We start from the raw sequence: 71,865 nt of genomic DNA on the forward strand, positions 1-71,865 counted from the left end.
TTTAAATAAAAAAAATTTATTTATTTATTTATTTATTAGAGACAGAGAGGAATTGGGGGAGATAAATAGGGAGAGACAGAGAGACACCTGCAGCCCTGCTTCACCACTTGTGAAGCTTTCCCCCTGAAGGTGGGGACCAGAGGACCTGAACCCAGGTCCTTACACACTATAATGTTTCTGTTTAACCAGGTACACCATTGACTGGCCCCTGTGTCCCACAACTTTTTTATCCAGTCATCTGTCAAAGGGCATTTTGGTTGTTTGCAAGTTATTGCTATTGTGAATAAAGCTGCTATAAACATAGGGGTGTATATATCCCTTCAAACCAGCATTATTACATCATTTGGGTATATGCTTCGTAGTGGAATTGCTAGGTCATATGGTATTTCCATTTGTATTCGTTTAAGGATTCTCTATCCTGTTCTCCATAGTGGTTGTACCAATTCACATCCTCACCAGCGATGCAGTAGAGTTCTTCTTTTCTCCATATCCTAATACTTTCTCCTGTTTTATTGATGGAGCCCATTCTCACAGGTGTGAGGTGGAACCTCAATGTGGTTTTCACTTACATTTTCTAATGCTGAGTGAATTAGAACATTTCCACATACATCTGTGGCCAATGTGTATCTCTTTTTTAGAGAATCATCCATTCATATCTTTTTAATTGAGTTGTTATTTTTTTTAGCTATAAGAATTCTTTTATAGATATTGATATTAACAGCTTGTCTGATGTGTAGTGTGCAAATATCATTTCCCATTCACTGAGTTTCCTGTTTATCCTTACGGAATTTTCTTTTGATGTATAAAAACTGAATTTAATATAGTCTCACTTATTCATTTCTGTTTGCCTTGTCCATGGGATGGAGTCTCCAAATACATCTTTAGTGTTAAGGTCCTGAAATGTTTCATCTATGTATTCTTGAATGTATTTATTTATGTATGTATGTATTTATTTATTTTGCTTCCAGGGTTATTGCTGGGGCTCAGTGCCTGCACCATGGATCCACTGATTCTGGAGGCCATTTTTTTCCCCTTTTGTTGACTTGTTGTTGTAGCCTTGTTGTGGTCATTATTGTTATTGTTGATGTTGTTCATTGTTGGATAGGACAGAGAGAACTGGAGAGAGGAGGGGAAGACAGAGGGGGAGAGAAAGATAGATAACTGCAGACCTGCTTCACTGCCTATGAAGCGACTCCCCTGCAGGTGGGAAGCCAGGGGCTCGAACTGAGATCCTTACATCGGTCCTTGTGCTTGGCACCACGTGAGCTTAACCCGCTAAGCTACCGCCGGACCCCCTCTTAAATATATTTTATAGTTTCAGGTCTAATATCCAGATTTTGATCCATTTTGAGTTAGTTTTGATGCATGCTGTTAGATGGTGATCTAGTTTCCTTTATATATATGTGTGTGTATATATGTAGGGAAATTGTAAGAATGTGGTTGAGCTTAGCAGGGCTTGATCTGAGGGTCACGTCCATCCTGTCAGTCTCTCTCTCTCTAGGGAGAGGTTGAGTGAGGAAGGACACAACCCCCCAAGGTTTGCCTCATCTTATCAGACTCCCTGTCTCACAAAGCACCCTACATTCCTGATACTATGGCCTGCTCCCTTATTATCTACATAATCATTGTTTTACTTGAAAGATCCCCACCCATTCCACTCCTTTGATCTACCTTCTTTCTACCCTCAAGACCCTCCCTGCCTGCAGGGTATTTTTTATCCTACCAGTTAAAACCCTAGCAACAGTTGCTAAGGAAGTTCCTACCTTTCCCAGTCCCTTTTGCCTTTCTCCGCCCCTTTCCAAACCATGTCAAGCCATTTCCATTTCCGACTTATCACTTCCGGGTCTGACTCTTAAAAGCCTTGGCTCTCTGCTCAATAAAGAATTGAATCACCTCGACACCACCAGTTCTGTCCCCGGGTCATCTCTCTCACATCACTGAGTGAGTAGCAGCCCAGGCTGGCTCCAGTCATTATCTCTCCAACCAAGAGAGTACGTGCCCGAGAAGAGGCACCCCCACTCTAGCCCAGAATATATATATAGTTTGGTGATTATTGGATAGAGACAAATAGAAATTGAAAAGGGAAGGGAGACAGAGAGGGAGACAGACAGAGAGACACCTGCAGCCATGCTTCACCACTCATGAAGTTTTCCCCCTATGGGTGAGGACCGGGAGCTTGAACCTGCATCCTTGCACACTGTTATGTGAGTGCTTAACAAGCTGTGCCACTGCCTGGCCCCTTCCTTTTTCTGCTTGTGGTTGTGCAATTCACCCAACACCATTTTTTTTATTTAGTTAGTTATCTTTATTTATTTATTGTATAGTGACAGCCAGAAACTGAGAGGAAGGTGGAAGTGGAGAGAGAGGGACAGACAGACACCTGCAGTACTGCTTCACTACTTGTAAAGCTTTCCCCCTACAAGTGGGGACTGGGGACTTGAACCTAGATCCTTAAGCATTGTAACACATGCGCTCAGCCAGGTCCACCACCTGCCCCCCCAACACCATTTGTTAGACTTTATTTTCCCCAAAGATTTTCAAATACTCCGCCATCAGAACAAGTTTGAGGCAGGGAGGACAGCACAATGATTATGCAAAAGATTTTCATGCCTGAGGCTCCTAGGTTTTAAATTCAACCCCCATACCACCATAAACCAGAGCTGAAGAGTACTCTGGTCTCTCCTTCTCTCTGTATCTCTCTCAATAAAAAATAAAATATTTTAAAATTATACATAAACAAAGAATAGGTTTAGGGGGCTGGGTGGTAATGCAGCGGGTTAAGCGCCTGTGGCATGAAGCGCAAGAACTGTTGTAAGGATCGCAGTTCAAGCCCCCGGCTCCCCAACTGCAAGAGGGTCACTTCACAGGCGGTGAAGCAGGTCTGCAGGTGTCTGTCTTTCTCTTTCCCTCTGTCTTCCCCTCCTGTCTCCATTTCTCTCTGTCCTATCCAACAACAATGACATCAATAACAACTATAATTATAATAACCACAACAATGATCAAACAACAAGGGCAGTGATCCAGGAGGGGGAGCAGTGGATAAAGCAGCGGACTCTCAAGCATGAGGTCCTGAGTTCAATCCCCAGCAGCACATGTACCAGAGTGATGTCTGGCTCTTTCTCCTCCTATGTTTCTCACTAATAAATAAATAAAATCTTAAAAAAAAAAAAAAGGCAACAAAAGGGGAAAAAACAGCCTCCAGGAGCAGTGGATTTGTGGTGCAGGCAACAAGTCGCAGCAATAACTCTGGAGGCAAAAAAAAAAAAAAAAATAGGTTTGGGGGGCTGAGTACTAGCGCACCTGATTAAGCACACATAGTTCAAAGCGCAAGGACTGGCTCAAGGATCCTGGTTTGAGCCCCCAGCTTCCCAACTGCAGAGGGGTCGCCTCACAAGCAGTGAAGAAGGTCTGCAGGTGTCTGTCTCTCCCCCTCTCTGTATTCCCCTCCCCTCTCACTTCTCTCTCTCATATCCAAAAAGAAAAAAAAAAAAAAGCTACAGAAGCAGTGGATTCATAATGCAGACACCGAGCCCCAGCGATAACCTTGGAGGCAAAAAAAAAAAAAAAAAAATTTTAAAAAAAGAATAGGTTTGAAAATGCTTGAAAAGAGTCCTCGACGCTTTATAGTCTGCCTCTGTTCTCTCACTTTCTATGTCAGTCTCTTCTGTCTGTCCCACCATTCCTCCCATATCCTCCCAGCACACACCTCCTTCTTGCTAAGTAAATAATTGTCTTAAGGGAGGTCTGAAAGTTAAATCCCTTTTCCCCATTGAGTTCAGCTGGCTGGAAGACAATCTTAAAATGAGAGTAATTTGATATGTTTGGAAGAAGCAGGAAAAACAAAAGTTTAAATAGCTTCTTCCCTCAACGAGAGCATTATAACAACATCATCCATGGCTCTGGTGTTCACCGTGCAGCATCATGTCACCCAGATAGCACACTCGCTTTGTCAAGTGCACAGCCCAGGCTCGAACCCAGTTCTCACTGTACTGAAAGGAACTCTGGTGTGGGGGTGTCTTTCCTTCTGTTTTTTCATTTCTTTTTTTTATTATTATTATTATTTATAAAATGGAAATATTGATAAGACTATAGAATAAAACATTTCCATACAACACCCACCCCTAGAGCTCCATATTCAGTCCCCTCCTTTGATAGCTTCCCTATTCTTTATCCCTCTGGGAGTGTGGACCCAGGATCCTGAAATTAGTGCAGCCTGGAATGTTCATAGCCACAACCACAGAATGTGAGCTCAGACTTACAGGGAGGCAAAGGTTACACAGGCTCCTGTGCTGAATATAGGCCCCAGATCAAATCGATGGGGTTTACCGTTAATAATATTTATATACTTTCTTTCCCCATATTTGGGAGCTACTCTCTTCCCTGATCCAGCTTTCTAGTCCTTTTTCCAATTATGACACCATCTTCCCAGACAATAACCTGGGTCCACCTGCATATTAGATGTCAGGCACTGACAAAAACTGTCTCTTCCTTTCTACCTTTGTCTTTCTATCTTAAAAAAAAAAAAATGAAGTTGGTGTATTGCACGAAAGTAAAAGACTCTGGGGTGGGTGGGAGGGAGAGTACAGGTCCAAAAAGGATGGCAGAGGACCTAGTGGGGGTTGTATTGTTATGTGGAAAACTGAGAAATGTGATAAATGAATGTAAAACATTAGTCCCCCAATAAAGAAATTTTTTTTAAAAAGTAGCCTAGGGGCTGGTAAAGTAACTCACACAGATAGTGCATGAATTATTATTTTGCCTCCAGGATTACTGAGGGCCTGCACTATGAATCCACTGCTCCTGAAGGCCACTTTCTTCCCATTTTTTGTTGCCCTTGTTGTTTTCATTATTGTTATTGTTAACATTGATGTTGTTGTTGGATAGGACAGAGAGAAATTGAGAGAGGACGGGAGATAGAGAGGGGGCAAGATAGACACCTGCAGACCTGCTTCATCTCTTGTAAAACTACTCTCCTGAGGTGGGGAACCGCGGGTTCAAACCAGGATCTTTACGCTGGTCCTTGTGCTTTGTGCCATGTGTGCGTGTAACCTGCCACGCTACCGCCCCACCCCCAGATGATGCATGTGTTCATTGTGTGTGTCCAAGTTCAAGACCAGACATTACTACACTGAAGGAAGCTTTGGTGCTCTGGTCTCTTTCCCTCAGGCTCTCTGTAAACATCAGTTTGGAGCAAACTCCCAGTAGCAATACACAAAAACATCATTATTATGTCTATTAACTCATTTATTCTTTTTTTTTTATTATCTTTGTTTACTTATTGGATAGAGACAGAGAGAAATTGAGGAGAGGGAGAGAGACAGAGAAACACCTGCAGCCCTGGTTCAGTGCTTGTGAGGCTTTCCCCCTACAGGTGGGGACCAGGGGCTCGAACCTGGGTTCTTGTGCACTGTAATGTGAGCACTTAACCAGGTGCTCTACCGCCTGGTTTGTTCTTTTTTTTTTATTATTATCTTTATTTATTTATTGGATAGGAACAGCCAGAAATTGAGAGGGAAGGGGTGATAGAGAGGGAGAGAAATAGAGACACCTGCAACACTGCTTCACCACTCGTGAAGCTTCTCCCCTGCAGGTGGGGACCAGGGGCCACTCCACTCCTCCTGGAGGCCATTTTTCCCCCTTTTTGTTGCCCTTGTTGTTATCGTTGGTGTTAATGCTGTCATTGTTGTTGGATAGGGCAGAGAGAAATCAAGAGAAGAGGGGAAGGGAGAGGGAGAGAAAGACAACTGCAGACCTGCTTCACTGCTTGTGAAATGAACCTTCTGCATGTAGGAAGCCAGAGGCTGGAACCAGGATTCTTGCTCGGGTCCTTGTGCTTTGAGTCACAGGTGCTTAACACGCGCTGCTACCGCCCGGCCAGCCTCTGGCGCTGTAAACTCTTTCACACTCTTTCTGCCTCTGCCTCTGCCTCTGCCTCTGCCTCTGCCTCTGCCTCTGCTCTGCCTCTGCCTCTGCCTCTGCCTCTGCTCTGCCTCTGCCTCTGCCTCTGCTCTGCCTCTGCTCTGCCTCTGCCTCTGCCTCTGCCTCTGCCTCTGCTCTGCCTCTGCCTCTGCCTCTGCCTCTGCCTCTGCCCTGCCTCTGCCTCTGCCTCTGCTCTGCCTCTGCCTCTGCCCTGCCTCTGCCTCTGCCTCTGCCCTGCCTCTGCCTCTGCCTCTGCTCTGCCTCTGCCTCTGCCTCTGCCCTGCCTCTGCCTCTGCCTCTGCCTCTGCCTCTGCCTCTGCCTCTGCCTCTGCCCTGCCTCTGCCTCTGCCTCTGCTCTGCCTCTGCCTCTGCCTCTGCCTCTGCCTCTGCTCTGCCTCTGCCTCTAAAAAAAAAAAAGTCACCTTTAATTTTTGGTTGTGTGGCAAAAGCAGTCACTTAACATCATCATTCATCATTACCACCACCAACCCTCACAAGCCTAAGGCTTTGTTACTACTTCTTCCTTTTCCTACTCTTAGCCATTGTTCCCTCTTCCCATCCCCAATAGCCAAACATGAAAAACTCAAGGTAGGTGTGTGTGTGTGTGTGTGTGTGTGTGTGTGTGTGTGTGTGTGTGTGTATGCCAGCCCTAGAACACCTTACTCAGAAAAAAAAATTCATAATCAACTTAAAAACCTTTTTATTGGGAGTTGGCGGTAGTGCAGTGGCTTAAGCGCACCTGGCGCAAAGAGCAAGGACTGGCGGAAGGATCCCGGTTCTAGGCCCCCGGCTCCCCACCTGCAGGGGAGCCGCTTCACAAGCGGCAGGTCTGCAGGTGTCTTTCTTTCTCTCCCCCTCTGTCTTCCTCTCCTCTCTCCATTTCTCTCTGTCCTATCCAACAGTAATAACAATGACAAGAAGGGCAACAAAATAGAAAAAAAAAAAAATCCATGAGCAGTGGATTCATAGTGCAGGCACCGAGCCCCAGCAATAACCCTGGAGGCAAAAAAAAAAAAAAAAAAATCACAGCACTAACTCTTCCTTCAGTGTGGTGGGGTGAGGCTGAAACCAGAGCCATGCACATGGCAAAGCAGTGCGCTATCTTGTGGACTTTCTGCCAGCAGGCTGGCACAAGATGCTGGTTCATTCCATGACTTCAGTGCTATTCTTTCTTGTTTATTCTTCTCATCACATGTTCCTCACACACATTCACATAAATACAATGCTGTCTTCCACTTTATTCTCCTCCTCCTCCTCCTTCTTTTTAAGTAGTAATATATTTATGAGAGAGGAGCAAAAGAAAGAGAACCAGAGCATCACTTTGGCAAATGCCATGCTAAGGTTCAACTTTAGGACCCCAGGTTTGACAGTCCAACATTCTACCCATTATGCCACCTCCTGGACCAATCTCCCCAAATTCCTATCCTTCTTTTCTGCATTTATTTATATGACTACGTGTTCATTAAATCACTAAAGTATCACTGAGAAGAAAGCATGGTTATTATACAAAGAGGTTCAGCGGTGAAGCACCCTGTTAAGCACACATATCACCATGCAGGTCCTCATTTTTTTCTTTTTTTTAACCAGAGCACTGCTTAGCTCTGATTTATACTGGTGCTGGGGATTGAACCTGGGACTTTGGTGCCTCAGGCATAAAAGCCTCTTTGCATGACCATTATGCTATCTAGTCCTGCCCTCTTCTCCCTCTCTACCACTCCCTCCTCTCTTAATTTCTCTCTGTCCTATCAAAAACAAATTTTTTATATATTTTTAATTATCTTTATTTATTTATTGGATAGAAACAGCCAGCAATTGAGAGGAAGGGAAAAATAGGGAGAGAGACAGACATTTGCAGCCCAGCTTCACCATGAGCAAAGCTGTCCCCCTGCAGGTGGAGACCAGGGGCTTGAACCTGGGTCCTTGCGCATTGTAATGTGTACTCAACCAGGTACGCTATCACCCAGTCCCGCAAAAATAAATTTTTAAAAAGAAAAAAGGAGAAGGAGAAAACAACAGAAAGAACAGACTCAAAAGTTCCTGCAGGTGCAGAATCTAGAGAAACAAGTCTTAAGAGGTCAGGAAGTGGTGACCCAGGTTCAAGCTCCTGGTCCCCACCTGCAGGGGGAAAGCTTCACGAGTGGTAAAACAGAGCTACAGGTGTCTCTGTCTCTTTCCCCTTCCTACCTCTTCCTCTTTCTCAACTTATATCTTTATTCAATAATAAATAAATATAATTCAAGAGAGAGAGGAAACAAAGCCTTATATATTACCAAGTGCAAGGACCTAGGTTCGAGCCCCTGCTCCCCACCTGCAAGACATCCTCTTCACAAGCAGTGAAGCAAGTCTGCAGGTGTCTTTCTCTCCCTCTATCTCCCTATCTTCTCTCATTTTCTCTCTGTTCTACTGTCCTACCTAATAAAAATTAGAGAGAGAGAGAGAGAGAAAACACACACACACACACACAGGTAGAGAAACAAGACTTTATGGTCAGGAGCTGGGAAGTGGTGAATAAAGGCTGGCTCCTCCAGGGACAGAATGAAAAAGAAGAACAAGTGGTCCGGGAGGTGGCTCAGTGGATAAAGCATTGGACTCTGAAGCATGAGGTCGCGAGTTCGATCCTCGGCAGCAAATGTGCCAGAGTGATGTCTGGTTCTTTCTCTCTCCTCCTATCTTTCTCATAAATAAATAAAATCTTTAAAAAATAATAAAATATATATATATAATCTTTTAGAAAGAAAGAAAGGAAAAAGAACAAGGTAGAGATCACATCATGAGGTTAGGTGTTCTGTGGGTCCTGGCGGTTGTGAACAAATCCTGTGTCATCAACCCAAGACACAGGGGTAGGCCAATGTAACTCTGAGTCTTCAATGGTAGGCCCAGCTGGTTGGAACACAGAGCGGGTTAATCAGAAGAAACTGGTGGCCAGGTGGTAACACACCTGGTTGAGCGCATACGTTACCATGAGCAAGGATCTGGGCTCAAGTCCCTGCTCCCCACCAGCAAGAGTAAAGCAGGTCTGAAAGTGTCTGTTCCTCTCTCTTTCTCTTCCCTGTCTTGAGTTTCTCTCTGTATCTGTCTTTTAAATTTGTATTATCTTTACTTATTTGTTGTATAGAGACTATCAGAAATCGAAAGGGAAGAGGGAGATAGAGAGGAAGAGCGAAAGAGATACCTGCAACACTGATTCACCACTCCTGAAGTTTTCCCCTTGTATTTGGGGATGGGGACTCACCGATAGAAATCTGTAAAGCTCTGTAATCCAGACTACATCTCAGACTTGTTCAAACAGAACCTGTGGAGGTGGGGCCAGCCTGGCCTGGGGCTTTAGAACTCCACAGATGATCCCAATGTACAGCCAAGCTTGAGAGTCACGACCTGGGCTCGTGCTAACTTAATTTAAAACATATTTTATGTATAGATTTATTGGATAGAGACGGGGAGGAACTGAGGCCGGGTGGTGGCACACCTGGTTGAGTGCGCATGTTACAGTGCACAAGGACCCAGAGAGAGAAAAAAACAGAAATCACTCTGTTACATGTGCTGCCAGGTGTCTAACTCAAGAACTCATGCTTGAGAGTCCAATACTTTATCTACTGCACCACCTCCCGGACCACTTCTTTTCATTTTTAAGGATTTTATTTATTTGTTTTAAGATTTTAGTTATGTGATCTGGGAGGTGGATCAATGGATAGAGCACTGAACTCTCAAGCATGAGGTCCCGAGTTCAACCCCTGGCAGCACATGTACCGGTGTGATGTCTGGTTCTTTCTCTCTCTTCTCCTATCATTCTCATTAATAAATAAATAAAATATTTTTTAAAGATTTTATTTATTTGAGTAGGGAGAGACAGCATAATGGTTATGAAAAGAGACTGTCATGACTGAGACTCCAAAGTCCCAGGTTTAATCCCCTGTACCACCATAAACCAGAGCTGGTAAAAAACGGGGAGGGGGGATTATTTATTTATTTATGTATTTACTTATGAGAAAGATAAGAGGAGAGAAAGAACCAGACATCACTCTGGTACAGTGCCGGGATAGCCTGAGGGTACTTCTTCCCGAGCTAGTGCTCTCTGGGTTGGAGAGAACTCAACTGGAGCTGATCTAGGCTGCTGTGTGGGAGAGGGATCAGGAACGCGTGCTGCACCAACTTCCGCAGGAGATACACTCTGGAACTCTCGGAGCCGGAAAGCAATTTCCAAGTGTCTTTAATCAGAAGAGCAGCTGTTTTTATACTCTCCAAGTAGGGTGGAAACAGGATGTGATATAGAGAGGGTGGAGAGAAAAGTGACTGGTGAAAATCAGAGTGTGACAAGGAGGGGGCGGAACAGGCGAGAATCCTATAACTGAACCACCAATGCCCTGGAGTGCTTTATGTAAAAGTGATTTATGTAAATAGACCAAACCTTTGGATCAGTAAATCCCTATATAGCCATATGGATAAGAAGAAGCCAGGGGGAGATGGCAACTACCCAACAGTACAGGTGCTGACAGAGCTCAAACTCAGGACTTCATGGTTGAGAGTCCAATGCTTTATCCACTGCACCACCTCTGGAAGCACAGAATTTTATTTACTTACTATTGAGAGAGAGAGGAGGGGAGGGAGGGAACACCAGAACATAACTCTGGACATGTGCTGCCAGGAATCAAACTTGGGAAGCTCATGCTTGCGAGTCCAGGGTGTTACTCATTGTACCACCCCCTGACCAAGGGTTTTCTCTTCACCCATTCGTTAATAAGGAAAATGTGTTGGGTAGGGGAGATAGCATAATAGTGACGCAAAGAGATTGTCATGCCCAAGGCTCCAAGGTCTCACTCAGGTTCAATCCTCTACAAGCCAGAGCTGAGCAATGTTCTGGTAAATATATATAAATTTAACAATTGTCAATAAATAAATAAGATTTTTAAATGATGGTAAAATTGGGGTCAGGCGGTAGTGCAGTGGGTTAAGCGCACGTGGCACAAAGCGCACTTAAGGATCCCAGTTCGAGCCCCCTGCTCCCCACCTACGGGGGGGGGGGTCACTTCCCAGGCAGTGAAGCAGGTCTGCAGGTGTCTATCCTTCTCTTCCACCCTCTGTCTCCCCCTCCTCTCTCCATATCTCTCTGTCCTATCCAACAATGACAACATCAATAACAACAATAATAATAACTACAACAACAATGAAAAAAACAATGGCAACAAAGGGGGGGGCAAATTTTTAAAAAATTTTATTTATTTATTTATTTTCCCTTTTGTTGCCCTTGTTGTCTTTTTGTTGTTGTTGTTGTTGTTGTTGTTGTAGTTATTACTGTGGTTGTTATTGGATAGGACAGAGAGAAATGGAGAGAGGAGGGGAAGACAGAGTGGGGAGAGAAAGATAGACACCTGCAGACCTGCTTCACCGCCTGTGAAGCGACTCCCCTGCAGGTGGGGAGCCGGGGGCTGGAACCAGGATCCTTATGCTGGTCCTTGCGCTTTGTGCCACCTGCGCTTAACCCGCTGCGCTACAGCCCGACTCCCAAAAAAATTTTTTAATGATGGTAAAATTATTGATAGGAGGTCCACTCTGTTGACAAACATTGCATTGCAGAAAAAAGGGAGATCAGGAACTGAACGATAAATAAGCTCTTGTTCTAAATTTCACCCCACCCCCTAGCCCCATGATTAGGGAAATAGCTCAATTTGTAGAATATGGGGGAGGGTTGCCAGGTGATAGTGCACCTGGGTTAAGCACAGATGTTACAATGCACCTGGGTTCGAGTCCCCATCCACACCTACAGGGGAAAAGCTTCTCAAGTGGTAAAGCAGGGCTCTCCCTCTCTATTTCCCCATTAAGCACACATAGTGCAAAGAGTAAGGGCTGGCTCAAGGATCCCAGGTCCAGCCTCTGGCAAGCGGTGAAGCAGGTCTGCAGGTGTCTGTCTTTCTCTCCCCCTCTCTGTCTTCCCCTCCTCTCTCCATTTCTCTCTGTCCTATAAAACAACAACAGCAGTAACAACAACAATGGAAAAAAAGAACCAGGAACAGTGGATTCATGGTGCAAGCACTGAGCCCAGTGATAACCCTGGAGGCAAAAAAAAGTTTTTTTATTGCGCAAAGCACAAGGACCAGCATAAGGATCCTGGTTCGAGCCCCCCCCACACACACACACACCTGCAGGGGAATCACTTCACAGGCAGTGAAGCAGGTCTGCAGGTGTCTATCTTTCTCTCCCCCTCTGTCTTCCCCTCCTCTCTCCATTTCTCTTTGTCCTATCCAACAACGACTACATCAATAATGACAACAATAATAATAACTACAACAACAATAAGAAAACAACAAGGGCAACAAAAGGGAATAAATAAATATTAAAAAAAAGCTTTTTTATTGTAGAGCATGAGACTTATATAAGTGAGGTTCCAGGGTCAGTCTCTGCTACAGTATATACCAGAATGTTTCTCTGGCTCCTCTCTTTATCTTTAAAAATCATTAAAGTAGGGGCCAGGTGGTGGCGCATCTGGTTGAGTGTACATGTTACAGTGAGCAAGGACCCAGGTTCGAGTCCCTGGTCCCCACCTGCAAGGGGAAATCTTCACAAGTGGTGAAGCAGTGCTGCAAGTGTCTCTCTGTCTCTCTGTTACCCCCTTCCCTCTCTCTCTCTCTGTCTCTCTATTACCCCCTTCCCTCTCAATTTCTGACTGTCTCTATCCAACAAATAAAGATAAAAAAAAAAAAGTTAAAAAAAATCATTAAAGGGAATTGGGCGGTGGTGCAGCAGGTTAAGCACACGTGGCGCCAAGCACAAGGACTGGCATAAGGATCCCAGTTCGAGCCCCCGGCTCCCCACCTGCAGGGGAGTCACTTTACAAATGGTGAAGCAGGTCTGCAGGTGTCTGTCTTTCTCTTCCCCTCTCTCTCTTCCCCTCCTTTCTCCATTTCTCTCTGTCCTATCCAACAACAACGACATCAATAACCACAACAATGTTAAACAACAAGGTCAACAAGAGGGAAAATATATAAATATATATATATAAAAAGAAAAAAATCATTAAAGTAAATTAAGAGCGGAGGGTAGATAGCATAATGGTTATACAAACAGACTCTCATGCCTGAGGCTCCAAAGTCCCAGGTTCAATTTCCCCACCACCACCACCACAAGCCAGAGCTGAACAGAGCTCTGGTTAAAAAAAAAATTTTTTTTTAAAGTAAATTAAGAGGGTCGGGCAGTAGCACAGAGGGTCTCTGTCTCTGTCATCCCCTCCTCTCTCCATTTCTCTCTGTCCTATCTAGCAACGCCATCAGTGACAACTATAAAAACAACCACAACAGCAATAAAACAAGGGTGGCAAAAGGGGGAAAAAATAGCCTCCAGGAGCAGTGGATTTGTTGCACAGGCCCTGAGTCCCAGCGATAATCCTGGAGGCAAAACAGCAACAACAAAAGCAAATTAAATCTCATCCCCAGAATGTTGGGCTTGTTTTAAAGAAGAAAACAGGCTCCCTTGATTTCTAGCCCAGAGCTGGTTCAGCCTTGTTGGGAGATGGGGTTCCAGCGCCTAGGGTCTAGTAGGGGACGGACAGTGGGCATTTAGTAACTGTTCTATCTTCGCCTTAAGCTCTAATATACTAGGAATGAGAAACCCAATCAGAAAAAATAACATGTTTGAACATTTTCATACAGAGACAAAATCTGTGGACTGGAAGGGTGGGGCAACCAAGTCCCTTATAATGACTTTATCCCTCCAACTCTGCACAACAAAGCATTTTAAGATTACTTAAGTATCCCTCCCTAGAATATTTGCATTTAAAAGAGATGGGGGGAGGGAAGGGGAGGCAAGAGTTAGCTTACCTAATAAAGCACCATATTAGAGGAACCAGATTCCAGGCCTGGCCTCTCACTAACCCAAATACTGGACTGTACAAATAAATGCCTCACAGACAGAGTAATACTGTAGAATCTCTTTCTTTCCCTCTCTGTCTCTCACCCTTTATCTGGAAAGAAAGGAGAAGAGGAAAAAAAAAGAGAGATGGTAGTTGGGCGGTAGCACAGAGGTTTAAGTGCTAAGGATCAGGGTTCGAGCCCTTGGCTCCCCACAGGCAGTGAAGCAGGTCTGCAGGTGTCTATCTTTCTCTCCCTCTCTTTGTCTCCCTCTCTCCATTTCTCTGTCCTACCCAGCAACAACAACGACAACAACAATAATAACGACAACAACAAGAGTTAACAACAAGGGCGACAAAATGGGAAAAACAGCCTCCAGGAGCAGTGGATTCCTAGTGCAGGCACAGAGCCCCAGCAAAAACCCTGGAGGCAAAAATAAAAAAAAGAACTAGTTACTATCAGATGGAACCAATAAAAATCAGGTAAGGGTAGATAGCATAATGGCTATGCAAACAGACTCTCTTGCTTGAAGTTCCCATGTCCCAGGTTCAGAGGTTCAGTCCCCAGCACCACTATCAGCCAGAGCTGAGCAGTGCGCTGGTACAAAAAAAAGATTTTCAGCACTGAAAAAAATATAGCTCAGCAAATATTACCCACCCCCCAAATCTATACTATCGTGGACAAGGCTTCAGGTTGTCTCACCATAAGATATGGTAGAGAGGGATATGATAGAGAGGGAGTCCGGTAGTAGCCAGAGGGTTAAGCGCACATGGCACAAAGCGCAAGGACCGGCGTAAGAATCCGGGTTCGAGGGAGTCGAGCGGTAGCAAAGTGGGTTGAGCGCACGTGGCGCAAAGTGCAAGGACTGGCTGAAAGATTCCAGTTCGAGCTCCTGGGTCCCCACCTGCAGGGGAGTCGCTTCACAGGCGGTGAAGCAAGTCTGCAGGTATCTGTCTTTCTCTCTCCCCCTCTGTCTTCCCCTCTCTCCATTTCTCTGTCCTATCTAACAATGACAACAATAATAACTACAAAAAAAAGGGGGGGGGCAACAAAAGGGAAATAAATATTTTTTAAAAATTTTTAAAAAGAGATGGTAGAGAATGAGGTCATGGAAGATAAGAGAAAGTACACCTTAAACCCTGGTGCAGGTTATCAAGAGTCCAGAAAGAATTCAAGGATAAAACTGCAGTAAAACTACAACAATAAAACAACAAGGGCAACAAAAGGGAATAAATAAAATAAATATTAAAAAAACACTCCAGTAAAGGGGCGAGGTGGTGGCTCATCTGGTTGAGCTTACATGCTACAACGCACAGGTTCGAGCCACGGGTTTCCAGCTACCAGGGGAAAGCTTTGCGAGTGGTGAAGCATTGTTGCAGGTGTCTGACTCTTTCCTCCTATCATCTCCTCCCCTCTTGATTTCTGACTGTCTATCTAATTAATAAAGATAATTAAAAATTAATATTTATTTTCCCTTTTGTTGCCCTTTTTATTGTTGTTATTGACGTCATAAGACAGGACAGAGAGAAATGGAGAGAGGAGGGAAAGACAGAGAGGGGGAGAGAAAGACACCTGCAGACCTGCTTCACTGCCTGTGAAACGACTCCCTAGTAGGGAGCAGGGGCTCGGACCAGGATCCTTCTGCGGGTCCTTGCGCTTTGTGCCACGTGCACTTAACCCGCTGCTACCGCCCTACTCCCAATAAAAATACATAATAAAAATTTAAAAATAAAGACTCCAGTAAGTGACGGTACAGATTTATCCATTTATCTTGTGGTGGATAAAGGTGAAAATACACATTAAGAGAAAGTACAAGGAGATTTAGAGGTGGCTTGCACTGGTCAGATTTATTGGAAAGGGGAGAGAGAACGAAGTCATAGAAATGAGGAAATGTTAGGAGATAAACTTGGAGTATGGGAGGATTTGGGGGTGAATGTGCATTGTCCCAGATTATATAGGAAACAGACTAATTATTATTCACGTGCACACACATCAATTTAGGTTCCTTCCCTTTTCTGACTATTTGTATCCCTTTTGGGATAGTTTTTTTGTTGTTGTTGTTTTATTTTTGCCTCCAGGGTTATTGCTGGGGCTCGGTGCCTGCACTACGAATCCACTGCTCCTGGAGGCCATTTTTCCCCTTTGTTACCCTTCCTGTTGTTCTTGTTACTGTTATTGTTGGATAGGACAGAGAGAAATTGAGAGAGGAGGGGAAGACAAGAGAGGGGGAGAGAAAGATAGTTACCGGCAGACCTGCTTCACCGCTTGTGAAGCGACTCCCCTGCAGGTGGCGAGCAGAGGTCTGGAACCAGGATCCTTAGGCCCGTCCTTGTACTTTGCTACAAGTGCGCTTAACCGCTACGCTACCACCCGCCCACCTGGATAGTCTTAATGTCCCATACACCGTGGAACCCCTCCCAGATAGTTTGGAGATGTGATTATAATGACAGCTTAATGAGGCTAGGAGTAGGATAAGGGAACTTTTAGTGGCCATCCTGGATCCAGTTGGTTTCCTCTAGGTCCTTAGGGAAGTGATTAGCCCTGTATCCTGCAAGTTCTGGTTTTGACCGGTCTCATTACCTCCCACCTGGTAGGCTCTGGGCTCCTTCCTCTCGCTGTTTCCTTGATATCTCAGAAGTGCTTCGTGGTTTAGAAAGGCTGGTGCAGCTAAAGCTTTCAAGGGCCATGAGAAGTGGAAAGATAAATTTAAGTGGGGACCCCTGGATACAGTGAGATCCGTTCAAATATTAATTAACTAAGTATAGCAGAGCATTACTCAGCTCTGACATAAGGTAGTACGGGGGAATGAACCTGGAATCTTAAAGCCACAGGCATGAAAGTTTTTTTGTATAACCATTATGCAACCTACCCTACTGCAACGGTTGCGTGGAGGTGGGGGGAGGTGGGCTTGGGGGCCGGGTGGGAGGAGTGATTTGTCCTGAAGCCCACTGGAAAAGGTTGAGGTAGAAGGGAAAGGCCCACCAGCTTTTAAGAACAAGATTTTGCTAACCTGGAAGGTGTCACAGTGGCTACACTTGTTTGATCCTTGAAACAGCATATCCAGAGAATGCTCTGTTTGCTTGTTTGTTTTGTTATTTCTGTGTGCCTTGTGCTATTAAGTAGATAAATCTGAAGGAGGAGGAGAAGAAGGTGATTCTGCAGGGCCTTGTGCTACCTTGAATATGAGAATTAATGGGAGGATAAATTAATATAAGGCAGGATTTTAAAAAATATATATTTTATTTATTTATTAATGAGAAAGGAGAAGAGAGAGAAAGAACCAGATGTCACTCTGGTATATGTGCTGCCGGGGATCAAACTCAGGACCTCATGCTTGAGAGTCCAAAGCTTTATCCACTGTACCACCTTGTGGACCGCAAAGCCATGGCCCAGAAGGAAATTTAGAAAGATGAGTGGGTTTTTAAGATTTAATTTTTATTTATAAAAAGGAAACACTGGTAGCACAGTGGGTTAAGTGCAAGGACCGGCATAAGGATCCTAGTTCGAGCCCCCGGCTCTCCACCTGCAGGGAGTCACTTCACAGGTGGTGAAGCAGGTCTGCAGGTGTCTGTCTCTCCCCCTCTCTGTCTTCCCTTCCTCTCTCCATTTCTCTCTGTCCTATCCAACAACGATGACATCAATAACAACAATAATAATAACTACAACAATAAAAAAACAAGGGCAACAAAAGAGAAAATAAATAAATATATAAAAAAATAAGATAAAAAAGATTGGAGGCTGGTTAGTAGTGTACCTGGTTGAGAGCACATGTTACAATGTGCAAGGACCGGGGTTCAAGCCCCCCCAAGCCCCACGTGTGGAGGGGAATGCTTCTTCAGTGCTGAAGCAGGGCTGTAGGTGTCTCTGTCTCTCTCCCTATCACTCCTTTACCTTTTGATTTCTGGCTGTCTCTATTCAATAAATAAAGATGATACCCAAAAATTAAAATATATTTATTTATGAATGAGAGAACCAGACCATCACTCTGTCAGGATGGATGCTGGGGATCAAATGGGGGTCATCAGGAGTCCAATGCTTTAGTTTTCAATTTTTTTTTTGGAGGGGAAACAAATAAGGGTGTTTTTTTTAAATATAATATTTTTTCTTTTTTAAATAATTATTTATCTATTTATTTTCCCTTTAGTTGCCCTTGTTGTTTTATTGTTGTAGTTATTATTGTTGTTATTGATTTCGTTGTTGTTGGATAGGACAGAGAGAAATGGAGAGAGGAGGGGAAGACAGAGAAGGGGAGAGAAAGATAGATACCTGCAGACCTGCTTCACCGCCTGTGAAGCAACTCCCTTGCAGGTGGGGAGCTGGGGACTCGAACCAGGATCCTTAAGCTGGTTCTCTTGCTTTGTGCCACTTGCGCTTAACCCACTGCACGACTGCCCGGCTCCCACAAATAAGTTTAAGTTTTGTTTTGTTTTTCCTCCAGGGTTATTGCTGGGCTCGGTGCCTGCACCATGAATCCACCGCTCCTGGAGGCCATTTTTCCCCCCTTTTGTTGCCCTTGTTGTAGCCTCGTTGTGGTTATTATTATTGCCATTGTTGATGTCGTTCATTGTTGGATAGGACAGAGAGAAATGGAGAGAGGAGGGGAAGACAGAGAGGGGGAGAGAAAAACAGACACCTGTAGACCTGCTTCACCGCCTGTGAAGCGACTCCCCTGCAGGTGGGGAGCCAACAGCTCGAACCAGGATCCTTACGCCCGATCTTGCACTTTGCACCACATGCGCTTAACCCACTGCACCACCGTCCGACCCCCAAGTTTTTATTTTTTACAAATACACTGAAGAATCTGCAGTACTGCCAGCATTGGATGCCATCCTGGGCCATATGTCTGCACACTCCTTTGCAACCAGTCCTGTGATGGCAGAACCTTTCATTTCCCCTTTATTGTCTACGATGACACCCACATTGTCTTCAAAATATAGAAATACACCATCTTTTCTCCAGTATGACTTTCGTTGTCAAATTACGACTGCTAGATGTACCTTCTTTCTGAGCTCTGGTTTGCCTTTTTTTTTTTTTTTTAATTTATTTCTTTATTGGGGAATTAATGTTTTACATTCAACAGTAAATACAATAGTTTGTTCATGCATAACATTCCCCAGTTTCCCACTTAACAATACAACCCCCATTATGTCATTTATCATCCTTCATGGACCTGTTTTGCCTTTTTTGACTGTGGCCATGCCATGTCACCCACACCAGAAGCAGGAAGCCTGTTCAGTTGTCCTATGAGACCCACGTCTCCCCACCCATTCACAAGCCCAAACAGTAACCAAATGTGGCGTAACTTGTCACACCACCGATTGAAGCAAACAACACAACATGCTGTCGCTTCACCAAAAGTGTTGTCTTCACTCTTCCCTTTCTTGGCGGTTCAATGGGTCACTAGTAAGAGGCCCAGCGAGTGCTTTCAAAAGGGCAGTTTTCAATTTTTTTTTTTAAGATTCTATTTATTTATTAATGAGAAACATAGGAGGAGAGAGAAAGAGCCAGACATCACTCTGGTATATGTGTTGCCGGGGACTGATCTCAGGAGCTCATGCTTGAAAGTCCACTGCTTAATCCACTGTGCCAACTCCCAGACCACGAGTTTTCAATTTTTTTGAAGAGGTGCCTACCATGCCTTCAGATGAGAAAAATAGTTCATCAATAAACTATACACATAGCCTAGAGTGAGGGGTAGAATTAGGATTGAAATCCAGTCTGGGGATTAAAGGGTGTTAGCATGGGGGAGGTTGTTTTGCATACACTAAATGCCAAGACTTGGATTCATCAACTAGTCAAGTGTCACTGGTGCTGGAAGAGAAAATGAAGGTGTTCATGAAGGAGATACCTGCAAAGACCATGGAGGAGTTTTAGCCTTGAGAAGGAGGGTAAACTATTCCCTTAGTAACCAAGGCAGGGTGGTCCTTGAGGTGGCACAGTGATAAGGCTTTGGACTCTCAAGCATGAGGTCCTGAGTACAATCCCAGGCAACACATGTGCCAGAGTGATGTCTCATTCTTTCTCTCTCCTCCTATCTTTCTCATTAATAAATAAATAAAATCTTTTTTTAAAAAAAAAAGGGAGGTTGGGCTTTAGCACAATGGGTTAAGTGCAGATGGCACAAAGTGCAAGGACCGGCGTAAGGATCCCGGTTCCAGCCCTGGCTCCCCACCTACAGGGGAGTCACTTCACAGGCAGTGAAGCAGGTCTGCAGGTGTCTGTCTTCCCATCCTCTCTCCATTTCTCTCTGTCCTATCCAACAATGATGATGACATCAACAACTACTATAATTTTTAAAAAAAAAGGGTATCAAAAGGGAAAAATAAAATAAAAAATAATTTTAAAAAATTAAAAAAAAAAAGAGAGAGGGAGTCGGGCGTTAGTGCAGCGAGTTAAGCACAAAGCACAGGGACCGGCCCGGCGTAAGGATCCGGTTCGAGCTCCCACCTGAGGAAGAGTCGCTTCACAGGTGGTGAAGTAGGTCTGCAGGTGTTTGTCAATAATAACTATAACAATAAAAAACAAGGGCAACAAAAGGGAATAAATTAAATAAATAAGAAACCAAAGCAAAGGAAAACAGGGAGATAACTTTTAAAAAAAGTTTTTTATATTTATTTATTTTCCCTTTTGTTGCCCTTGTTTTATTGTTGTAGTCGTCCTTGGATAGGACAGAGAGAAATGGAGAGAGGAGGGGAAGACAGAGGGGGAGAGAAAGAGAGACACCTACAGACCTGCTTCACTGATTGTGAAGTGACTCCCCTGCAGGTGGGGAGCCAGGGGCTCGAACCAGGATCCTTACAATGGTCCTTGCGCTTTGCGCCACGTGTGCTTAACCCACTGGCTACGGCCCGACTCCCAGATGAGAAGACTTAATAATAGAGTGTGGGCAGGTAAAATAGCATAATTACTGTGCAAAAGACTTCCATACCGTCTCTTTCCCTGCCACCTCCAGGACACAGGGAGGTGGAGGCTCGGTGTATTTAAGATTTGGCTTCAACCTTAACCCACCGCCATGGCGGAGGAAGGCATTAGTGCTGGAGGTGTAATGGGCGTGAATACCACTCTACAAGAGGTGCTGAAAACCGCCCTCATGCACGATGGCCTAGCACGCGGCATTCGCAAAGCTGCCAAAGCCTTAGACAAGCGCCAAGACCACTTTTGTGTGATTCCGTCCAACTGTAATGAGCCTATGCATATCAAGTTGGTAGAGGCTCTCTGTGATGAACACCAGATCAACCTAATTAAGGTTGATGACCTTAAGAAACTTGGAGAATGGGTAAGCTCTGTAAAACTGACCGGGCAAACCTCATAAGGTCGTTGGTTTCAGTTGTGTAGTAGTTAAGGACTGTGGCAAAGAATCTGAGGCCAAAGATGTCATCGAGGAATACTTCAAATGCAAGAAATAAAAAAAATATAAATAAAATTGGCTTTTATCAAAAAACAAACAAAAAAAGACTTCCATGCCTGAAGTCCCAAGGTCCCAGGTTCAATCCCTAGTACCATAACAAGCCAAAACTGAGCAGTGCTGTGGTTAAAGGGGGGGGAGGGGGGTGCAGGCGGTAGCGCAGGTTAAGCCCACGTGGCGCAAAGTGCAAGGACCGCCATAAGGATCCCGGTTCAAGCGGTGAAGCAGGTCTGCAAGTGTCTGTCTTTCTCTCCCCCTCTCTGTCTTCCTCCCTCCTCTCTCCATTTCTCTCTGTCCTATCCAACAACGAACAACATCAACAACAATAATAACCACAACAAGGCTACAACAAGGGCAACAAAAGGGGGGGAAATGGCCTCCAGGAGCGGTGGTTTCGTGGTGCAGGCACCGAGCCCAGCAATAACCCTGGAGGCAAAAAAAAAAGAAAGAAGAACAAGGGGTGCCAGGTGGTAGCGCAGCGGGTTGCAACAAGGAAACCTGGGTTAAGAGCGCATAACATCAAGCGCAAATACCCGCCTAAGGGGGTCGCTCCACAGGCAGGTCTGCAGGTGTCTTTCTCTCCGCTTCTCTGTCTTCCCCTCCTCTATTCTCTCTGTCCTATCCAACAACAACAAGAATAATAACAACAACAACAACAACAATAAACAAGGGTAACAAAAGGGGAAAATGGTCTCAAGGAGCAGTGGATGAGAGTGCAGGCACCGAGCCCCAGCAATAACCCTGGAAGAAAAAGAAAGAAAGAAAGAAAGAAAGAAAGAAAGAAAGAAAGAAAGAAAGAAAGAAAGAAAGAAAGAAAGAAAGAATGGAAGAAAGAAAAGAAAGAAAAAAAAGAAAGGAAGAAAGAAAGAAAGAAAATAGAGCACCCGCCTTGCATGAATAAGGCAGCCCCCACTGTACTGAAAGAAACTGTGGGGGAGTTGGGCGGTAGAGCGGAGGGTTAAGCGCACTTGGCTCAAAGTGAAAGGACCCGCTTAAGAATCCGGGTTCGAGCCCCCGGCTCCCCACCTGCAGGGGAGTCGCTTCACAGGCGGTGAAGCAGGTCAGCAGGTGTCTATCTTTCTCTCTCCCTCTCTATCTTCCCCTCCTCTCTCCATTTCTCTCTGTCCTACCTAACAACGACGACATCAACAACAACAGTGATAACCACAACAACAATGAACAACAACAAGGGCAACAAAGGGGAAAATAAATAAATATTTTTTAAAAATTAAATATTAAAAAAAAGAAACTCTGGTACTGTGGTATCTTTTTTTTTTTTTTGCCCTCCAGGGTTATCACTTGGGCTCAGTGCCTGCACTATGAATCCACTGCTCCCGGAGGCCATATTTTTTTCTTTTTGTTGTCCTTGTTGTTTATCATTGTTATTGTTATTATAGTTGTTATTGCTGTCGCTGTTGGATAGAACAGAGATAAATCGAGGAAGGGAAGACAGAGAGGCGGCCAGAAAGATAGACACCTGCAGACCTGCTCCACCACTTGTGAAGTGAACGCGAACCCCCTGAAGGTGGGGAGTGTTTGTGTGGGGGGCTAGAACCGGGATCCTGATGCTGGTCCTTGCACTTTGCTGCCATGTTCGCTTCACCTGCTGAGCTACCGCCCAGCTCCCTAATTTTCTAAATCAATATTAAATCACTAATAAAAAATTTAGGTCATGCTTATATTTTCACACAATGAATTTTACTACCTGCCTTCTTAAAATCTATCAAGATGATGATCTTATGTGTTTTTACTCTCTAAGTAGACAGGCCTCTGCCTTTTCTGTTGTAAGGCAGCCCCAGCAAGGCAGGGAGGACTTGACTTCCCCATGTGTCACACAGGTAGGTTACACCTACACTCGAAAACAGGATTAACCTGCAGTGTTGTTTTCTATCTGGTTGTTAGTCTTGTCAAGTTATTAGAATCAAATCCACAATCACCACACACACAGGAGAGCAGTGAATTTTCATTTCTGTTCATTGGTTAAAAATGGAACTTTCGGGAGTCCGGAGGTAGTGCAACAAGTTAAGCGCAAGGTCCTGAGTGAAGATCCAGGTTGGAGCCCCCGGTTCCCCACCTGCAGGGCAGTCGCTTCACAGGAAGTGAAGCAGGTCTGCAGGTGTCTGTCTTTCTCTCCCCCTCTCTGTCTTCCCCTCCTCTCTCCATTTCTCTCTGTCCTATCCAACAAAGACATCAATAACAATAATAATAATGATGACAACAATTTTAAAAAGGGGGCAACAAAAAGGGAAAATAAATAATTTTTTTTAAAAAAGGAAATTTCCTGGGTCCAGACGGTGGCACATCTGGTAGAGCGCACATGTTACAGAGCTCAAGGAGGTGGTGGTACACCAGGTAAAGTGCACATGTTACAGAGCTCAAGGATCCAGGTTTAAGCCCCCCCCACCTACACAGGGGAAACTTTTCAAGTGGTGAAGCGAGGCTGCAGGTGTCTCTCTCCCTCTCTATAACCCCTTACCTTCTCAATTTCTGTTGTCTCTATCCAATAAATAAAAATAATGATAATAAAACATTTTAAAAGGGAAATTTCCTGTGTGCACTTTGCTTTGTGGTCATTGTAATATTTAGAGATAGGACAGGGAAGAGAATTTTTTTTAATTAAGTTTTTATTTATTTACTTATTTATTTTCCTTTTTGTTGCCCTTGTTGTTTTTAACATTGTTGTGGTTATTAATGTCGTTGTTGTTGGGTAGGACAGAGAGAAATGGAGAGAAGAGGGGAAGACAGAGAGGAGGAGAGAAAGACAGACACCTGCAGACCTGCTTCACCGCTTGTGAAGCGACTCTGCTGCAGGTGGGGAGCCGGGGGCTCGCACTGGGATCCTTACGCAGGTCCTGGCGATTTGCACCACGTGCGCTTAACCTGCTGCGCCACCGCCAGACTCCCAGGGAAAAGAATTTACCAGTAGTTCACATCACCCTGTTATCTGTTCAGAGCACAACATGTAATACTCTTGTAAGTTCTTTCTTTCTTTTTTTTTAATTTTTATTTATTTTTCCTCCAGGGTTATTGCTGGGCTCGGTGCCTGCACCATGAATCCACCGCTCCTGGAAGCCATTTTTCCCCCTTTTTGTTGCCCTTGTTGTTGTAGCATCGTTGTGGTTATTATTATTGCCATTGTTGATGATGTTCATTGTTGGATAGGACAGAGAGAAATGGAGAGAGGAGGGGAAGACAGAGAGGGGGAGAGAAAGACAGACACCTGCATACCTGCTTCACCGCTTGTGAAGCGACTCCCCTGCAGGTGGGGAGCCGGGGGCTTGAACTGGCTTACGCGGGTCCTTGCTCTTTGCGCCACATGCGCTTAACCCACTGCACCACCGCCCAACGCCCTCTTTCTTTTATCAGAGCACTGCTCGGCTTTGGTTTATAGTGGTACGGGGATAGAACCTGGGTTTCTGGAGCCGTAGGCACTTTAGCCATGTGTCTCATCACGTAACCATTAAGCTATCTACTCTGCCTTTTTTTTTTTTTTTTTGCCTCCAGAGTTATTGATGGGGATCAACGACTACCACCTCTCCAGATTCAAAGAAGGTCTCGAAACTTTACATCAGGCTCAACCTGACGCTGTTAACTGGCTACGGAAGAAGGGCAAATGCTAGAAGAAGAAGTGCCTGCACCACGAATCCAAAACTCCTCTAGGCCATTTTTCCCTTTTTGTTACCCTGGTTGTTTTACCATTGTTGTGGTTATTATTATCGTCATTGATGTCATTGTTGTTGGATAGGACAGAGAGAAATGGAGAGAGGAGGGGAAGACAGGGGGGGAGAGAAAGACACCTGCAGACCCGCTTCACTGCCTATGAGGGACTCCCCTGCAGGTGGGGAGCCGGGATCCTTCTGCCCATCCCTGTGCTTTGAGCCAGGTGCGCTTGACCCACTGCGCTACCGCCCGGCCTCCTCTTGTTCTTTTTTTTTTTTTTTTTAAATATTTATTTTATTTATTTATTCCCTTTTGTTGCCCTTGTTTTATTGTTGTAGTTATTATTGTTGTTGTCGTTGTTGGATAGGACAGAGAGAAATGGAGAGAGGGAGGGGAAGACAGAGAGGAGGAGAGAAAGACAGACACTTGCAGACCTGCTTCACCACCTGTGAAGCGACTCCCCTGCAGGTGGGGAGCCGGGGTTCGAACCGGGATCCTTATGCCGGTCTTTGTGCTTTGCGCCACCTGCGCTTAGCCCGCTGCATTACCGCCCGACTCCCCCTCCTCTTCTTTTTTTAATGTATTGAGTTGTCAGAAAAGTCATGACACATTTTTTCATAGAAGTTCATGCCATGCAGGACCATAGAAAAAATGGGGGGAAATATACATAGGTAGATAGACAGATAGTTATAGAAATAATACTCTAATACTTGGGGCCGGGTGGTGGTGAGCTTGATTGAGTGCACGTGTTACAATGCACAAAGACCCACGTTCAAGGCCCCCGTTGCCCATGTGAAGAAGAAAGCTTTGCCTGTGGTGAAGCAGGACTTCAGGTATATCTCTGTCTCTATTTCCCCTTCCCTCTTGATTTTCTGGCTCTCTATTCAATAAATAAATATAGTAAAACATTAAAAAAAGAAAGAAAGAAAGAAGACTCAACCTATATCTCTGACCTTGGGAGAAACACTGCAGTTTCCAGTGGAGGGAATTCGGACACAGAGCTCTGGTGGTGAGAATGGTGTGGGATTATACCTGTTATTTTTTAATTTTGTACATCACTAATAAAAAAAAAAGATTATAAACAATACTAACTAAAAAAAGACAGAAAGAAATACATGCCATGAATTTTTCAACAGCTCAATATTTTAATGAAAGGGATGCAGAAAGATACAGAGAGAGACCAGAGAGCACTACTAAACTCGGGTCTATGATGGTGCTGGGGATTGAACCTGGGATTGTTGGGTCCTCAGGCATGAAAGTCTTTTTGCATAGCCATTATACTGTCTTCCTAGCCCATAACGTTTTCTTAAAACATAAATATTTTCACTGATTTTACCTTTTTTTTTTTTTTAAGATTTTTTATTTATTTATGAGAAAGGAGGAGAGAGAAAGAACCAGACATCACTCTGGCACATGTGCTGCCGGGGATTGAACTCGAGACCTCATGCTTGAGAGTCCACAGCTTTATCACTGCGCCACCTCTCAGGACCACTGATTTTACCTTTTTAGTTGCTGAAAAAAATAAATGTTTTGAGTAATACAAGTCTTAAAATTTGGGGGGAAGTATCAGTGGGCTGGGTGGTGGTGATACACTTAGGTGAATGCATAGGTGACCATGCTCAAGGACCCTAATTCAAGTCACTGGTCCTCACCTGCGGGAGGGATACTTCATAAGCAGTGAAGCAGTGCTTTTTGTATCTCTCTTTTTAAATATATACAGTTCTTTATTTTTTGCCTTCAAGTTTACCATTGGGGCTGGGTGCCTGCACTACGAATCCACTGCTCCTGGAGGCCATATTTCCCATTTTTATTGCCCTTATTGCCATTGTTGTTGCTGGATAGAACAGAGAGAAATGGAGAGAGATGGGGAAGACAGAGAGGGGGAGAGAAAGACACCTGCAGACCTGCTTCACCACCTGTGAAGCGACTCCCCTGAAGGTAGGGCACCGGGGGCTTGAACCTGTACTTTAAAATAATTTCTCTTAATTTTATTTTGATACGACAAAGAGAAATTGAGAGAGAAGGCAGAGATAGGGAGAAAAAAAAAAAGGAGACACCTGCAGCACTACTTCACTACTCGTGAAGCCTCCCCCAATGTAGGTAGGAAAACAGGGCACTTCAAACTGGATCCTTGCTCATGCTAATGTGTACATTCAACCAAGCGTACCACCACCCGACCCTAAGTTTTGTATTTTCATTGTCTGAGAGAGCCATAAATCACTTGGCTGAATACTTTGCTCCTTGATGGCTGCCTGTTATAAAACTGACAATAGGTGTGGTCCGGGAGGTGGTGCAGTGTATAGGGCATCGGATTCTCAACCATGAAGTCCTGAGTTTTTTTTTTTTTTTAAACATTTATTGTATTTATTTATTCCCTTTTGTTGCCCTTGTTGTTTTATTGTTGTAGTTATTATTGTTGTTGTCGTTGTTGGATAGGACAGAGAGAAATGGAGAGAGGAGGGGAAGACAGAGAGGAGGAGAGAAAGATAGACACCTGCAGACTTGCTTCACCGCCTGTGAAGCGACTCCCCTGCAGGTGGGGAGCCGGGGTTCGAACCGGCCGGTCCTTGTGCTTTGCGCCACCTGCACTTAACCCACTGCGCTACAGCCCGACTCCCAAAGTCCTGAGTTTGATACCCAGCAGCACATGTACCAAAATGATGTCTGGTTCTTTCTCTCCTGTCTTTCTCATGAATAAATAAAATCTTTTAAAAAAAATTGAAAATAGGTAATTTGTCTAAAAAGAGAAAAAGAGAAAGCCTAACAACTTACTGGTGGCTTTTTATTTGCACACAGAGGAAGTCCCTGAGAAATCAGATCTTCCTCTAGGTCAGTTGTGGTGAGTTTCCCAAGTAGATTTACCGCTTACTGGAGGAGTGAGCTTGAAGGAACCATTTAGCATACCCAGATCTCATCATTTGTCTCACTTGTAAAATGAAGATAATCCATGTCCTGTTTTTTTTCCCCCTTTATTGGGGAGATTAGACAGTGAATACAATACTTTGTACATGCATAACATTTCTCAGTTTCCCACATAACAATACAACCCCCACTAGGTCTTCTGTCATCCTTTTCCAGGATCTATTCTCTCCCTCACCCACCCCAGAGTCTTTTACTTTGGTGCAATATACCAATATCCTGTACTTTTTAATAGACTTTAATATTGAATAGTATATTACACATGAATCCTTCAGTGTGTGATTTTATTCTACTCAAATACCAGATATTTACTAAAGAAAAAAATTCAGGGTGGGGTGGTAGCGCAGCAGGTTAAGCACATGTGGCACAAAGTGCAAGGACCGGTGTAAGGATCCCTGTTCTAGCCCCTGGCTCCCCAACTGCAGGGCAAGTCGCTTCACAGGCGGTGAAGCAGGTCTGCAGGTGTCTGTCTTTCTCTTCCCCTCTCTGTCTTCCCCCCCCTTTCTCCATTTCTCTCTGTCCTATCCAACAACAAAGACATCAACAACAATAAAACAAGGGCAACAAAAGGGATAATAAATTTAAAAATTAAAAAAAAAATTTAAACCTCTTTAGAAAATACTGGTATTAGGCGCTGGGTGGGGGTGGTGGCTCACCTAGTTGAACATACATGTTACAATACACTAGGACCCAGGTTTGAGCCCCTGGTTCCCACAAGCAAGGGGAAAGCTTTGCTAGTGGTGGAACAGTGCTGCAGGTATCTCTCCCTTCCCCGATTTCTGTCTCTATCCAAAATAAATAAAGACAATTAAAAAAAACAAACAAAAAAAGAAAAAAGGAGGCGAGCAGTAGCATACCAGGTTAAGTACAAGGACGCTCCTTGATTCTTTGATTCTTTGTGCCTTTGTTTCTTTGTGCCACAAAGAAACAAGGACGCTCAAGGACCAGCGTAAGGATCCCGCTTCAAGGCCCTGGCTCCCCACCTGTAGGGGGGTTGCCTCACAAACGGTGAAGCAGGTTTATAAGTATCTATCTTTGTCTTCCCCTTCTCTCTCCATTTCTCTCTGTCTTTTTTAAATTATTGTTGTTGTAGTTATTGTCGTAGTTGGATAGGACAGAGAGAAATGGAGAGAGGAGGGGAAGACAGAGAGGGGGAGAAAAAGATAAGACACCTGCAGACCTGCTTCACCGCTTGTGAAGCAACTCCCCTGTAGGTGGGGAGCCAGAGGCCAATTTCTCTCAGTCTTATCCAACAACAAAATAATGACAACAAGGGAGTCGGGCGGTAGCGCAGCAGGTTAAGCACAGGTGGTGCAAAGTGCAAGGACCGGCATAAGGATCCCAGTTCGAGTCCCCAGTTCCCCACCTGCAGGGGAGTCACTTCACAGGAGGTGAAGCAGGTCTGCAGGTGTCTATCTTGCTCTCCTCCTCTCTGTCTTCCCCTTCTCTCTCCATTTCTCTCTGTCCTATCCAACAACAACAATACAAGTAACAACAACAATAATATCTACAACAATAAAACAACAAGGGCAACAAAAGGGCATAAGTAATTGAATATTTTAAACAATAAATAAATAATGGCAACAAAAATGGGAAAAAAAATGGCCTCCAGGAGCAGTGGATTTGTAGTGCAGTCACCGAGTCCCAGGGATAACCCTGAAGGCAATGTCTATGTGTATGTATATGTATATATATGATATTAGTATTAACAATCCAATAGAAGTACCTGAAATATATGCCAATGCTGATAGCATGGTGACTTATTTACTGCCATATCCAGTTCCTGGTACAGTGCCTGGCAAAATGTGAGGGATTGATAAATATTCATTGGAGAGAAAGGCACAAAGAATCAAGCTGGCCAGGTAGGTGTGAACAATGACTTTCTGACTTTAGAACTATGTGAAAGTAGGTCAGAATAGTCCTATGAGTAAAACATGATTATACCGAAAGCTATTAAAGCAGGATTTCCTGATGGGGCAGAGCTGGGCAAGGAAGCCAGAGAGGTCACTGTTTCCCTCCTCTGTCAAGCCGCTGATCCCCATCTACAAGGGCTAGCGTGGAGGTGCCTCTTCTCGGGCACGTAGTCTCTGGGTTGGAGAGAACGTGACTGCAGCCAGCCTGGGCTGCTACTCACTCAGCAACACAAGAGAGATGACTCAGAAACAGAGATGGTGATGGGGAGGTGATTCAATTCTTTTTTTTTTTTAATTTCTTTATTGGGGAATTAATGTTTTACATTCAACAGTAAATACAATAGTTTGGACATGCATAACATTTCCCAGTTTTCCATATAACAATACAATGCCCCTTAGGTCCTCTGTCATCCTTCTTGGGTCTGTGTTCTCCCTACCCACCCACCCCAGAGTCTTTTACTTTGGTGCAATAAGCCAAATCCAGTTCAGGTTCTATTTGTGTTTTCTTTTCTGATCTTGTTTTTCAACTTCTGCCTGAGAGTGAGATCATCCCATATTCATCCTTCTGTTTCTGACTTATTTCAATTAACATGAATTTCTCAAGGTCCATCCAAGATGAGCTGAAAACGGTGAAGTCACCATTTTTTTTTATAGCTGAGTAGTATTCCACTGTATATATATATCACAACTTACTCAGCCACTCATCTGTTGTTGGACACCTGGCTTGCTTCCAGATTTTGGCTATTACAAATTGTGCTGCTAAGAACATATGTGTACACAGATCTTTTTGGATGGGTGTGTTGGGTTCCTTAGGATATATCCCCAGGAGACAAATTGCAGGATCATAGGGTAGGTCCATTTCTAGCCTTCTGAGAGTTCTCCAGATTGTTGTCCACAGAGGTTGGACCAATTTACATTCCCACCAGCAGTGCAAGAGGGTTCCTTTGACCCCACAACCTCTCCAGCATTGGCTGCTGTTCCCTTTTCTGATGTATGACATTCTCACAGGAGTGAAGTGGTATCTCATTGTTGTTTTTATTTGCATTTCTCTGACCATCAGAGACTTGGAGCATTGTTTCTCGGCCTTTTGGATCTCTTCTGTGGTGAATATTCTATTTCCTCCCCCATTTTTGGATGGGGTTATTTGTTGTCTTGTTGAGATTTGCAAGTTCTTTATATATGTTGGTTATTAGCCTCTTGTCTGATGTATGGCATGTAAAGATCTTCTCCCATTCTGTGAGGGGTCTCTTGGTTTGGGTAGTGGTTTCTTTAGCTGTGCAGAAGCTTTTTAATTTTATGTAGTCCAATAGGTTTATGCTTATCTTAGTCTTCTTTGTAATTGGATTCGTTTCATTGAAGATGTCTTTAAAATTTATGCGTCAGGGAGTCGAACAGTAGCACAGTGGGTTAAGTGCATGTGGCACAAAGCACAAGGACCAGCATAAGGATCCCGGTTCAAGCCCCTGGCTCCCCACCTGCAGAGGAGTTGCTTCACAGGCGGTGAAGCAGGTCTGCAGGTGTCTATCTTTCTCTCCCACTCTCTGTCTTCCCCTCCTCTCTCTATTTCTCTCTGTCCTATCCAACAACAGCAACAACAATAACAACAACAATAACTATAACAACAATGACAAACAAGGGCAACAAAAGGGAAAATAAATAAATATAATTTAAAAAAATTTTTTTAATATGTGTCAAAGAGTTCTGCCAATATTTTACTCTAAGTATCTGATAGTCTGGTGGTCTGATATCCAAGTTCTTGCTCCACTTAGAATTTACTTTTGTATTTGGCGAAATATAGTCGTTCAGTTTCATTTTTCTGCCTTCATATTTCAACCCATTTTTTCCAGCACCATTTGTTGAAGAGACTCGCTTTCCCCATTTAAGAGTCTGGGCACCTTTGTCAAAGATTAGATGTCCATAGGTGTGGGGGGATTCAATTCTTTATTGATCAGAGAGCCAAGGCTTTTAAGAATCGGACCCGGAAGTGGCAAGTTGGAAATGGAAATGGCTTGACATGGTTTGGAAAGGGGCGTAGAAAGGCAAAAGGGGGCCGGGACAGGTAGGAACTTCCTTAGCAACTGTTGTGAGGCATACACGTCTGCACTCTAGCAGCTGAGACCCAATTTCCCATCTGCAGGGGCATGGTTCACGAGTAGCTAAGCAGGTCTGCTGGTGTCTATGTGTCTCTCACCCTATCTCTTCCTCCTCTCTCAATTTCTCTCTGTCTTATCGAATAAAATAGAAATAAAAGGAAAAAATGGCCACCAGGAGTGGTGGGTTTGTAGTGCTGGCATGACAAAAAAAAGAGGGGGGTGAACACAATGCCAGAGCTCTTAAGATTTTGCCTCTTGTATCAGTTTTTCTTTTTTTTTTTTCCCTCCAGGGTTATTGCTGGGCTCGGTGCCTGCACCATGAATCCACCACTCCTGGAGGCCATTTTTTCCCCCTTTTGTTGCCCTTGTTGTTGTAGCCTCATTGTGGTTATTATTATTACCATTGTTGATGTTGTTTGTTGTTGGATAGGACAGAGAGAAATGGAGAGAGGAGGGGAAGACAGAGAGGGAGCGAGAAAGATAGACACCTGCAGACCTGCTTCACCGCCTGTGAAGCAACTCCCCTGCAGGTGGGGAGCCGGGGGCTTGAACTGGGATCCTTACGCCAGTCCTTGCCAGTCCTTGCGCTTTGCGCCATGTGCTCTTAACCCACTGCGCCACCACCCGACCCCCTGTATCAGTTTTTCAAGCTGCTTACCAGCAGAGATCATACCCTGAATATCCTCATCTCCTACAGAGAGAGAGAGATTTACCAAAATCAAAACATTGTATCCCTTAACATTTCCTTGGACAGTATGAGAAAAATACAGGATTCATTCTAAATTCCAATCCCCCACCACCACTTCCTACGTGACTGTCAAAACTTTTCTAAATTCACTGCACGTCAGGTTCCAGAGTCTGACTCCAGGCTAGCAACAGTGGTCAGCACCAGAGGTGGACATCCACATTCTATTTCCAGCCTGTAAACAGCAGTGAAGATTGCTCAGCCTGCATGTTGTTGCCCTACCAAGACCTTGACAAGGAGACTTTAACCGAAACCTGCTTTACAGACAACACTGGGTCCCAAACCAGAAAACCTCTGGTATTCTCTGAGGAAACACACGGTGTAGGTAGTCATGGAGACAACAGGGAAAGAGTATTGTGTTGGGAGCCAAGAGACCTGAGCTCTGACTACAATCCTACTGCTAATTAGCTGTGCAACCTTGATTGGGCAAGTTCCTTAACTATTGATACTTTTGCCACTTAGGAAACAAAGGTGTTAGAATAAAATATCTACAAGAGTCTCTCCCCAAAGTGAAGAACAAGCTGTGATGATACCCTTAGTACTTTATTTAACTGACCATGCTATGTCTAGTGTTGAACAATGGACCTCAAGTAGACTTTCTAAATCAGAGTTCTCTTGTAAACAAGCTGAAGTATCAAATGTAGGCTGGTTAAAAAAAAATTTGTTTGTTTGTTTTATTGAGTTACAGAGGGAAAGGTATATATGGAAAGAGAAAGGCGGGCCACCAGAGCACTGTTCAGCTCTGGCTTATGGTGGAGTGAGGGACTGAACCTGGGACCTCAGAGCCTTTACTTAAGTCTATTGTATAACCATTATGCTGTTTCCCCAGCCCTAAAATGCAGGGGATATATATTTTCTCATTCTCATTCTCATTCTCTCTCTCTCTCTCTCTCTCTCTCTCTCTCAACCACAGCATTACTCAGCCTATGGTGATTCAGGAAATTGAATCTGGAACTTAGAAGCCTCAGGTATGAGAGTTTCTCTTCTTTTCTATTTATTTATTTAGAGTGGAAAATAACTTTTGTTTTGAGTTGAGAGGGCTTGGCTAGTCTCAGAACTGGAACTGCTTCTTGGTGGAGCACCTTGAGCACACTGAAGCACACATCTTGCTCGAGGGGATGGCACTTGGCCACTGTGAGGATGTCAGCAATACGGACATCTCTAAAGCAGGCGGACAGGTGAGCAAACATGTTCTTGTTGTGCTTCTAGAAGCACTGGTATTTCCCATTGTAGTGGAGGTAGTCTCCGTGGATGACGAAGGTCCTCGGCATCTTTTTTTTCAATCTTTATTTGTTGGATAGAGACAGCCAGAAATCAAGAGGGAAGGGAGAAAGAGAGAGGAAGAGAGACACTTGCAACCCTGCTCCACCACTTGCAAAGCGTTTCTCCTGCAGGTGGGTGTGGGGGCTTGAACCTGTGTCCTGGTGCATTTAACTTGTGAGCTCAACCAGGTACGCCACCACCCCGCCCCTCCTCTATATCTTCATTTTGGTCACCCTACTAGACAGGATCCGTCCTCTAATGGAGACCTCACTGTTAACAGGGCATTTCCTGTTGATATAGGTGCTCTCCACGGCCTCCTTGGGTGTCTTGAAGCCAGGACCAATGTTCTCATAGTATGTTGGGAGCTTCTCCTTGCCAGTTTCCCCAAGCAGGACCCTCTGAAAGATGGTTGGCTGCTTTTGGTAGACACACTCTGTCTAAATGTCCTGCATCTCCCTGGCTGCCTGGAAAAAGTGGCTTGAGAGTTTCTTTGCATAACTATTACACTATTTCCCCTGACTTAAAGTAGGCTTTTACACTAAATTTATTCCTTTTTTTTTTTTTTTTTTTTTGCTGCCAGGGTTATCTCCAGGGCTTGGTGCCTGCACTATGAATCCACTGCTCCTGGAGGCCATTTTTCCCATTTTGTTGCCCTTGTTGTTGTTATTATTATTGTCATTGTTACCATTGCTGTTGTTGTTGTTGGATAGGACAGAGAAATTGAGAGAGGAGGGGAAGACAGAGAGGGAGAGAGAAAGATAAGACACCTGGAGACTTATGTCACCGCTTGTGAAGTGACCCCCCCCCCCCCGCAGGTGGGGAGCCAGGGGCTTGAACTGTGTTCCTTGCACCAGTCCTTGTGCTTCGCGCCATGTGCACTTAACCTGCTGTGCTACTACTTGGCTCCCACTAAATTTATTTTTAAAAATACTTTGTCGTGTATGTGTGTGTGTATAAGAGAGAGAGAGGGGATGCATTGGATCGACCTTCTCGTGGTGCATCCCGTGAGTACCCATTTATTGGGGAAACTGACGATCCTTCCTAGCCGACTGAATCCACATGGATCCCAGTCACTTTCAAAGCCAGCAACAAGCAGACATCGGGCTCAACCTGACGCTGTTGACTGGCTACGGAAGAAGGGCAAACGCTAGAAGAAGAAGAGAGAGAGAGAGCAGAGCATCACGCTACCATTTCCTCCTCCAGGATGTTCCTTTTACTTATAGATGTATTTTTTTTTCAAGCCAGGGCCATAAACATACATGATTTCACTGCTCCTGGACCACTTTATCCTCTCTCTCTCTATATATATATTTCTTTCTTTCTTCTTATGTAAGTCACTTATGACTTATTTATTTCACAAAGTAGATAGGTAGAAAAGGTGAGAGAGACACCAGAGGACGGGGGTTGATAGCATAATAGATATGAAAAGAGACTCTCATGCCTGAAACTCCAAAGTCCCAGGTTCAATCCTCCCATACCACCATAAACAGAGCTGAGCAGTGCTCTGGTAAAAAAGAGAGAGAGAGAGAGAGACAGACAGACAGACACCAGCACTCTGGCATAGTCAATGCTTAGGATTGGGGGGTCAAACTTGGGACCTTATACTTTCATGTCCAGACCTCTATCAGCTGTGCCACCTCTCAAGGCATAATTTTTTTAAAAGAATTTATTTATTTATTTATTCATGAGAAAGATAAAAGGAGAGAAAGCACCAGCCATCACTCTGGTACATATGCTGCTGGGGATCGAACTCTCATGCTTGACAGTCTATTGCCTTAGCCATTGCACCACCTTCCAGACCACCAAGGCATAAAATATTTTAAAATACTAGTAAGTATATGTCATTTACAAATGAAGTAATTATATGGACAAAAAAAACCAGCTGAACATGAGTAACTCATGAGTAACAGCTGATTCGAAGAAGTGAAGTTTAGAAGGAGAGACTGATAATTGCCATCTATTATCATAAGTTACATGAAACTATGGCTATTTTTTTTTTTTTTTTGGAGCACTGCTGAGCTCTAGTTTATGGTGGTGTGGAGGATTGAACCTGGGACCTTGGAGCATTAGGCAAGAGTCTTTTTACATAAGATTATCTTTAAAAATTTTTTTTTTATTATTATTTATTTTCCCTTTTGTTGCCCTTGTTTTGTTATTGATGTCATCATTGTTGAATAGGACAGAGAGAAATTGAGAGAGGAGGGGAAGACAGAGAGGGGGCGAAAAAGACGGACACCTGCAGACCTGCTTCACCGCCTATGAAGCGACTCCCCTGTAGGTGGGGAGCCAGGGGCTCGAACTGGGATCCTTAGGCCGGTCCTTGTGCATTACCGCCCAACTCCCTACATAACATTCTCTTATCTCCCCTGTCCGGATCTATGGCTTTTTAAACCCACATATTTGTGTTATTTTTATTTAAATGAATATAGATTGATTTGAAAAACACTAGAGGGCCAGGGGTAATAGTATAATGGATACACAAATAAAGTTCATGCCTGAGGTTACAGGGGTCCAGATTCAGTCCCCTTTTACCACCATAAACCAGAGTTGAGCAGTACTAAGTGAGTTTTTAGAAAAAACAGTTCATTGATAATTTTTTTAAAAAGATAACTAAAAAGGGGTGGGGTACCAAGTGGTGGCCCATCTGGTTGAGTGCACATGTTACAGTGTGTAAGGTCCCAGGTTCAAGTCCCTGGTCCCCACCTGTGGGGGAAAGCTTCACAAGTGGTGAAACTGCTTCAGGTGTCTCTCTGTCTCTCTCGCTCTTCCTTTCTATCTCCCCCTTTCTTCTCAATTTCTGGCTGTCTCTATCCAATAAATAAAGATAATTTAAAAGAAAGAAACAGAGCAAGAATTATCCAAATCGAAGTTGAAAAACAAGATCAGAAAAGAAAACACAAGTAGAACCTGAAGTAGAATTGGCATATGGCACCAAAGTAAAAGACTCTGAGGTGGGTGGATGGGGAGAATACAGGTCCAAGAAGGATGACAGAGGACCTAGTGGGGGCTGTATTGTTATATGGGAAACTGGGGAATGTTATGCAAGTACAAACTGTTGTATTTACTGTTGAATGTAAAACATTAATTCCCCGATAAGGAAATTTAGAAAAATTATCCAAATCATTGATCTAGGACTTCTTATTCTGTTTCTTGTATTTTAAAAAATGTTTTTTAAATATTTATTTTATTTATTTAATCCCATTTGTTGCCCTTGATGTTTCACTGTTGTAGTTATTATTGTTGTTGTTGTTATTGATGTCGTCATTGTTGGATAGGACAGAGAGAAATGGAGAGAGGAGAGGAAGGGGGGGGAGGGGGGAGAAACACCTGTAGATCTGCTTCACCGCCTTTGAAGCGACTCCCCTGCAGGTGGGGAGCTGGGGAATCCTTACGCCTTGCGCTTTGTGCTATGTGTGCTTAACCCAATGCATTACCACCCCACCTCCTTTTATTTCTTTATTTTTATTTATTTATTCCCTTTTGTTGCCCTTATTGTTTTCTTGTTGTAGTTTTTTTTTTTTTATTTAAGAAAGGATTAATTAACAAAACCATAGGGTAGGAGGGGTACAACTCCACACAATTCCCACCGCCCAATCTCCATATCCCACCCCCTCCCCTGATAGCTTTCCTATTCTCTATCCCTCTGGGAGCATGGACCCAGGGTCATTGAGGGTTGCAGAAGGTGGAAGGTCTGGCTTCTGTAATTGCTTCCCCGCTGAACATGGGCATTGACTGGTCGGTCCATACTCCCAGTCTGCCTCTCTCTTTCCCTAGTAGGGTGGGGCTCTGGGGAAGCTGAGCTCCAGGACACATTGGTGGGGTCTTCAATCCAGGGAAGTCTGGCCTGCATCCTGATGGCATCTGGAACCTGGTGACTGAAAAGAGAGTTAACATACAAAGCTGTTGGTATGCATGAGACCCCTTCTGTTTCATTTGGTTTAAATCCCCCCTGCTTAACACTATTCTATTCACATAACCACTTCATTCTATTTATATAACCGCTGTTAACAAGCACCTCCCTCCAGGGCATTGGTTCAATCCCCACTGTTTCATGATATGTTTTTGCTCCACCCCCCTCCTTGTCACACCCTGATCCTCTCCTTGTCACACTCTGATTGTCACCAGTCACTTTTCTCTCCACCCTCTCTATGTCACACCCTGTTTCCACCCTACTTGGCAAATATATATAAAGACAGCATTGTGAGTTTTAGAGTACTTTACTTTAGTTTAGCTTAGCTCGGCTTAGATTGTGCTGCGCCCTGCATGAATAAAGAGATACTGCCTACAGCTCAACTATGAGTCCCTGGTCGTCTGTTACCCGCCCGTGCCGGTAAAGCCAGCCCGGCGAAAACAACCTAACCCGTCGAAAACGACACAAAGCCAAACAAATTGTTGAGCAATCCTGGACCCAAAGCTTGGAAAAGTGGAGAGGAAGTATTAGGGAGGTACTCACTGCAAACTCTAGTGTACTTCTGCTTTCTTACTTTGGTGCCATACTCCAAACTCAGTCAATTTCTGCTTTGCGTTTCTACTTCTTTTTTTTTTTTTTACATGCATAACATTCCCCAGATTCCCATTTAACAATACAACCCCCACTATTTAATTCATCATTTTTCATGGACCTGTATTCTCCCCACCCACCCCAGAGTCTTTTACTTTGGTGTAATACTCCAATTCCATTTCAGGTTCGACTTGTGTTTTCTTTTCTAATCTTGTTTTTCAACTTCGGCCTGAGAGTGAGATCATCCCGTATTCATCCTTCTGATTCTGACTTATTTCACTCAACATGATTTTTTTCAAGGTCCATCCAAGATCGGCTGAAAACGGTGAAGTCACCATTTTTTACAGCTGAGTAGTATTCCATTGTGTATATATACCACAACTTGCTCAGCCACTCATCTGTTGTTGGACACCTGGGTTGCTTCCAGGTTTTGGCTATTACAAATTGTGCTGCCAAGAACATATGTGTACACAGATCTTTTTGGATGGATGTGTTGGGTTCCTTAGGATATATCCCCAGGAGGGGAATTGCAGGGTCATAGGGTAGGTCCATTTCTAGCCTTCTGAGAGTTCTCCAGACTGTTCTCCACAGAGGTTGGACCAATTGACATTCCCACCAGCAGTGCAGGAGGGTTCGTTTGACCCCACACCCTCTCCAGCATTTGCTGCTGTTACCTTTTCTGATGTATGACATTCTCACAGGAGTGAAGTGATATCTCATTGTTGTCTTGATTTGCATTTCTCTGACAATCAGAGACTTGGAGCATTTTTTCATGTGTTTCTCGGCCTTTTGGATCTCTTCTGTGGTGAATATTCTGTCCAAGTCCTCCCCCCATTTTTGGATGGGGTTATTTGTTGTCTTGTTGTTGAGTCTGGCAAGCTCTTTATATATGTTGGTTATTAAACTCTTATCTGATGTATGGCATGTAAAGATCTTCTCCCATTCTGTGAGGGGTCTCTTGATTTGGGTAGTGGTTTCTTTTGCTGTGAAGAAGCTTTTTAATTTGATGTAGTCCCATAGGTTTATACTTGCCTTAGTCTTCCTTGTAATTGGATTCATTTCATTGAAAATGTCTTTAAAATTTATGCGGAAAAAAGTACTGCCAATATTTTCCTCTAAGTATCTGATAGTTTCTGGTCTAACATCCAAGTCCTTGATCCACTTGGAATTTACTTTTGTATTTGGTGAAATACAGTGATTCAGTTTCATTCTTCTGCATGTTTCAACCCATTGTTTCCAACACCATTTGTTGAAGAGACTCTGCTTTCCCCATGTAATAGTCTGAGCCCCTTTGTCAAAGATTACATGTCCATACGTGTGGGGCCTCATTTCTGGGCTCTCAATTCTATTCCACTGGTCAGTGTGTCTGTTCATGTTCCAGTACCAAGCAGTTTTGATGACAGTGGCCCTATAATACAGTTTGAGATCTGGGAGTGTGATGCCTCCGGTTCTGTTCTTTTTTCTCAAGATTGTTTTGGCAATTCTAGGTCTTTTCTGGTTCCAGATAAACATTTGTAGCATTTGTTCTATTCTCCTAAAAAATGTGCTTGGGATCTTGATGGGGATAGCATTAAATGTGTAAATGGCTCTGGGTAATATATTCATTTTGATGATGTTAATTCTTCCAACCCATGAACATGGAATATCTTTCCACTTCTTTGTGTCTTTTTCAATTTCTTTGAGTAGTGACTCATAATTTTCAGTATACAAGTCTTTCACTTCTTTGGTTAGGTTTACTCCTAGATATTTTATAGTTTTTGTTGCTATAGAAAAAGGAACTGATTTCTGGATTTCAATTTCTTCTAACTTAGTGTTTGCATAGAGGAATGCCACTGACTTTTGAATGTTAATTTTATAGCCTGACACATTACTGTATTGCCTGATGATTTCCAAAAGCTTCTTGCTGGATTCCTTAGGTTTTTCCATGTATACTATCATGTCATCTGCAAATAAGGAGAGTTTGACTTCTTCTCTTCCAATCTGTATGCCTTTAATTCCTTGCTCCTGCCTAATTGCTATGGCAAGAACTTCCAACACTATGTTGAATAGTAATGGTGATAGTGGGCAGCCCTGTCTAGTACCTGATCTGAGGGGAAATGCTTCCAGTTTTTCACCATTGAGTATGATGTTGGCTGTAGGTTTGCTATATATAGACTCCACTATCTTCAGGAATTTTCCATCTATTCCTATTTTTTGTAGTGTTTTGATCATAAAGGGATGTTGTATTTTGTCAAGGGCTTTCTCTGCATCTATTGATATGACCATGTGGTTTTTGGTCTTGCTTTTGTTGATGTGGTGGATCACATTGATTGATTTACGTATATTAAACCAACCTTGCATGCCTGGGATAAACCCCACTTGGTCATGATGAACAATCTTTTTGATATACTGCTGTATCCAGTTGGCTAGAATTTTGTTCAATATTTTCGCATCTATGTTCATCAGAGATATTGGTCTGTAGTTTTCTTTTTTGGTTGTGTCCCTGTCTGCTTTTGGTATCAGGGTGATGTTGGCTTCATAGAAGCTGGCAGGGAGTATTCCAGTGTCTTCAATCTTCTGGAAGACTTTTAAAAGTAGAGGTATTAGTTCTTCTTTGAAAGTTTTGTAGAATTCATTTGTAAAACCATCTGGTCCAGGACTTTTATTTTTGGGAAGATTTTTGATAACTGTTTCAATTTCATTAGCTGTGATGGGCCTGTTCATGTTATCCACTTCCTCTTTACTTAGTTTTGGAAGTTGGTAGGTATCTAGGAAATCATTCATTTCTTCCAGGTTCTCTAGCTTGGTGGCATATAGTTCTTCATAGAAGCCTCGCATGATATGTTGAATTTCTGCAGTGTCTGTTGTGATTTCTCCTCTTTCATTTACTATCCGATTTATTTGGGTCTTCTCCCTTTTTTGTTTTGTGAGTCTGGCTAAAGGTTTGTCGATTTTATTTACTCTTTCGAAGAACCAACATTTACTTTCATTGATCTTTTGTATGGTTTTCCTATTCTCAGTGTTATTTATTTCTGCCCTAACTTTAGTAATTTCTGTCCTTCTGGTTGCTTTAGGATTCCTTTGTTGTTCTTCTTCTAGGTCTTTAAGATGTGCAATCAGGCTGTTTATTTGTGCCTTTTCTTGTTTCCTAATGTGTGCTTGTATAGCTATGAACTTCCCTCTTAGGACTGCTTTAGCTGTTTCCCAAATATTTTGATAGCTTGTGTCTTCATTTTCATTGAACTCTCGAAATATTTTCATTTCTTCCTTGATTTCCTCTTTGACCCAGAAGTTGTTAAGAAGTGTACTGTTGAGCTTCCACATTTTGGGACTGTTACTAATCTTTTGTTGATTGTTAAGTGTTAGTTTAATTCCACTGTGGTCTGAGAAGATGCTTGGGATGATTTCAGTGCTCTTGAATAGGCTGATGCTGTCTTTGTGGCCTAACATATGGTCTATCCTTGAGAATGATCCATGTGGATTTGAGTAAAATGTGTATTCCAGTTTTTTGGGATGAATGACTCTGAAAATGTCCAATAGTTCTAGTTTATCTATCTCTTCATTTAGCTCCCTTATGTCTTTACTGATTTTCTTCCTGGATGATCTGTCAAGTTGAGATAGTGGGGTGTTGAAGTCCCCTACTATGATTGTGTTACTGTTAATATATTGTTGTAGCTCTTTCAGTAGAAGTTTGATGTATTTAGATGGCTTCTCATTGGGTGCATAGATATTAATAATTGTTAAGTCCTCTTGATTGACTGATCCTCTGAGCATTAAGTAGTGTCCATTCCTATCTTTTTTAATCTTATCTATTTTAAAGTCTATCATGTCAGATATGAGAATAGCTGTTCCTGCCCTTTTTTGTGGGCCATTGGCTTGAATGATAGTTTTCCATCCTTTCACTTTAAGTCTGTGTTTGTCTTGTTGCGTTAGGTGAGTTTCCTGTAGACAACATATTGTTGGGTTGTGTTTTCTGATCCATCTTCCTACTCTGTGTCTTTTAATAGGTGAATTCAGGCCATTGACATTTATTGATATCAAAGATTGAAGATATTTTAACACCATTCTTGTAGAGTTTTAGAGTGTTTTGATATATGTCCTATTTGTGGTGGTCTGACTATTTATAGGAGACCTTTCAGAACTTCTTTCAGGGCAGGCTTGGTGATGGTTGCTTCCTTCAACTGTTGCTTGTCTGAGAAGGTTTTGATGCTTCCATCTAGTCTGAATGACAATCTAGCAGGATATAGTATTCTTGGCTGAAAGCCTTTCTCATTGAGCACTCGATAGATATCTTGCCATTCTCTTCTGGCCTGTAGTGTTTGTATGGAGAAGTCTGCTGCTAATCTTATGGGTTTTCCTTTGTAGGTGACTCTTTGTTTTTCTCTTGCAGCCTTGAGGATCCTTTCTTTATCCTTATTCCTTTCCAATCTAAGTATGACATGTCTTGGTGTCTTTAGGTCTGGGTTAATTCTGTTTGGGACCCTCTGGGCTTCTTGAATTTTTATGTCTTTGGTGTTGTCTAGACTAGAGAAATTTTCAGCTATTATGGCCTGGAGAATGCTTTCTTCCTCCCCTTCTCTTTCTTCCTCTGGTAAGCCAATAATGCGTATATTGTTTCTTTTGAAGTCATCCCATAGGACTCTGTTGTTGTTTTCAGCATCTCTTAATCTCTTTTTGAGATCTCTTACTTCTTTTTTAGTTGTCTCTAATTCATCCTCAATCTTGCTAATTCTGTCTTCAGCCTCATAGATTCTATTCTCTCTGCCCTCTACTGCTTTCTGGAGTTCATCTATTTTGTTGCCCTGCTCTGATACTGTTTTAGCTTGTTCAGCTAGTTGCCTTCTTAGCTCATCGATTTCAGCTTTCAGCTCTCTAATAACCATGAGATTATTAGAATTTTCTTCCATATTCTCATTTGTTGTTCCTGCATTTCTGATTACAATTTTTTCAAATTCTTTACTCACTCCTGTTATTATTTCCTTGGCTAATGTTTGGATGTTGAACTCGTTGTTTTGTGCTTCACCCTCTGGAGGACTTTTAGCTGGACTCTTGTCCTGGTTCGAGTCTCCAATATTTTTTCTTGTTGTTTTAACCATTTTATATAAGTTAACAGTTTTTTCAATCCCTGAGTTGGAGTTCAGTGGTGTAAAAGCCTTTTTTTTTTCCCCTGTAGGCTATGGTAGCCTGAGGGCTTTTAAACTATCAATAGGCTTCTTAGCTTAATCACTGACTCCTGACCAAGAGATAAAGCAGGGTGTGGCAGAGATAATCCAGTGGTTATGCAAAGAGACTTTCACAGCCCCTCAGCTATGCCACCGAGGTATAGGTCTTCTCCTGAGTTTCCCGGTTAGATCTCTGTACCCTGGTGTCCCTCCCTGTTGCTGCTCCAGATTCTGAGGGTAGTAGCAATGGAGACTCAGAGTTGCACTTGGTGAGTCTCTGGGGAGTCCTTTCCTCCCTTCAGCTGTCCCCTTGTTGGTGGAGCAGACTGGAGGTGGTGTCTCCACTGACAAACTGTTGAACTGTTAGCAGTCACTTAATCTCTCCTTAGGCCCCTCTCTCCTCTCTGTCACCAGCCACGCGTGTTTGTACTCACGGGTGATTTACTGGGTTTCTGTGGTCATTCTAGTCCTGTCTTGTTTCGGTCCAGGTGGTCTCCTTTGGTATTCCTAGTTGATCCGGGAGAGGAGAGGAGAGGAGAGAAAGCGATCTGCTGCTCGTAGCTCCGCCTCCGGAAGTCGAATCTCTTGTTGTAGTTATTATTGTCGTTGTTGGATAGGACAGAGAAATGGAGAGAGGAGGCGAAGACAGAGAGGAGGAGAGAAAGATAGACACCTGCAGACCTGCTTCACCGCTTGTGAAGTGACTCCCCTGCAGGTGGGGAGCTGGGGACTGGCGCTGGGGTCCTTACAGTGGTCCTTGTGCTTTGCACCACCTGCGCTTAACCAGCTGCGCTACCACCCGACTCCCCTCCTTTTCTTTTTAAACATTTATTATGCAGGTGCCCAGGCAGTAGCACACCGGGTAGAGCACATATGTTACTGTGCACATGAACCAGGGTTCAAGCTCCTGGTCTGCACCTGCCGTGGTGGTGGTGGGGATTCATGAGTGGTGAAGCACTGCTGCAGGTATCTCCCTCTCTCTGCCCTTCCTTTCTTGATTTCTCTTTATCTCTCTCTTTTTCTTTTCTTTTCTTTTTTTTCTTCCTCCAGGGTTATTGCTGGGCTCGGTGCCTGCACCATAAATCCACCACTCCTGGAGGCCATTTTTCCCCCCTTTTTGTTGCCCTAGTTGTTGCAGCCTCGTTGCGGTTATTATTGCCATTGTTGATGTTGCTTTGTTGTTGGATAGGACAGAGAGAAATGGAGAGAGGAGGGGAAGACAGAGAAGGGGAGAGAAAGATAGACACCTGCAGACCTGCTTCACCGCCCGTGAAGCGACTCCCCGGCAGGTGGGGGACCGGGGGCTCGACCCGGGATCCTTACGCCGGTCCCTGCGCTTTGCACCACCTGCGCTTAACCCACTGCGCCACCACCCGACCCCCTTTATCTCTCTCTTTTAAAGATTTTATTTATTGATTCATGAGAAATGATAGGAGAAAGAGAAAGAGCAAGATACAACTCTGGTACGTGTGCTGCCCCGGATTGAACTCAGGACCCCATGCTTGAGAATCCAGTGCCTTATCCACTTTGCCACCTCCTGGACTACGATTTCTCTTTATCTCTATTCAATAAATTGAATATATATTTCTTCTTTTACATTTTTTCACCTTTACTTATTTATTTTGAATAAAGACAGAGATAAATTGTGAGGGGAGGGGGAAATAGTTCGTGAGAGAGACAGAGAGACACCTGAAAACCTCTTTCACCACTCATGAAGCTTTCCCCCTGCAGGTGGGGACCAAGGACTTGAACCCAGATCCTTGAGCACTATAATGTGTGCGCTTAACCAGGTGCACCACCACCTGGCCCCCAATAAATTGAATATATATTTCAAGAAATTTATTATGAGGCTGGGGAGATGGCATAATGTAATTATTATGAAGCTGGGGAGATGGCATAATGGCTATGTAAAATAAAAATATTTTGAAAATATCTTATTGGGGGCCATGCAGTGGTGCAACTGGTTAAGTGAACACAGTGTACACACAGTGTGCAAGAACCTAGGTTCAAGGCCCTGGCCTCTACATGCAGGGGGAAAGCTTCATGAGCAGTTAAGCGCATGTGGAGCAAAACGCAAGGACCGGTCCGGTTCGAGCCCCTGGCTCCCCACCTGCAGGGGAATCGCTTCACAAACAGTGAAGCAGGTCTACAGGTGTCTATCTTTCTCTCCCCTCTCTGTCTCTTCCCCTCCTTTCTCAATTTCTCTCTGTCCTATCTAACAACGACATCAACAACAACAATAAAAACAAGAGCAACAAAAAGGAAAATAAATAAATATAATAAAAATTAAAAAAAAAAAACCAAAAAACTCAGGACCTCAAGCTTCAGAGTCCAAAGCTTTACCCACTGCACCACCTCCTGGACCTTGTAAAAGATTTTTATGCCTGAGGTTCTCAAGTCCCAGGTTCAAACCCCAGCACCACCATAAACCAGAGTTTTACTGTACTCTGGTCTTTATCTCTCTCATTAAAATAAGTAAATATACTTTTTTAAGTTTTATTATGTAAAGGGGAGGGTGTTTTTCTTTTCTTTTTTTTTTTTCTTTAAGATTTTATTTATTAATGAGAAAGATATGAGGAGAGAGAAAGAACTAGACATCATTCGGGGACATGTGCTGCCGGGGATCAAACTCGGGACCTCATGCTTGAGAGTCCAAAGCTTTATCACTGTGCCACCTCCTGGACCACTGACCACTAAAGGGGAGTTTTATTTTATTTTATTTATTTATTCCCTTTTGTTGCCCTTAAAGGGGAGTTTTTAAAGAGGCTGAAGAAGAGAGATAAGATAGAGCACCCCTTTGCTACATGCAGTGGCTGGGATTGAACTGGGGACCTCACCTAAGGCATGCAAGTCGTACCATGTGCACTCAGCCAGGTGCACTACTACTTGGCTCTTCATCATAGAAATTTGCAACTTTGCACACCCTGTGGAAGGTCCTTTCCTTCTTCCTTATCTGCCCCATTCTTGGCTTAATTCACATCTTTTTGCCCATGTTAATTCAAATGCCACTTGCTGGTCTCCTTAGTGAATTTCTGTTGTTCTCTTTTGTTGCGCAGTCTCAAAGCACTGTGTAATCTTCAGAACTCTTCCCCCCTCCAGAACTCTTCCCCCACCTTCCCCCCCAGATCACTGCTCAGCTCTGGCTTATGGTAGTGCAGGGAACTGAACCTGAGACTTTAAAGCCCCAGGAATCAGAGTCTCTACATAACCATTATGCTATCTACCCCCGGCCCTTCAGAACACTTATCATTGCTTGTAAAGACACATTTGCTTTTGTGATGATTTAATCTCTCTTACTCAGTAAGGGCAAGAACTGGATTTATGTTATTCACCATTGTGCTCCAGTAAGTATGTGTTAAATGACTGCATGAGCCTATCTGTCAGGCTGTGTATAGACTTAAGTGTCATTTAGAAATCCACAGGTGAGAATGCCCTTAACATATAAATGGTAGAGATTAGACCCATCATAAAAATTATCTCATCTCGAAATGGCAGTTTCTACCAATTATAGTATCTTGACACTTTAAATGCTTCAAACAGACTCAAAGCAGGGCAACCACTGTTTCCTGGTTTTCAGGTTATTTTTTCCTCCAGGGTTATTGCTGGGGCTTAGTTCTTGCACCATGAATCCACTGCTCCTGGACCCCCTTTTTTTTTCCCCCACCACACCGATAGAAGCTTCAGTGCTTTGGTGTTTCTTTATCTGTTTTCTTTCTTCCTTTCTTTCTTTCTTTCTTAAATTAATTTATTTAATTTAATTTATTTTTTTACTTTTTATTATTTAATTAAAAAAAAAATTTCCTGCCCCTACTCTTTATCCCTCTGGGAGTATAGGCCCCAATTTTTTTTTCGTGAATTTTAAACTTTATTCAGGAAAACTGAGTACACCCAGATGTTGGAGTACACATTGGCCGAGAGAGACAGAAAGGAAGAGAGAGAACCTGAGAGCACTTACTCACATGATGGCAGACTCACCTAGACAGAGAGAGTGGACCAAAATTATTCTTTTTTTTTAACCAGAGCACTACTCAGCTTTGGTTTATAGTAATGCAGGGGATTGAATCTGGGACTTTGGACTCTCATGCATGAGAGTCTCTTTGCATAATCATTATGCTGTCTACCCCCACTAGACCAAAACCCTTTATGGGGTGCAGAAAGTGAGAGTTGATTTCTGGTGTCTGTAATTGTTTCTCTGCTGGACATGGGCATTGGCAGATCGATCCATACTCCCACCCTGTTTCTCTCTTTCCCTAGTGGGGCAGGGCTCTGGAAAGGTGGAGTTTCCGGACACATTGGTGAGGTTGTCAGCACAGGGAAGTCAGAATGGGATCACAGAAGTGTCTGCAACTTGATGGCTGAAAGGTGGTAAGATATAAAGTAGGACAAATTGTTTAATAAACAGGATTCAAAGGTAGAAATAAAGCATATGAAACTAGGGGTCTTCATGTGGGAAGAAGTTAGGAAGTCAGGGGCTGGGTGGTAGCACACCCTGTTGAATCCACATGCTACTGTGTACAAGGGCCTGGGTTCAAGCCCATCCCCACCTGCAAGGGGAAAGCTTTGTGAGTGGTGAAGCAGGGCTGTAGGTGTCTCTCTGTCTCTCTCCCTCTTCTATCACCCTGTTCCCTCTTGATTTCTGTCTGTCTCTATTCAATAAACAGGAAGTCTATTTTTTTTTTTTAACCAGAGCGCTACTCAGTTCTGACTTATGGTGTGTGTGTGTGGGGGGGATTGAACCTGAGACCTTGAAGCCTCAGATATAAAAGTCTTTTGCACAACCATGATGCTGCTATCTACCCAACCCTGGAAGACACTTCTTCTTCTCCTTCTTCTTCTTCTTCTTCTTCTTCTTCTTCTTCTTCTTCTTATTCTTATTCTTCTTTTTTATAAAATGGAAATATTGGGTGGGGGTAGATAGCATAATGGTTATGCAAAGAGACTCTCATACCTATGGCTCCACCAACAACTTCCAGGTTCAATCCCCACCACCACCACCACCACCACCACCACCACGTTAAGCCAGAGCAAAGCAGTGCTCTGGTTAAAAAAAAATTAAAATAAGAACAAAAATAAAATAAAATATTCAAGCCCCCAGTTCCCCACCTGTAAGGGAGTCACTTCACAGGCAGTGAAGCAGGTCTGCAGGTGTCTATCTTTCTCTCCTCTTCTCTGTCTTCCCCTCCTCTCTCCATTCCTCTCTGTCCTATCCAATAACAACAACAATAACAACAACAATAACAATAAAACAAGGACAGCAAAAGGGAATAAATAAATAAATGTAAATAAGTCTGTTTGGCATCATGGTAGCATCTGGAACCTGGTGGCTGAGAAAGAATTAAGATATAAAGCAAAACAAATTATTGACTAATCATGAACCTAAAGACAAGAAAACTACAGATAAAGATTTGAGGTCTGTGGTTTGGAAAAAGTAGGTCTATTTTAGGTATATTCCAAGGGGGCCCATGACCCTACAAGTTCTTGCCTGAGCCTGGCATCTGATATGCAGGTTGGAGGATACTTCTTTACACATTTACTCTCCTGTTAAAATGCTAGGATGATTATCAACATCCACATTTTTATTTTATTTTGTTATTATTATTTACCAGAGCACTGCTCAGCTCTAGCTGATGGTGGTGTGGAGGATTGAACCTGAGATTTCAGAACCTCAGGCATGAGAGTCTTTTTGCATACCATTATGTTATCTACCTCCACACATCATCCACATTTAAAAAAATATTTTATTTATTTATTAATGAGAAAGATAGGAGAGAGAGAGAGAGAGAACCAGACATCACTGGTACATGTGCTGCCGGGGATTGAACTTAGGACCTCATGCTTGAGAGTCTAGTGCCTTAGCCACTATGCCACCTCCCGGACCACCATCCACATTTTTTAAATATTTATTTATTTTCCCTTTTGTTACCCTTGTTATTTATTGTTGTTGTAGGTATCATAGTTGTTGTTATTGATGTCGTCGTTGTTAGAGAGAAATGGAGAGAGGAGGGGAAATGGAGAGAGAGGGGAGAGAAAGACATCTGCAGACCTGCTTCACCGCCTGTGAAGCGACTCCTCTGCAGGTGGGGAGCCTAGGGCTCGAACCTCATCCACATTTTTACAGATGAGAAACTGGGTCCTTGTGAAAGCAAGGAACACACCCAAGGTTACAAGGTTCCAAATGTCAGCATGATTAATCAACCCATATTTTTCCATAGAGACCATCTATAATGACTGTTATAATAAAGGTTCAAGGCAGTAATTAGCTTAAATATGCCACGCATAGAGTAAATCATAGAAAATTATGATGTACTTAGTTGTCTTGACCATCATTTCCCTCTACCTCCTCTCTCAGAGAGGTTGAACTCATTCAAAGAGTATAAAATATGAGCTGTAGGGCGCTGGGCAGTAGTGCAGCGGGATAAGCACACATGGTGCGAAGTGCAAGGACTGGCACAGGATCCCAGTTCGAGGCCCCGACTCCCCACCTGCAGGCGGGTCACATCACAAGCAGTGAAGTAGGTCTGCAGGTGTCTATCTTTCTCTCCCCCTCTCTGTCTCCCCTCCCCTCTCAATTTCTCTCTGTCCTATCCAACAACAACAGCAATGACAATGATAACAATAAGAGCAAGGGCAACAAAAATTGAAAAAATGGCCTCCAGGAGCAGTGGCAGGCACCCAAGTCCCAGCAATAACGATGGAGGCAAAAAAATAAAAATAAATATGAACTCTAAGAAATATCAATGGTTTATGGCATCCTCCAAGCATGCTTTGATTTTTTGTTTGTTTGTTTTAAGGCGAGCTGGTTTAAGGGATAGTATTGGATTCTCAGACATGAAGTCCCAAGTTCAATCCCCAACATTGCATCACCAGAGTGATGTTCTGGTTCTCTCTCTCCCTCTTTTTCTATTTATTTATTTATTTATTTATTTTAGCCTCTAGGGTTATTGCTGGGGCTCAGTGCCTGCACTACAAATCCACTGCTCCTGGAAGCTATTTTTTCCTTTTTGTTGCCCTTGTTGTTTATCTTTGTTGTTATTATTATTGTTGTTATTGGTGTCATTGCTGTTGGATAGGACAGAGAGAAACGGAGAGAGAGATGGGGAAGACTGAGAGGGAAGAGAAAGAGACACCTGCAGACCTGCTTCACCACTTCTGAAGCCACCCCCCTTCAGGTGGGAAGATAGGGGCTTGAATCGGGATCCTTATGCCTGTCCTTTGCGCTTTGCACCATGTGCGCTTAACGCCACCGCCCGGCTCCCTCCCTCTTTTTCTCTTAAAAGGAACAATGGAGTCCTAGTGCAGCAGGTTAAGCGCACGTGGCACAAAGCACAAGGACCAGCTTACGGATCCCTGCTCCAGCCCTGGCTCCCCACCTGCAGAGGAGTCACGTCACAGGCAGTGAAGCAGATCTGCAGGTGTCTTTCTTCTCCCCCCTCTTCCTCTCCTCTCTCCATCTCTCTCTGTCCTATCCTACAACAAGGTCATCAATAACTACAACAATAAAACAACAAGGGCCACAAAAGGGAATAAATAATATTAAAAAGAAATGAACAAACCTTTTAAAAATATTTATTTTCTTTTTTTGGCCTTGTTTTTTTATTGTTGTAGTTACTATGGTTGTCGTTATTGGATAGGAGAGAGAAATGGAGAGAGGAGGGGAAGACAGAGGGGGAGAGAAAGATAGACACCTGCAGACCTGCTTTACCGCTTGTGAAGTGACTTGAACCGAGATCCTTACACTGGTCCTTGCACTTTGCCCCAAGTGCGCTTAACCTGCTGCACTACCACCCAGCTCTCTAATGAGCAAACCTTTAAGGGGAAAAATGAGTTACAGAACAAGAGAGATATCTCATTGGCTAGGAGACCTCCTTTATCAAGCATACAAACCTCAGCATCATGTGGGAGGTAGTATGACACTTGAGGAAGTTTTGGTTCTGTGGTGTGTGTCCCTGTCTCTGCCTCTATCTGAATAACAACAATAGGTGGCCTGGCGGTTGAGCTCACATATTACTAAGTTCAAGGACCCGGGTTCAAGCCCCCAGTTTGCATCTACAGGGTGGAAGCTTTGCAAGTGGTGAAGCAGATTTGCAGGTGTCTTGTTCTCTATTTCCTATTTCCCTCTTGATCTCTCCTTGTCTCTATCCAAATAAATAAATTAAAAGTTGATTACTTATGACAGAGAGAACCAGAGCAATACTTTGTCCAATGTACCATCTCCAGGGTTGCTCAGCAGTCAACTTTTCAAAGTGGACAAATCATGGGGCTGGCCAGTGGCTCACCTGGTTAAGCTCACATAGTACTGTGGGCAAGGATAGTGTTTGAGCCCCCACTCCTCACTTATGGCGGGGGTGCCTCACAAGCTGTGAAGCAGGCCTGCAGGTGTTGCTATTAGTCCCTCCCTCTCCTCCCCCCCATTTCTCTCTGTCCTATCGAATAAACCATGGGGGGAAAATGGCCGCCAGAAGCTGTGGATTCATATGCATGCACCGAGCCCCAGTGACTGGAGGCAACAAAGCAAAACAAAACACACAAAAAACCAACGCAACGATTGCCACCTCAAGATGCTTCACTTCAGACTGTGTCCAGAGACTTCACATGTGGAATGACAACCCTTCAGCTTCATTACTCGGGTGAGACCTTTCCTTTCATAGTATACTCTAATTTCATCTCAAATGGTTCACTTTCTAACAAAGTCCCAAAACCTAGATATACACCAGTTTCTGTGAGAGAGAGCATATCTTCACACGTGTCTATAAACTACTGCAAAATATATACCTGAAAGCAGAAGTACACTAGAGTTTGCAGTGAGTACCTCCCTAACACTTCCTCTCCACTATTCCAAACTTTGGGTCCATGATTGCTCAACAATTTGTTTGGCTTTGTATGTTAACTCTCTTTTCAGTCACCAGGTTCCAGATGCCATCAGGATGCTGGCCAGGCTTCCCTGGATTGAAGACCCCACCAATATGTCCTGGAGCTCAGCTTCCCCAGAGACACACCCTACTAGGGAAAGAGAGAGGCAGACTGGGCGTATGGACCGACCAGTCAACGCCCATGTTCAGCAGGGAAGCAATTACAGAAGCCAGACCTTCTACCTTCTGCAACCCACAATGACCCTGGGTCCATGCTCCCAGAGGGATGGAGAATGGGAAAGCTATCAGGGGAGGGGGTGGGAAATGGAGATTGGGTGGTAGGAATTGTGTGGAGTTGTACCCCTCCTACCCTCTGGTTTTTGTTAATTAATCCTTTCTTAAATAAAAAATAAAAAAATAAAAAATAAAAAGAATGAAACACACAAAAAATAAATAAATAAAGTGTACAGATCATTGGGTTTTAGCATGTTCATAAACTTTTTAAAAATCTTTTTAGATTTTTAAAAATATTTATTTATTCCTTTTTGTTGCCCTTGTTTAATTGTTGTAGTTATTATTGTTGTTGGATAGGACAGAGAGAAATGGAGAGAGGAGGGGAAGACAGAGAGGGGGAGAAAGATAAGACACCTGCAGACCTGCTTCACCGCCTGTGAAGCGACTCCCCTGTAGGTGGGGAGCCGGGGGCTCGAGCCGGGATCCTTAAGCTGGTCCTTGAGCTTTGTGCCACATGCGCTTAACCTGCCTTACTACCACCCGACTCCCGCATGTTCATAAACTTGAACAACCACGATCAGTATCCAATTTGAAAATATTTTCATACATTGATTCACTCTTTTTAAATATATATTACCTTTTTAATTTTAAATAGTTTATTTATGAGAAAGGAGAAAGAAAGAACCAGACCCATAAAGACACCTACAACCCTGCTTTACCACTCGCAAAGCTTTCCCCCTGCAGGTGGGGACCGAGGGCTTGAACCTGGGTCCTTGCACATTGCAACATGTGCGCTCAACCAGGTGCGCCACCACCTGGCCCCCTGTGGGGTGGTTTTTTAATCTCTAGCATCACATGTGCCAAAGTGGTGCTCTGGTTCTTCCTCTTTCTCTCTGGTGTTAATAAACAAATCTTAAAAAAAGAAACAGTGTAGTCAGCAACTATAATGCAAGTATTATCTTAAAAAGGGAACCATAGGGCTGGGAAGACACCGTAGTGGTTCTGCAAAGACTTTCACGCTTGAAGCTCTGTGGTCCTGGTTCCAGGTTCAGTCTACACACAAACACACACACCAAGTTCAATCTACACACACACACACACACACACACACACACACACACACACACACACACCAGGTTCAATCTACACACACACACACACCAGGTTCAATCTACACACACACACACACACACACCAGGTTCAATCTACACACACACACACACACACACCAGGTTCAATCTACACACACACACACACACACACCAGGTTCAATCTACACACACACAGACACACACACACACACACACTTCAGGTCCTGGTCCCAGGTTCAATCTACATACACACACACACACACACACACACACACACACACTTCAGGTTCAAGCTACAGAAACACACCTCAGGTTCAGTTATACACATACACACGTCACTCTCCAGCCACCACCGCCACAGTGGAAGTAATCGTCAGTGGTAGGTCACCAAAGCCACATAGTGTCCTGTCCAGTACAAGAGCTGCGCTTGAAATAAGTGGAAGAAGGTCTAAGGAGAAGAATGAAGATAATTAAAGAGCAGCAAAATGAGATTTGGCACGAAAGCCCTAAAGTGATTGTAATAATTTAGGCTGGGACATCTGTTTAAAAACAACCTTCAAGGGGCTGGGTGATGTTGTATCTGGTTGGGCACACATAGTACCATGAACAAGAATCCAGGTTCTAGTCCCCAGCCCCCACCTACAGGGGGGAAGCTTCATGAACATTGAAGCAGGCTGCAGGTATATCTCTCTTTTCCTCTATACCTCCCCCTTCCCTCTCAATTTCTCTCTCTATCCAAAAACACATAAATAAAACATTAAAAACAGTGGTCTGGGAGGTGGCACAGTGGTAAAGCTTTGGACTGTCAAGCATGAGTTAGAGCCCTGGCAGCACATGTGCCAGAGTGATATCTGGTTCTTTCTCTCTCCTCTCATCTTTCTCTTTTTTTTTTTTTTAAATATTTATTTATTCCCTTTTGTTGCCCTTGCTTTTTTTATTGTTGTAGTTATTATTGTTGTTGTAATTGCTGTAGTTATTATTGTTGTCGCATAGGACAGAGAGAAATGGAGAAAGGAGGGAGAGACATAGAGGGGAAGAGAAAGATAGACACCTGCAGACCTGCTTCACCGCCTATTTCTTCTTCTTCCCCTTGCAGGTGGGGAGCCAAGGGCTCGAACTGGGATCCTTACGCCAGTCCTTGTGCTTTGCGCCATCTGCACTTAACCTGCTGCGCTAACGCCCCGACTCCCCTATCTTTCTCATAAATAAATAAAATATTTTTTTAAAAAAAAAACCACATTGAAAACAAACAAAAGTCTGTATTTTGTTTTTTTTTGCCTCCAGGGTTATCGCTGGGACTCGGTACCTGCATTACAAATCCACTACTCCGGGAGGCTATTTTTTTTCCCTTTTGTTGCCCTTGTGTATCATCTTTGTTGTTGTTGTTGTTGGATAGGACAGAGAGAAATGGAGAGAGGAGGGGAAGACAGAGAGGAGAGAAAGACACCTGCAGGCCTGCTTCATACCTGCAAAGCAACCCCCCCCCCCAGCAGGTGGAGAGCCCAGTGCTCAAACCAGGATCCTTACACTGGTCCTTGTGCTGCGTGCCATGTGCACTTAACCCACTGCACCACCACCCAGCACCCACAAACAGAAATCTTAAAGAGTGCCTAAGGATTATTCACAGCAAATGGTGACCCCCTTTTTCTGCCACTAAAGGATAAACAAAATTGGTGCATTATTTTTTAAATTATTTTTTTAATATTTATTTTATTTATTTATTGCCCTTGTTGTTTTATTGTTGTAGTTATTATTGTTGTTGTTGTTGTTGGATAGGACAGAGAGAAATGGAGAGAGGAGGGGAAGACAGAGAGGAGAGAAAGATAGACACCTGCAGACCTGCTTCACCACCTGTGAAGCGATTTCCCTACAGGTGGGGAGCCCGGGGAGCTTGAACGGGGATCCTTATGCTGGTCCTTGTTAACTCACTACACTACTTGGGCCCCCTATTTTTATTTTTGCATTTTTTTTTTTTTTTTAACAAGAACATTGATCGGCTCTGGCTTATGGTGGTGCAGAGGTTGTACCTGGGACTTTGGAACCTCAGGCATGAGAGTCTCTTTGCATAATTATGCTATCTACCCCCACATCATTCTTTTTATTTGTTTTTAATAATTTGTTTATTTAATCTTTATTTATTGGATAGAGACAGCCAGAAATTAAGAGAGGAGTGGGAGATAAAGAGAGAGAGAGACAGAGACACCTACAGCCCTACTTCACTGCTTGTGAAGCTTCCTCCCTGCAGGTGGGGACTCCAGGCTCGAACCTGGTGGGTCCTTGTGCACTGTAACATGTGCGCTCAGCCAGGTGCGCCACCACCCGGCCCCAATAATTTATTTATTTATGAGAAAGATAGGAGAGAAAGAACCAGACATCACTGGTACATGTGCTAGCCGGGGACTGAATTTGGAACTTCACAGTTGATGATCCAATGCCTTATCCACTGTGCCACCTCCCAGACCACCCACTGTTTTTATTATTTTTTCTTTTTTTTTATATTTTATTTATTTATTCCCTGCTGCCCCATTGTTGTAGTTATTATTGTTGTTGCAGAGAGAAATGGAGAGAGGACAGGACGACAGATGGGTAGAGAAAGACACCTGCAGACTTGCTTCACTGCATGTGAAGCGACTCCCCTGCAGGTGTGGAGCTGGGAGCTCGAACCGTGATCTTCATTTTGGTCCTTGGTGCTTTGCACCACGTGCGTTTAACCCGCTGCGCTACCGCCTAACTCCCCATAGTTTTTAATTAAAAAAATATATTTATTTTTGGGAGTCAGGTTGTAGCGCAGCGGGTTAAGCGCAGGTGGCGCAAAGCACAAGGACCGGCATAAGGATCCCGGTTCGAACGCCGGCTCCCCACCTGCAGGGGAGTCGCTTCACAGGCGGTGAAGCAGGTCTGCAGGTGTCTATCTTTCTCTCCTCCTCTCTGTCTTCCCCTCCTCTCTCCATTTCTCTCTGTCCTATCCAACAACGACGACAACAACAATAATAACTACAACAATAAAACAAGGGCAACAAAAGGGAATAAATAAATAAAATAAAATAAAAAATATATTTATTTTTGTTTATTTAATGTATCGAGACAAAGAGAAATTGGGGGGAGACACCTGCAGCACTACTTGACCTCTCAGGAAATTCCGCTGTAAGTGGGGAGCACTCGGAGCTTGAATGCAGCTCCTTGTGCATGGTAACATGTGCCCTTAACCATATGCACCATCCGCTGACTCCCTAGATTTATTTCAAATGATATAGTTTCACATGACAAAAATAAGCCTTAACACTACTCAGTACATGCCAGAGATCAAACCAGGAGCTAATACCATGCAAGTCTAACCATCTACCAGTTGAGTCATCTCCTCAGTCACTTTGTAGTCTTTTTATTTAAAAAGAAAGTTAATGAAAGATGGAGAGACAGAATCAGAACATGTAAATTTGGGACTCCAGCATTTTATCTGCTGTGCCACTCTAGGGATGGATAGATATGGATATATTTCCATAATATAAAATATAAATATTAAAAAATATATAGTAGGGGTAGATAGCATAATGGTTATGCAAAGAAACTCTCGTGCCTGAGGTTTCAAAGTGCCAGGTTCAATCCCCGCACTATCATAAGCCAGAGCTGAGCAGTGTTCTGGTCAAAAAAAAAAAAAAATTTTTTTTCTCAAGGCTAGGGAAAAGTGCAAAGCTAGCTAGCACACTTTAAAAAAAAAAAAAATTATTATCTTTCCTTATTGGATAGACAGCCAGAAATGGAGAGGAGAGACACCAGCACTGCCTTACCACTCGTGACACTTTCCCTCTGCAGGTGGGGACTGGGGTCTCGAACCAGGGTTCTTGTATGCTGTAACCTTTGTGCTCAACCAGTTGCGCCACCACCAAGCCCCCCACTAGCACACTTTACATACCTATGGTTCAGAAGTCCAGGATTCAATCTTACCACCACTGTAAGCCGGAGCTTCTTGAACTGTGTCCCATTTTCTTTCTTTTTAAAATATTTTTTTATTATCTTTATTTACTTTTTGGATAGAAACAGAAACTGAGAAGGAAGGGGGTATTAGGAAAGATACAGAGACACCTGGAACACTACTTCACTTGCAAAACTTTCCCCCTGCAGGTGGGGACTGGGAGCTTGAACCGGGGTCTTTACGCATTTTAACACGCGCATTCAACCAGGTGAACCACCACCTGGCCCCTAGTACCAGTTTCTCACATTAAAATAAATCTTGCCACCTGGGGAGGTGGTGCGGCGACTAGAGAATTGCCATCTGGGAGCATGAGGTCCAGAGTTCAATCACCAGCGTTGTATGTGCCAGGGTGATACTATGGTGTTCACTTCTTTTCTTTCTTGTTAATAAATGCAAATCGGGAGTCTGGCGGTAGCACAGAGGGTTAAGCGCACGTGGCGCAAAGCGCAAGGGACCGGCATAAGGGTCCTGGTTCAAGCCCCTGGCTCCCCAACTGCAGGCAAGTCGCTTCACAGGCGGTGGAAGCAAGTCTACAGGTGTCTATCTTTCTCTCCCCCTCTCAGTCTATGTTTCTCTTCCCCTCCTCTCTCCATTTCTCTTTGTCCTATCCAACAACAAAGACATCAATGACAACAACAATAATAACTACAACAATAAAACAACATGGCCAACAAAAGGGAATAAATAAATATTTTAAAAAATAAATGAAAATCACTCTTAATAAATAAATCCATTTTAATTAATAAATTCTAATACAAATACACAAATTTTTATTGTTAATAATTCTTCAGATACTCCAATGTTAACATTGTAATGCTCGTTTTATTATATGTAAAGACATGTCAATATATACACCTATACATTTATTTATTTACTCAGAGGTATTTCAGAGTAAGATATAGATATGATTTCCCTTTTCCCCTAGATATTACAGATTTTATTCCAGAGTACTTCCCAGAGCTAAGAATATTCTCCTGCTGAGCGACATCACCCAAATCAGGAAATTAATACTGACATAATAGTATCGATTCATCTACAGACCTTATTCAGATTTTTCCCATTGTTCCAGTGATATCCTTTGAAGGAGAAAAAAAAAATTGGCTCATCATCCCTGTTGCATAAAATTGTGGAAAATTAAAACAAGAGTAACAAAAGGGAATAAATAAGTAAATAAAAGATATATATATATATATATATATACAAAAAATTGTGGAGTTTCTTGAATTTCTTTTATCTGAAACATTCTACAGTTTTTTCTTTCATGGCTAGGAACACTAGTTATTAGGAAAATAACGATTTTGCCTATAATTTTTAAAACAAAAAGATTTTCATCTACTTGGAGAATTTTAGTTGCAGTCTTAAGGGAAGACGTCATAGAATGAGTTCCCCTCCTCCAAGTTCCTCCCAGTCGTCACAGTAATTATTCTACTATATTAAAATTCACAGATGATGCAATGGACAACAAAACAACTTTTGTATTCAGAACCTGCCTGTAACATATATCTTCCCCTACATTTTTACAAGCGTTTAATGTCTTTAACAACAGCAGGTTTGTCGAAGAATTAGCACCTACTCTTTTTAAACATCTGTAGACTCTCATTTTTAACATCTCACCTTTGTCGTGATGAACTCTACCTAGCTCAGGAGACAAAGAGCCACCACAGAAGTGGGTGGCTGTTAACTCCTTAAAATCCTTCAACAAATATTTGTTAAATCGCTAGTATATATCAAATTCCGTTCAAAGCCCTGGGAATACACAAGAGAACAAAGCAAAATCAAGTCCCTGTCCTTGTAATATACTGGGGCAAATTTCAATGGGGGGGGGGTGGGAACAGGATTTTGACTTCCTTCAACAGGAAGAAAATCGCGGTGAAAAGGCCAGCTCTGAGTTCCAATTAGAATATGGATAAAGGGAGGGATACCAGGGTAAATTTCTCAGTCTAATCCCAAACGATTAAGCCGAACTGGGGCAGGACTTCCTGGGTTGTTCCCAGCACTTTCTCAGCGCCAGGCGCGCACCAGGCCTCGGTCGAGGCGCGCACAGGGACCCAGCGCCCCCGCATCGCTGCGCCTTGCGAGCCGGGCGGGGCCGCGCACCTGGGCCGGGCACACGGAGAAAGCCCCGCGGGGAAGTGGCTCAGGGGAACCGGCTCCTCTAGGCGGCCTCGCCCACTTGCAATGCAATCTGGGTGGTTTTTCCAGCTCCCTCCCAGCCTGCCTCCTTCCACGCCCAGTCCCTGCCCCCGCGGTGCCCAAGGGCCAGGGAGGGTGGGGCGTCGTCTCGAACCAGGGGAGTAGGGTGGGGCAATTTAGGCTCTGAGAGCCTACTGTGGGACCGGGGGCCCTCTCCTAACTCGGCACCCTGAAACCCTAGAGGGAGGAGCTACGCGACGCATTAACTGGAATTGCGAAGCTGGGTGGTTGAGGAGGAGCCTTCTGCCTCTGCTCTACCCGACCTTGATTTGACCCAAGACGATAGCACCCCGGCGCGGCACACGCACACCTGCCAGGAAATTAGAGGACCCGGGGACCCCAAACTTCTCCCCACTGCCCCCGCTTCCCGGCCTCCTGTGGGGGTGCGGGCCCCGGCTTCCCCAAACATGCATCCCAGAAGGTTTTCAGATTTGTACTTGAGTGAGTTCCCCCTTGAAGAAATATCTGCTATTTGATTCCACATTAATATACAGGACTCCACGCCTGGAGAGAAATTGCCCTGAAGGCAGACTGCTGTTCCCGCAAGCCAACCCATTGGAAATATAAAACTCAAGGAAAGTAACCTGTAGCGCTTTCTCCAATTTTTTTTTACTTGATCTTTTTAAATATTTTATTTATTCATGAGAAAGAACCAGACATCACTCTGGTACATGTGTTGCCGGGGATTGAACTCAGGATCTCACGCTTCATCCACTGCGTCACCTCCCGTACCACTCACCAGTTGTTGTTTTTTTAACCTTGTATCTAGGTAAGAAAATGGAGGCTAAACTTATTGCCATCATCGTTTACAAGACTTGCAGGTGAAGCTATTAAGTAGTCTTAAAATAGGGCCGTCAAGCTCTATTGTAAGTCACGTGCTTTGCTCTATACCTAGGTTCGAACTCAGCCCCTACCGCACTTGAGGAAGTGTTGGCACTTCACTGACTTTCTCTCTTATCCAAAAGTTTCCTGGAGCAGTGAAGCTCCTTCCAGCGACGACCAAAACAAAGCAAAAAATAAAGTAAAAAAAAAAAAAATGTGGGGGGGGGGACAAGTTATTGGGTCCTACCACATGCAGCCTAACTTGCTGACTAGGGTGGAGTGACGGGGTGAGTCTGCAACCTTGGCTGAGAAAGTGAGCAGGCTGCACCCAACCCGGGCCAAATCCACACCTAAACACCAAGGCTGCAGTTGGTGCGGGTCAAAGTGGGGTGGGAATCGAGGGAAATGGTTCCTTTGGACCGATTTAGGAAAACGTCGGGGGTGGGTGGGGGTGGTGGTGTGGAGAGGGTAAATGTATTTGATTTAAGGGGCTCAGGCTAAGCAAGGAATATGGGCTCCAGCCTCTTAGGCAGTCGTCCGTCAAGACCTAAGGAGTCTTAGAAGAAGTAATGAAGGGAGTGGTGGAGAGCAGGCCCCCCGCGCCCGAGTGTCCTCATGGAGCTAGCAAGCTTCGCGCGCGCCCTCCGCGGGCTTCCACTCCCCCAGGTGGGCAGCGGCGGGGGGCTTCCACTCCCCCAGGTGGGCAGCGGCGGGGGGCGGGGGTCCCGGCAGGGTGTCTCCGGCTGTTTACTCTTAAAGGTGTGTTGCGCTGCGGGAGTGGCTTTTCCGGTACTTGGCGAATGTCCCGCCACCTCATGGCTGCCGTTGGTCGGTCCCTCCCTCAGCCGATCGTCCTCTTGGGGCGCCCCGCCCGGGGGCAGCTCCGCACCCACGTCCTCACCTCTGGCCTCTTTTTTAGTCTCCCCGCTCCAGGTTTTTCAGCTTGACCCTCCACAACCTGTGGCTCTCCCAGCCGCAATCAGCCTTTCTCCAAAGTTCCCTAGAATCTCCGGGTTACTTCCAAAGAGGGGCGTGGGGTCTGTGGGGCCCGCCCCCCTTAGGCGCCCTTTACCCTCCCCCGCACCCCCTTCCAATCCCCTTTTCCCAGCCGTCTGGCCTCGAATCCCCTCTGGGTGGCCACCGCCTCTTCCCCACCCTCCGCATCTCCCCCTTCCCCCCCGCTCGCCCTCCCCCCCCTCCATTCATCCAGCCATTGTCTCCCGCTCACTCCTCCCTCACCCAGGAGGCCGCCTCCCCCCCACCCCCCGCTGCCACGTCGTGGTTTGAAGGAGCCAATGGGCCGGCGCCGCCAGGTGTCTCTTACCTGCACCACGTGGGGGAGGGGGAAGGGGCGGGCAGGTAGGGCCACATCCCAAAACAGAATCACTTTCAGCCATTGCGCGCGCCTCCCCGGGGTGCAGCCCGGCTCCTGCCTGTTTGCATAGACGCACGGGGCAATTGAATACAAAAAGGGTTGGCCTGCTGCGCCCTCCTTCCCACCCCCCCTTCCGAGCCTGGGTGTGGAGCGCGGGCCAGGTGTGGGCTGGGGTGGCTGGTTACCGCCTTTTGCACAGGCGGCGGCGAGGAGGGGGGTGGGCACGCTTTCTTTTTCTCCTGGAAGAGGGTTTAGCACAAGTTCTCGCCTTCCCACTTAAACGCCACCTCGCCGCTTCCCGTCTTCCCCTTCTCCCCCTCCCCACTACCGTCATGACGGCGTCTCCGGATTACTTGGTGGTGCTTTTTGGGATCACCGCGGGGGCCACCGGGGCCAAGCTGGGCTCGGATGAGAAGGAGCTTATCTTGCTGTTGTGGAAAGTCGTGGATCTGACCAACAAGAAGGTAAAAGACTCCACGTCTCGGTGCAAACGCTGAGGTTGGAGGGGGTAGGGTGGGGGAGGGCGGAAGTTTGTTCCAGAAGTTTGGGGAGACGGTAAACAAGCGCCCGGGTTTAAAAACCACTTGGGAAGCTGAACCTCGAGGCCTAGAGAATCCTCCCCCCCACCCCACCCCGAGCGCGCCGGCCACCCGCCTTTGGAAACATTAAGATTCCTCCGGAACCTGGCGCAGGTGGGGAGGCCGAGGCGGCTTCTTCGCCCTGCTAAGGACCCCGGTCCCCCCGGGGTGGGAGACATCCCCCTCTCCAAGGCCATTCCGACCTGCTCCGGGTGGGGGTGGGGGTGGAGCCCAGGACCGGGGCTGCGAAGACAGAGCTTTGATTCTGTGGCCGGGGACCCAGGGCGAGGGTGGGGGTGAAAGAGAAAGAAAAGGGGGGTGGGGGATGGTGGAGAAATCGCTGGAAATTCGTTAGAAAAGACACCTGCGTGGAGATTGACTACCTGCTTTGCCCCCCCCCCCCGCAGGTGGGACAGTTGCACGAAGTTCTAGTTAGACCAGATTCGTTGGAACTGACCGAAGATTGTAAAGAAGAAACCAAAATCGACGCCGAGAGCCTGACCTCAGCACTTCAGCTGGACCAAGCCCTCCGACAGGTGACAGTCCCGGGTCGAGTCTCCCACATCCCCCCCTGAAGGTGGGGGTCCTTAGACCCCCCCGGGGGGCTCCCTGAGTAGTCGGTGAGGCCGCATGGGTGGAAAATCCTGCCCGAGGACCAGATGGGGGGTGGGTGGGAGGAGTGGCTGCTTCTCCCTGTTCCAGACCCCAGGAACGAAATTCACCCGAAATGCGCTCGTTTCCGAGTTGCTTCCAGGAGTGTGCCTGCTCCGGAGAGGAGCCGAGTTTGCACCCCAAGTCAGGAGTAGCCCTGGCCGTGGGTTCTCCAGGCGCGCGAGTTAAGGGCTGGGTGTGGGGCTGCACCCCGTCTCGGGCAGGGGGCGCTGTGGGCAGACCCGTTGTGCCCCCCCAGCTTTGGGGTGAAGTGTCTGCCGGGTTTCTTAGTGACTTCTTGGTCAGGGAAGGTTTGCAGGTCTGGACTAGTAGGCTGTTCGTTGGGGCGCGGTGGTGGCAGGGGGGATTCCAGAGCCCCTCCTCTTTTCTATTGGGGTGAACGAAAAACCGAATACACTTAGTGCAGGTGGTGAGGAGGGAGGCTGGGAGGGCCACTCAACACCTGTTCCCTGGTGAGCGTCCTGCTTTCTCATGGCCTCTGCCCTATAAGCACGGGAGTTGCAGATTGGAGAGCAAAGTTACCATTTTGGGGGTGTATTCCCAGAAAGCTCTAGATCTATTACCCACATTTGTTTAGCAGAAACTGGCATCATTAGCCTAGGACATCCAAAAGGTGGGGGGTGGGGTGCGGGCAGCGCCAGGGAATGACGTAATCTGAACGCAACTTGCTGATGAAATGAGACTTCTTTCTGGCTTTAAATCTTGATTTACTGCAAAAAATAGGAAAGGAGGTGTTGGAAGAAATAATTTACTAAACCCTGTTGGATGTGAAGTGCCTATTGGGAGCAGCATCTGTTTTTGAAATGTGTGTTCCTGGCACTGTTGCCCCACTTCAAGACGATGTCTCCCCCCCCCCCCCTTAATACAGGGGCCATTTTTGATAGTTTTTAAATCAATTGCATCCCTCCCTCTGTGTATCTCCTTCCTTTCAGTTTAACCAGTCAGTGAGCAATGAGCTGAATATTGGGGTAGGAACCTCCTTCTGTCTCTGTACTGACGGGCAACTTCATGTCAGGCAAATTCTGCATCCGGAGGCTTCCAAGAAGGTAAGAGCTGCTGATTTCTCCAAACAAGACCAAACTTTTGGGGGGGTTGGGAAGAGGGAGTGTGACTGGAAGCTGTGAAATATATATATGGTTTGTCCAAGTATCTTTCTCTTAAGAATATGCCTGTGGGGAGATATGTGTGTAGAATTTCAGTTTGATGGGCTGGTAGGGCATGTTGGCTATGGTTGCTCAACAATGTGAAAAATGTGCTTGTTACTGAACTGTGTGCTTGAAATGGGTTAAAAAAAAAAAAGTCACGTAAGTATGTGTATCCTACCACAACATAAACTTGACACTTCTGTAGAGATGATTGACAATGTAGTTTTTATAGATACCATTTGATTACTTAATACTGTATATGTTTATCTTTCTGAGATGCTAGCATTCTCCCTTTTCAAAATATATTAGCTGAATTTGTCATTTAAAATAACTTCAAATAAGAGAGCTGTTTCAATACATGGCAATAATCTTATCCCTGTACAAACATTTTACACTAGAGAAAATGGAATAAGGAGGGAAAATCCTATTAATCCTTTATTCGTTGTAATTTTAATCATTTCATTAAAAATTTTTGTTACCAAAAAAAACCCCAACTAATGAATGTTAACTAGTAAAAGGTTGATTGTAGCACTGTATGATTTGTCTCATGTAAAGTAAATGTTCACAATTGAATCTGTATCAACAAGATGCAGCCTCATCCTTAACCTTTGATAATTTAAAAAAAATTTTTTTTAGTATCTTTATTTGATAGACAGCCAGAAATTGAGAGGAAGGGAGAGATAGAGAGCTACAGAGAGACACGTGCAGCCATGCTTCACCACATGTGAAGCTTTCCCCCTGCAGGTAGGGACTGGGGGCATAAACCCCCTGTCCTTGCACGTTGTAATGTATGCACTCAATCAAGTACTTCACCACTATGCTCCTTCTAATATCTCTGATGTGTAAAAATACAACCTTGTAAGTATACCTTGATTTCTTCCTTTTTTTTTTTTCTTTCGTTTATTTTAAAAAGGAGACGTTAACAAAACCATAGGATAGGAAGGGTACAACTCCACACAATTCCCACCACCAGATCTCTATATTCCATCCCATCCCCTGATAGCTTTCCCATTCTCTATCCCACTGGGAGTATGGACCCAAGGTCATTGTAGGGTGCAGAAGGTGGAAGGTCTGGCTTCTGTAATTGCTTCCCCGTTGAACATGGGCGTTGACTGGTCCATCCATACTTCCAGCCTGCCTCTCTCTTTCCCAGTAGGGTGGGGCTCTAGGGAAGCAGAGCTCCAGGACATATTGGTGGGGTCTTCAGTTCAGGGAAGTCTGGTTGGCATCCTGCTGGTATCTGGAAATTGGTGGCTGAAAAGAGAGTTAACATACAAAGCCAAACAAATTGTTGAACAATTATGGACCTAAAGGTTGGAATAGTGCAGATGAAGTGTTGGGGGGGTACTCACTGCAGACTATTTTGTACTTTTGCTTTCAGGTATATATTTTTCCCTAGTTTATGGGCACATGTGAACATATGCTGTATCTCAGGGGACCTGGACTATATCTAGGTTTGGGGACTTTATTGGGGAGTGGACCACCTGGGATAGAATTATAGAATACTATGAAAGGAAAGATCTCACCCGAGTAATGAAGGTGAAGGGTTGTCATTCCACACCTGAAGTCTCGACACAGTCTGAAGTGAAGCATGCTGAGGTGGCACTCATTGCGTTGATTAGGTTGTGATTGGCAGATGCAATATTATTTGATATGAATTGAGAGAAGCATGCAGGAAAGTGGGCCCCACCCTAAGGTTCCAGGACTGGGGGAAATATAGGTTCTATAGTGGAAAGGTGAGGTTCCTACTGTCTTAGGCTTCAAGAAGACAATGGACAGCTATTATCATCATGTTATTTGGTAATTGGGTTAACTTTGTATACTTTGATTTCTTTTCCCTAGTATGATGACTGGGGGAAAGTGGAGAAGTAGAGCAGAAAAGCAGACCCAGTGTAGCCAATCATTGATAATACAATTGACCGTATTAACTTCATTAGCTTGAGCTGTCAATTAGCTTTTGGTAGACAGGTACAGAATATAAAAAGGTGGGAGGTAATGGAGGAGTCTTTCAATGAAGCTTCAGACTGATGTCACTAGTCCAGATATTTTCTTTATATTTCGTTAGGGAAAAGTGGGCAAGTTAAAAGTGTAATGACTTGGGGCCAGGCCATGGCGCACATGGTTGAGCGCACATGTTACAATGCATTGCAAGGACCCAGGTTCAAGTCCCTGGTCTCCACCTGCAAGGGGAAAGCTTTGCAAGGGGTGAAGCAGTGCTACAGGTGTCTGTCCTGCTTCCTCTCTTTCTCCTTTCAATTTCTGGCTGGATCTATCCAGTAAATAAATGAAAGTAATTTAAAAAATTAAAAAAATATATTTAAAAAAATGTAATGACTTAAAGGAGAGTAATAAGTAAAAACTAGAGCCATAGGATAATTATGTACAATTTAAGGATTTAAATTTTTTTATATAAATCAGTTGTGGAAATGGATAACCGGATTCATTATTGACTTCCAAGAATTAAAACTACAAGAATAAAAGTAAATTCTCCAGCAAAAAAAAATATATATATATAATAACAGTTTGAGAACTCTGAAGGAACTCAAGCTTTCCTTAGCTGTGAGGGTGAAGGAGAAAAACCCTTAACCTTAGTAATTGAGGTTTTTAAAAATATTTATTCCTTTTTGTTGCCCTTGTTTTATTGTTGTAATTATTATTGTTGAAGCGGCCCCCCCCACCCCCGCCCGGCAGGTGGAGAGCCCAGGCTCGAACCGGTATCTTTATGAGCCGGCCCTTGCGCTTTGCGCCTGGTGCTAACGCTTGTCCCCTGTTTTGTTTCTTAATTGTGGTACACTTGATCTAAATATACATATTTAATCCCACCACCACCAAACTCATGAGAGAGGGATGAGTCAGTCCTTTTCTCATTGAGCTGTAGGAAAGCAGCTGTTTGAACTGCTTTGAATATGGGACAACAGCCAGAGAAAATTTGACTTTTCCAGAGTGACTTTTTTTTTAAAATATTTATTCCCTTTTGTTGCCCTTGTTGTTGTTGTTGTAGTTATTGTTGTCGTTGTTGGCTAGGACAGAGAGGAGGGGAGAGAAAGATAGACACCTGCAGACCTGTTTCACTGCCTGTAAAGCGACTCCCCCTGCAGGCAGGGAGCCAGGGGAGCTGGGGACTTGAACCGGGATCCTTATGCTGGTTCTTGTGCTTTGCGCCACGTGCACTTAACTCGCTGCGCTACCGGCCCACTTCCTCCAGAGTGACTTCTATTAGGCTTCTGATAAAATACAAAAACCAGCAATTTAGGATCATAATGAAAATACATCTATTCACTAAGTAAAAGTAGATAACATGGTAATATATATAAAATAAATGATGCTGCCACTAAGAAAGAATATAGTAAGGTTTTTTTCTTTTTGTAATATGAACATATTTGGATATTTTTTCCATATTTTATAAACTAGCTTTCGTGCCATGTGTGCTACCTACTGGCCCACTCGCTATTTATTTTTTACCAGAGCACTGCTCAGCTCTGGTTTATGGTGTTGATGCTGAGGATAGAACTTGGGAGCCTTAGGCATTAGAATCTCTCTCTCTCTTTTATTTTCTCTTGTTGCCCTTGTTTTAGATATTAATTGTTGTTATTGATGTCACCATTGTTGGTTAGGACAGAGAGAAATGGAGAGAGGAGGGAAGGGGGGGAGAAAGATAGACACCTGAAGACCTGCTTAACCATCTGTGAAGCGACTCCCCTGCAGGTGGGGAGCCGGGGGCTCGAACCAGGATCTTCATTCCTGTCCTTGTGCTTTGCTCCACGTGCACTTAACCCGCTGTGCTACCAACTCCCGCATTAGAATCTCTTTGCATGTCCACTTACACTAATTCCCCTACCAAAAACAAATTTTTAAAATTTCTACCAAAAAAAAAAAACAAAAAAAAAACCCTGACTTTATTTTTTTCAAAAAAAATTTTTCGGTTATTATTTTTAGGGAAAAAAAGCAGTAATGTAATATTTTCCAAATAGTTTAGTTTGTTTAATAGCCACAAGAGTGGTGCTAATAGCTAAGAACAATAGATTACTCCATTGTATTTGAGGTCTGATGCCTTATTTATTTATTTATTATTTATTGAGAAAGATAGAGAAAGAACCAGACATCACTCTGGTACAAGTACTGCCGAGGATTGAACTCAGGACCTCATTCTGGAGAGTCCAATTTTTTTTGTTTAATTTTTTTATTAGTTATTTTTTTAATTTTTATTTATTTTCCCTTTTGTTCCCCTTGTTTTTTATTGTTGTAGTTATTGTTGTTATTTATGTTGTCGTTGTTAGGACAGAGAAATGGAGAGAGGAGGGGAAGACAGAAGGGGAGGGAAAGACAGACACCTGGAGACCTGCTTCACTGCCTGTGAAGTGACTCCCCTGCAGGTGGGGAGCCAGGGGCTCGAACTGGATCCTTATGCCAGTCCTTGTGCTTTGCGCCACATGCGCTTAACTAGCTGTGCTACCGCCTGAGTCCAGTGTTTTAATCCATTGCGCCACCTCCCAGATCACTGATGTCTTTTTTTTTTTTTTTTAATTTCTAAAAAATATTTATTCCCTTTTGTTGCCTTTGTTGGTTTATTGTTGTAGTTATTATTATTGGTGTTGTTGTTGTTGGATAGGATAGAGAGAAGAGGGGAAGACAGAGTGGGGAGAGAAAGACGCTTGCAGACCTGCTTCACTGCTTGTGAAACAACCCCCCTGCAGGTGGGGAGCCTGGGGCTCAAACTGGGATCCATACGCAGGTCCTTGCCCTTTGCCCCACCTGCGCTTTACCTGCTGCGCTACCGCTCAACTCCCACTGATGTCTTTCTTAAGTGTAATTTGAATCATTGGGTACAGTCAATGTACTGGTTAGGAATAAAAGTATGGGACTATAATTTGGTATAAAAATAATTATCTTCAAATAAACAGAAAGGTAATATTTTAATTGCATTCTAGGACAAAAATAAGCTTTATCAGAGTATTTCAAAACTGCTCTTTTGTAATTTAATCCTGTCTAAATATACATTGTAAACTGATAACTGAGGTGCCTAATATTCCTGCCTGAAAATATTGATAGTCTAAAATAACTATGGGAAAAAAAAGGGATGAAGCTTTACCAAACAGAAAGTATAAACTAAGAGTGGGGGTATAGCATAATGGTTATACAGAGAGACTCTCATGCCCCCACACCACCATAAGCCAGAGCTGAGCAGTGTTCTGGTTAAAAAAAAAATAATAAAAAGATAAATTCTTTTTTTTTTAATATTTATTTTATTTTATTTATTCCCTTTTGTTGCCCTTGTTTTTTTTATTGTTGTAGTTATTGTTGTTGTCGTCGTTGTTGGATAGGACAGAGAGAAATGGAGAGAGGAGGGAAAGACAGTGGGGGAGAGAAAGATAGACACCTGCAGACCTGCTTCACCGCCTATGAAGGGACTCCCCTGCAGGTGGGGAGCCGGGGTTCGAACCGGTATCTTTATGCCGGTCCTTGTGCTTTGCACCACCTGTGCTTAACCCGCTGTGCTACAGCCCGATTCCCAAAAAGATAAATTCTAACAGTCCATTTCAGAAACGTTTTGAATGCTATACATAATGTAACCATGAGCATGTCAATTTATTATTTTTAGTAAAATTCTGTGAGATTTATATACTGGAAAAATACCAGAGAAAATAAAGTTACTCTTATATTCAATTAATTTTTTTAATCATAGTAAAAAAAAAAAAAGCATACATTTAATTCTTAGTTTCCGAATTATTACAGGAGCAGCAAAGTGAACTCACCTAGTTAACAATGTCTGCTTTGTCCTTCCTCAGAACGTATTATTGCCTGAATGCTTCTATTCCTTTTTTGATCTTCGAAAAGAATTCAAGAAGTGCTGTCCTGGCTCTCCTGATATTGACAAACTGGATGTTGCAGCAATGACAGAGTGTATCCTTTGAGTGATTGCCCAAGAACCCTTCCCAAACCTAGCTTCAGAAACAATATGGAAATTCAAGAATCTCTTTTTTTTTCATCTTTTATTTTTAATGAATAATGGGTTACGAAATTGTAAGGTTACAGTATATAGTTCCACTAAACATTTTTTTTCTCTTCAACATTTATTCCATAAGACAGAGAAACAGAGATTATAGCATCGCTCTGGCATATACAATACTAGGAATCAAACTTGGGACCTTATGCTTACAAGTCTCTTACTCACTCTATTTACTGTGCTACCTCTTGGTCACAAAACAGCACTTATAATGCTGTCAGCATGTGGGCTAAAGTGTCCCAAGTTTTGTGTGTAAGGCCATCGGAAAATAGCTTGTTCAGATAGTGACCAAGAATTGCACTTTGTACCCCACCATATTGAAGGAAGGAAGCTTCTATGCTGTGGTTTTTCATACACTCTGTCGCTTAAAATTGTTTGTCTTTTGGTTAGGAATAACTAGTAGTACAATATTTATATTGCTTATGGGCAGGAGAAGGGGAGAAAGAGCCAAAGTATCACTTAGCTTTTTAATTTTTACTTATAAAATGGAAATATTGACAAGGCCATAGGATAAAAGGGGTACAATTCCATACAGTGCCCACACTAAGGATTCCGTATCCTATCCCCTCCCTTGAAAGCTTTCCTATTTTTTTTTTTTTTTTAACATTTGATTGATTGATTGATGAGAAAGACAGAGGAGACAGAAGGAACCAGACATCACTCTGGTCTGGTACATGTGCTGCCGGGGATCGAACTCCAGATCTCATGCTTGAGAGTCCAGTGCTTTATCCATTGCGCCACCTTCCGGACCACAAAAGCTTTCTTATTCTTTACCCGCCTGGGAATATGAACCCTGGGTTATCATGGAGTGCCGAAGGTGGAAGGTCTGGCTTCTGTAATTGCTTTCTCGCTGAACATGGGCATTGGCAGCTCGATCCAGGCAAGTCAGGTTGGAGTTACGGTAGCATCTGCAACCTGGGAATGGCCCCGCAGCTCAGGATCTGGTATGTGCATTGTCCTTTCTGTAGCCCATTCCAGCCTCAATAGTTTTCTTTGTTTTTAGATATATTTATTTGATAGAGACAGCCAGAAATTGAGAGGAGGGGTGAGATAGAAATCAGGAGAGACACCTGCAGCCCTGCTTCACCATGTGTGAAGCTTTCCCCCTCCGACTTAAACCTGGGTCCTTGCACATTATAACATATGAGCTCAATTAGATGCACCACCACTTGGCCCCATCATCTTTTTTTTAATCATTGTTTATTTTGTACAGAGACAGAAATTGAAGGGAGGGGGGATTAAGAGCAAGAGAGATAGACACCTGCAGCACTGTGAAGCTTCTCCCTTGCAGGTGGGGCCCGGGGCTTGTAATGTGGCTACTCAACCAGGTGCACCACCATCCAGCCCCTAGTGAGATGAACTTGGGGATGGATATTTGTGAATTGAATAATGATATACAGTCTCTGATTATGGGAAGTTGTGTATGTGAGGGAAAAGATGAATTGAAGCAAGTGAAAGACTTTTCTGATGCCAATTCCAAAGTCTGTTGTTACTGATTATATTGGTTGGAGGATTATTATGGTTTCTTTTGAGTG

General features: G+C 43.9%; 1 protein-coding gene, 1 non-coding gene and 1 pseudogene across 12 annotated transcripts in view; 2 read left to right on the top strand and 1 right to left on the bottom strand.

The window, feature by feature from the left end:
• Positions 1 to 19,058: 19,058 nt before the first annotated feature.
• LOC132540086 (small nucleolar RNA SNORA21) lies at positions 19,059 to 19,192 on the bottom strand. Its single transcript, XR_009551350.1, has one exon. It is a non-coding gene; the product is annotated as a small nucleolar RNA SNORA21 (small nucleolar RNA).
• A 1,529-nt stretch (positions 19,193 to 20,721) lies between these two features.
• Positions 20,722 to 21,528, top strand: LOC103121571 (small ribosomal subunit protein eS12-like; annotated as a pseudogene).
• Positions 21,529 to 61,939: 40,411 nt separating this feature from the next.
• The window catches only part of ESRP1 (epithelial splicing regulatory protein 1), a 59,147-nt gene continuing 49,221 nt past the window's right edge, over positions 61,940 to 71,865 (top strand). For 5 of the 11 annotated variants that reach the window (XM_060195961.1, XM_060195965.1, XM_060195966.1 and 2 more), the window contains exons 1-4: positions 62,132 to 62,395; positions 62,917 to 63,045; positions 64,114 to 64,227; positions 70,113 to 70,227. In XM_060195961.1, coding sequence (XP_060051944.1) covers positions 62,264 to 62,395; positions 62,917 to 63,045; positions 64,114 to 64,227; positions 70,113 to 70,227 — 490 coding nt within the window. In that variant the 5' untranslated portion in view covers positions 62,132 to 62,263. Of the gene's footprint in view, positions 62,396 to 62,916; positions 63,046 to 64,113; positions 64,228 to 70,112; positions 70,228 to 71,865 lie in introns of all 11 variants that reach the window. The other 6 variants (XM_007532121.3, XM_007532128.3, XM_060195967.1 and 3 more) reach the window with 5 other exon arrangements.

Source organism: Erinaceus europaeus, chromosome 8 (genome assembly GCF_950295315.1).
Source record: "Erinaceus europaeus chromosome 8, mEriEur2.1, whole genome shotgun sequence".
Taxonomy (NCBI): Eukaryota; Metazoa; Chordata; class Mammalia; order Eulipotyphla; family Erinaceidae; genus Erinaceus; species Erinaceus europaeus.